Here is a 58,295-nt window from a genome sequence, read left to right as displayed (position 1 = left end):
AAATGGGAGCAACCTACGATGGCATGTGGCTCAAACAGAGAGGTAACAAGCTGAGCGGCGCGCACAGTTTGAGGTTGAAGCTGATAGCTAGGCCGACGAACAAGAAGCGACTCACCAGATTGGAACGAGCTATAATCGGGTGAGAGGTGGCTCTCGGCTGGGATTTGCGTGCGACAGAGACTGGGTTAAGCGTACGGGCGGAGGTGGAAGCAGATCAAATCGAATAGCGAGCTTTGTAGGGACTCAATAGTTGAGGAGCTTTAGGGTTTTTTAAAAGAAATTTAATAATAATAATATAATTTATATTATATTATATTATTTTAGTATAAAATTTATATCCTTCCTTTTTTTTTCCTTTCCAAACTTAAATAAATTGAACACCTACTAATTAAATTCTCAATAACATAAAGCAATTATGTTGAGAACATACCTTTTGTCATCTAATGCAATTTCTCTTAATTAAAACTATAGGTTAAAATTTAATGGGTATATGATACACATTAAAACTATAGGTTTTCAAAGAAATTTATATTTAAATATGTTTCAAATTCGGATTAAATTAAAAATTAATTTTATTTAATTAAATTTTTAATTCAATTAATTAAATTAAAACTATAGATTATGTGAGAGATATTCATTTAGATATGATTTAAATGAAATATTAATTAAATATAATTTAATTAATTATTAGTTTAATTAATTAATTTAATTATTTTAATAATATTATTAATTTAATTTATTAAATTAATAGGAAATGTGGGTGATTTTTCCACGTTCCCATATTCTCTCTAACTTCTCTAGAGTTATATGTACGACAAAATCATAAAAAGTTTTTTGCTCGATACTCTACTCTACCTCTGCATATTCTCTCGGAAAAAAAAATTTTCTCGAAAAAATTTCTTTTTCCAATTTTGGTTTCCATAAACCAAAATCTCAACCAAGAGAATAGGGAGGCTCTAAGTGATGGTGCCCCAATACTGGTGATTGGCAGAAACAGAGTTGTCAACGAACGTAAGTAAATATTTACTCTTCTCTGTAATTCTTTGTATTTTTTTAAGCATGTGTAGCCATAAAAAGATTTTTTTCAATTTACTATTATTTTTAAATCCCAATTAATTTGAGTAATGATTCTCTATTAAATCTTATGTTGTGTGTAGGGCTATTATCCCTTCAATTGGTATCAAAGTAATGTCAATTTTTAATTGATTTTTTTTTAAATTTACGTTAGTTTGGTGGAATCTTTGCATTATATATGTATTTTTGCAATTGAAGTACTGTAATTTTGGCCATAGATTTCCTATTTTTTTGTATGATAAAAATTGTGAAGGTCCCTGCGTTTTTGGACATTATATGTTGTAAATCTTTTAATTTAGAGTAAAAAATTAGATTCGAATTGTTTTTCTATGGAAAATGGTCTCAAATCCTCCCAAAACGGGCAATCGAAAGGCCTTAATTTGGTGATTTTTCAGCACTTCATAGAAACTGAGGCAAAAAAAACTTCGTGCGGCATCTAGGGTTTAAGAAGGGATGACGTCAGTGTGACATCAGCAGACATTGAAAAAGGCATGGCGCGGCTCCACTTCTATTACGACTTGCACGCACGGCTTGCGCTTGGCTCCGATTGGCGCGGTTCAGCTCTAGTGAGCTAGTTCAACTTGGTTTTGAGCCAATTCTTCCATTTGGAGCCGGTTCAAGCTTTTTGGATCCAATTCAAAGCTTTTTGAAGGTTTTGTGATTGGTTTTGGAGCTTTGAAAGTTGTTTTAGGATATTTGTAAAGCTTAATTATTATAATTTTTGCTTTAATTTATCCCAGGGGTCAATTTTACAGATTCAATTGTTATTTCAATATTTTATGGATGTCATTTTGATAAATCCCACCTCAGGTTAAGCATGTTCATGCATTTTTATATATTATAAGTGTTATAACGTATGGTATGAATGCATGATTATAAATTTCATGAGTTATTTAAACTACGTTGATATTTTGAATAAACTGGATAAGTATGATGCATGACATTACTTTGTTAAATATAATTTATTATATTTAAAATAATGTCTTGTGTATACTTGATTGTTTTTCATAATTTTTTTAATATAAGGGTTATATTAATTAAAATGAAGATAAATTTGCATCGAGTTTAATATAATTGTTATATTAGTGTAATGTTTTGCAAGTGACATGGTTTTATTTAATTATACTTTGTTTTCAATTAATTAAACCGTAGTATGCATGATTATAGGTCTAATTAACAAATTCTATAATAATTATAAAATTTGATAATTAGAAACTGTCAACCTATAATAAAGAGTTTCATGCAAACATAGAATCTTAGAATTAATTTGATTTAATTTTAAATTATTTAAAATTAAATAAACCTAAGATCACATTAATTCTAATAGGATTGGAATTAAGTCTTATTTTAGTCGAATGAAACTAATTAGTATGAAAAATTGAATTTATGGTTACAAGGGAACTCCATTGATAAACTTCTGTCTAAGGCTAGGGGTACTTAAGTTGACGGTTTACGAAACACCTCCTACTTGGGAACTAACTGAAATTGGCATTGAATTAACATTATTCCTATTAGCATAAGATGTCACTAGGTAAATTAAATGGTTTAATGCACCTAGAAACTTTATAGTAAAGTTTTATTATAAGAGTAATAATAATAATAGACTTAGTTAGATTCATTAACCATAATTTAAGTAAGTACACAAATCCTAAATTAATAGAACATTTTAGTGGGAGAAAAATGATACATATGATATATCAATTTTTAGCTCTGACGTCCCTAAGAGTTCACACATGAGATCCATACTTGATTTCATGTTGCCTTTGGCGTGGCCTCTCTTCGAAAAGTGTTTGTATGGGTCAATAACAAGGTGAATGGGGGAAATGTTCATAATATGTGAGAGAATGACTCGTATTAACGTATCCTATGATCTTCTCCATTAGATTGCACCGCGAGATTTTTATGATCTACCTACATGTCGTCTTAGAACGACCATCCCTTCGAAGTGCTTGATCATAGAAGTCAGAACAACTCAAACTTCAGAAATGGATAGGGTTTCTTAGGTTAATCTTTAACATTTATCTTTCACAACGGTAGCCTGTTAAAGCGTACCTCTGGGATCTGAAAATGGTAGAATCACACTTATAGGATGAATAAAGTTAGTTAATGAATCCTTGACCGAACAAGAGTAGCAAATAACAATAGGAATGAGGTTATTCTGGTATTAATAATTAGGTGAGATTGTCTCAATTCAAAAGAGGAGTAGTTGATCATCCTTCGGTGACTGTTGATCTAAACTTCTGAAGTATCGTTGCAAAAACTAAACTATTTGTTTGATTAGGGTTCTTTTATTGTTTGTTTTTGCTGAATTGATTGGATTTTTGTAATGGGTCAAGACAAAGATAACTAATATGGTCAATTGTTTGTTTTTTCAACATGTCTTCCTCAATTTTTACATTGCTTAAAAACAAAAAATTAATAGGTGAGAATTATGCAACATGGAAATCAAAACTTAATATGATTCTAGTTATTGTTGATCTACGCTTTGTTTTAATGGAGGAATGTCCTCCTTTCCATACTCAAAATGCATCCCAAAGCGTCAGGGATGCATATAACCGCTGGACAAAGGTCAATGACAAGGTCCAAATCTATATCTTTGAGAGTGTAGGTTTTAGTTTGATTGCTGCTAACGCACTTTACTAAATCGGCATTTAGGCGAGCCACCCAGTGGTGTGGTATGAAGTGAGTTTAGTACGCCCTGCCAAAACGGGTCCTCACTATAGTAAAGTGCGTGTCGCACTCACGAGGGACTGCTGGTGAGATACTGGAGGAAGGTGGGGATAATGTCAAGTCCGCATGGCCCTTATGGGCTGGGCCACACACGTGCTACAATGGCAATGACAATAGGAAGTAAGGCTATAAGGCAGAGTGAATTCGAAAAGATTGCCTCAGTTTGAATTGTTCTCTGTAACTCGGGAACATGAAGTTAGAATCGCTAGTAATCGCGGATCAGCATGCCGCGGTGAATATGTACTCAGGCCCTGTACATACCGCCCGTCACACCCTGGGAATGGGTTTCGCTCGAAGCATTAGACCAATGATCACCAATGACTTCCGTGTACCACTAGTGCCACAAAGGCTTTTGGTGGTCTGATTGGCACATACCACAGTAGGGTCTTCGACTGGGGTGAAGTCATAGCAAGGTGGAGCCATTAGGGAACCTATGGCTGAATTGAATCCTATATTCGAGTCCCTTTCTTTCGGTAAATAGCATAATCATGGATAGGAAACTATACTAGGGTCCTACCTAATTGGATTGTAGAAATTTTTGAAAAAATACATCCTAAAAAACTGTGAACCTAATAGGAAAATGAAAACAGCCTTCCTTTATGACCCCCTTCTTCAATTACAATAGAATCTATCCCTTTAAAATCAATCCAAAACAAACAAGTCCAAGAAAGATCAAAGACCCACTATGCGGTAGGCCGCAAATCTCCCAAGTCTTGTTCTTTTCACGAGCTCTCATCTCTTCCATGACAACATTCTTCCACTCGGGACAATCTAAAGCAATGTGAATATTCTTTGGTATCACAGTAGAGTCAAGGCTAGCTGTGAAGGCTTTGAACTGAGGAGATAGGTTCTCATAAAAAAGATAGTTAGCAATAGAGTGCTTAATCTAGGACTTGGTACCCTTCCTTAGTGCAATAGGTAGATTAAGAGAGGGATCAAATTGACTGAGATTTTCTAAACGATCCTCCCTAATTTCATTTTGAGTCACTCTTACACTGACCTCATATTCATCATTACTGTCCTTTCCATCCAGGATGACCTCAGTATCAACATTACCCTATTCACCTATATTTTTCAGGAATAGCTATCTCAGACCTGTCACTTTCACTCATTTTACTGTCAATATGTGAGTCAATAGAATTAGTCATACCTTGATCTTCTAAAGGTTTAGAATCTTGGACTGGAGCTGGCTGATTAGTAGGAGACCCAACTTCCTTTCTCAGATTCCTCCTATAATAGGTTTTTCAAGGAACTTGGTTCATAGGTAGGATTGTGTAGTGAGAATCTGGGCTTGGTATGGTAATGAGAGTAAGGCTAGTAGACTCAGGATATCACCTAGTTAGAGTTAGTCTCTTCACTCTCACTCTCCCCCTGAAGATGGCTAACGAGAAAAAAAGGACGATCTTCGAGAAAGGTAACATCCATGGAGACAAAGTCTTTACATGAAGACGGATGAAAGCATTTATAGCCTCGTTGATGTAGAGGGTAACCAATAAAAATACATGCTCGAGCCCGAGGAGTCAATTTAGATGGGTTAGGGCCATGGTTATGAACATAGGCTGCGCACCCAAATACCTGAAGAGGAACGTCAAAGATGAGGCAAGTAGAGGGATATGACTTTTTAAGACACTCTAAGGGGGCCTGATTTCGCTTTGTACTTTGTAGCCCATGAACTTGAATGAAAGGCCTTGGAATTGACCTTTCAAATCTAATGATTCTTTTCTCTTCTTTTAGTCGAGACCTTGTTCATTGATTCAGTTGAGCTATTTCATAACATTTGGACCCCTTATAATTGCCTGAGATAATTCTTTAATCGTTCGAATGTCTTTAATTTTGAGCCCTCAGTCCTTTTTTTTCATTCTACATCAGCTACTAGGGAACTTTGTTGTGTTAGAAGTTGTAAGAGAAGCGCCTGCTGATTTTGAGGGGTAGCTAGCAGAGGGGGTTGCTGTAGAGGTCGCTAGACGAACCTTCTTGATTTCATTTCAAAGATTCCCCAGTTCAAATCTTTCCCAAAATGAAGAACTACAACCATGAAAACCCACTATTTAAATTCCTACAGAGCGGGGAAGAGATTCGACAATCTGAAATGAAAGAAAAAGAAGAATGAAAGGACTAATGTCTGACATATTTCGCAAGAAACATGAGACCATGGTCAATGCATATTAAATCATGGACTCCCTTCGAGAGATGTTTGGACAACTATCCATTTAGATCAAACAATAGGTTATTAAATACATTTATAATACACATATGAATGAGGGTAAATCTGTTAGAGAACATGTTCTCGATATGATTGTCCACTTTAACGTAGCAGAAATGAACGAAGAGGTCTTTGGTGAGAAGACTCAAGTGTCCTTGATCTTAAAATCTCTTCCAAAGAGCTTTTCAATTTAGCAGCAATGCGGTAGTGAACAAGATAGAGTACAACATGACTACCCTTCTAAAAAAGTTGCATAGTTTTTAGTATCTTATGAATAATAAGAGATAGAAGAAGGAGAGGCAAATGTTTCCCATTCTAGGAGGTTAAAGAAGAGTTCATCCTCTAGAACCAAGTTTGCATCTTCATCTTCTAGATCTAAGAAAATTTAGAAGAAGAAAGGAGGGAAGGGGAATGGTTCTATTGCTACTGAGGGCAAAGGGAAGACTAAGGTAGCCGTCAAGGAAAATGTTTCCACCACAATGTGAATGAACATTGAAAGAGAAATTACCCTAAGTACCATGTTTGTTTTACTTGTTTACTTGTTTTAGAGGAAAAGGAAGGTAAATATGATTTACTTGTTTTAGAAACATGTTTAGTGGAAAATGACCCAAACACTTAAATACTTAATTCAGAAGCCACTAACCATGTTTGTTCTTTATAGGAAACTAGTTCCTTCCAGCTTGAGGAGGATGAGATGACGCTCAAGGTTGGAATGAGAGATGTCATTTCATCTCGTGTAGTGGGAGATGTTAAGTTATTTTTTAGAAATATATTTATGTTTTTAGAAAACTTGTACATAATTTCTAAGGTTAAAAGGAATCTTATATCTATTTCTTGTCTTAATGAACAATCATATAATGTAGCTTTTTCTTTAAATAAAGCATTCATTTCTAAGAATAGTGTTCATATTTGTTCGACTAAGCTTGAAAACAATTTGTATATATTAAGACCTAACGAAGCAAAAGCAATTTTAAATCATGAGATGTTTAAAACTGCTAACACTAAAAATAAAAGGCAAAGAATTTCTTCAAATAACAATATTTATCTTTGGCATTCAAGATTAGGTCTTATTAATCTCAATCAGATCAGGAGATTGATAAAAAATGAACTTCTAAATGAGTTAAAAGATGATTCGTTACCTCCATGTGAATCTTGTCCTAAACGAAAAACGACTAAAAGACCTTTTACTAGAAAAAGTTTAGAGCCAAAAAGCCTCTAAAACTTGTACATTCAGATATTTATGGTCTGATGAATGTGAAAGCTTGAGGAAGTTTTGAATACTTCATCTCTTTTATAGATGATTATTCAAGGTGTAGTTATTTATAATTAATGGAGCATAAGTTTGAAGCTCTTGAAAAGTTCAAGGAGTATAAGGTTGAAGTTTAAAATTTATTAAGTAAAAAGATTAAAATACTTCAATCTGATCGAGGTGGAGAGTACATGGATTTGAGTTTCTAGGACTATATGATAGAACATGAAATCTAATTCCAACTTTCAGCACCTAGAGTACATGGATTGGAGAGTACAAAATGGTGTATTAGAAAGAAGAAATAGAATTATGTTAGACATGGTTTATTCAATGATGAGCTATGCTAAATTGGCTAGCTCGTTTTGAGAGTATGCAGTAGAGACTACAGTTCATATCTTGAATAATGTTACCTCGGAGAGTGTTTCTGAAACACCTTTCAAATTATTTATAAAAATAGAGATTTGTATCGACAAATGCTACTTTACTGGAAGAATACCACATGAGAGATCATTAACCACGAAGCAAATTAGTATTAAATGAAGCTACTGATGAATCAACAAGAGTTATTGATGAAGTTGGTCCCTAATCCAAGAGTTGATGAAACCAACACATCATGTGAGTTTCATCCTTCTCAATCGTTGAGGATTCCTCGATGCAGTGGAAAAATTATATCAAAACTTAACCATTACTTGGGTTTAATTGAAACTCAGGTTAGCATACTAGATAATGATGTTAAAGATCCATTGTCCTGTTAATAAACAATGAATGATGTAAACAAGGATCAATGGGTCAAAGCCATTAACCTTGAAATGGAGTTTATGTACTTCAATTTAGTGTGGGAGCTTGTAGATCTACTTAAAAGGGTGAAACCTATAGGGTGCAATTAGATTTATAAGAGAAAGAGAGATGCAGTTGGGAAGGTACAAACCTTCAAAGCTAGGCTTGTAGCAAAAGGATATTGCCAAAGGGAAGGGGATGGTTTTGAGGAAACTTTTTCCCTGCTACTATGTTAAAGTTTATAAGGTTTCTCTTGTCTATAGCCACATTTTATGATTATGAAATATGACAAATGGATGTTAAGACTACTTTTCTGAATGACAGTCTTGAAGAGAGTATCTTTATGTCTCAGCCCGAGGGGTTTATAACCCAAGGTCAGGAGTAAAAAGTTTGCAAGCTGAATTGATCCATTTATGGATTGAAACAAGCATCTATATCTTGGAACATTAAATTTGTTACTGCGATCAAATCTTACAATTTTGACCAAAATGTTGATGAATTTTGTGTTTGCAAGAAAATCAACAAAGGTAATAACTTTCTTAGTACTTTATGTGGACGATATCCTTCTCATTGGAAATGATGTGGGCTACGTAACTGACGTTAAAACTTGGATTCAACTCAATTCCAAATGAAAGATTTAGGAGAGGCACAATATGTTCTTGAACTCCAAATCGTAAGAGATCGTAAGAAAAAAATGTTAGCACTGTCTCATGCAGCCTATAACAAAGAAAAGTTGGTTCGATATTTGATGTAGAACTCTAAGAATGATTTATTACCTTTCAAGCACGACGTTCACTTATCTAAGGAATAAAGTCATAAGACAGTTCAAGAAGTTGAGGATATGAGATGTACTCCTTATGCCTCAGTTGTGGGTAGCTTAATCTATGTTATGCGCTACACTGGGCCAGACATTTGTTATGTAGTGAGAATAGTCAGTAGGTATTAGTCCAATCCAGAGTTAGACCACTGGACGGTGGTTAAAATTATTCTCAAGTATTTTAGGAGAACGAGAGACTACATGCTTATATATGGAGCTAAGGATTTGATCCTTAGAGGATACACTGACTATAATTTTCAAACCGATAAGAATCTAGGAAATCCACGTGGAGATCACTGTTCACCCTAAACGGCGGAGCTATGGTATGAAGTAGTATCAAACAAGGATGCATTCCAGACTCTACTATGGAGGCTCAGTACGTCGCTGCTTGCGAACCAACAAAAGAAGCAGTTTAGGTTAGGAAGTTCCTGCATGATTTGGAAGTTGTTCCAACATGAAGATGCTCATCACTTTATATTGTGAAAACAATGGGATAGTAGAAAATTCTAAAGATCGCGGCCACAAACGAGGAAAACACATAGAGAGAAAGTATCACTTGATATGGTAGATTGTGCAACGAAGGGATGTGAATGTCACAAAAAATGCTTCAAAGCACAATATTGCTGATCCTTTTACGAAGCCTCTCATGGTTAAAGTGTTCAAGGGTCATTTAGAAAGTCTAGTCTGCGAGATATGTACATGAGGTAATAATTTAGGACAAGTGGGAGGTGTGTAATGGGTATGAGGATGTCTTAGATAATTATATTTGTATATATACGTTTTATGTAATATACTTGTACATTTTACCATTTTCAATGTTTGAGGATTTCTTTATTATTTACATCCCATAGACTACCAGTAGACTAGAGTTTTAATCTAAGTGGGAGTTGGGTACACTACTACAAAATCTACTTTACTTGACACTAGGTACTTTTATATACTTGACTATTTTAAAGAAAAAATATCAAGTATAGTCTAAAAAAAGCAGAGTTTTTACGGAAAATTTTGAACTTTTTTACGTTGGCTTTTACTTGAGGTTTTTCCGGCGTCCAGTATAATGGAGAGTTTACTTGACGTTGTATCCGTGTCAAGTATAGTGGACACTATACTTGACGCGTTTTTCGCAAGTATAGTATGAAGAAAAATAAAAATGTCGAATTATTTTCAATAGTTTTACTTAACTTTTTATTTCGCGTCAAGTATAGTAGAGATTGTACTTGACGGTTTATTAACGTCAAGTATAGTGCAGAGTTTGTTTGACGTTGTGGTCGCGTCAAGTATAGGTAATATTTACTTGACGTTAAAAAAACTTCAAGTATAGTTTACATTTTTATTTAAAAATGTTTTGGAAATGTTAAATATAAAAAAGAAAAAATAAAAAAATAAAAAGTATAAAAATACCACTTATTCCATCCTTAAATCAAATAAATTTAATAAAATAAGGTTATAAAAATAAGTTTATTAAAATAAACTTATTAAAAATTATTTTAATAAAACAATTTATTAAAATAAATTAATTCATTAAAATTTCCCTTCTAACCCTTTTCATTTTCCCCCCTTCTCTTCCAAATCCATCTAAAGCCTCCATCCTAATATCTCAAGCCTCCATCTCCAATCTCAGCGTCGCTGCTCGTGACACCGCCGCTGTGACGCTGTCGTTCGTTGCTTTACGCTTAGCCGCTGGACGTTGCACCAGAATACGTCGACCCACTATAACCTGCATGACCGCTGCTGCTGTTGTTACCTGCACGACCGCTGGACGCTGTACCACGCTATAACCTGCGCACGCCAACCGTAGCAGCCACACCTTACCCACTGTAACCTGCACACGCCAGCCGCCACCGCACCCGACTCGCTATAACCCGCACACGCCAACCGCCGCCACCGCCACTATTCACCGGTAAGTCTCTTCACCTCATGAACTTCAAGTTTGTTACATCGATGTACTGGTTTAGTCTTTGTATTAAATACCTAATATCTTGACTTAGGTCTTGGGTAATTTACTGTTTGTTTGGCTTTTATGGTAGAGATGTTTATTTGGCTTCTATGGTAAAGATGGTATTGATCTATATTTGAATGTGATGTTTGAATGAAGTGTTGATTGATTTTTGTAGCTTAATATTATAAATATTAAAGGGATTAGACTAAAGAATGCAAAATTTTTAGGTTGAAGACAAGGAGAAAAGAACATTCTTCAAAAAAGGGAAAAGAATTATTTGTGGGTTTGAAGACGAGATTCTTTTAAATCTGAAAAATGTTAACTCAATAAATTTTAATTGTTGTTGTGCATTCCCTCTCCTTCAAGCAAGTGACAAATGGGTGGTGTATGGCTTTGTTTGATATTAATACATTATATATTCTTTCCTTATGTAGAGTGATCACTACAAATCCTCTTCAATATATTTCATTATTATTTCACTAAGTTTCTAAGGGAAAGAACTTGAAATTGACTTAAGAACACATAAACTAAAATACATAGGTTTTGTTATTACTTTATGTGTGCTGTTAAACTTCAAATTTAATATAGGTGAATTACTTTAAAATACATAGATTTTGTTATGTGTGCTGTTAAAGTAGAGTGATCACTTTATGTGTGCTGTCAAATTAAAATACATAGATTTTGTTATTACTTTAAAAGAGTTATAACTTTATACCTATGTTTGATAGTTTAGACATTAGAATCATAATCATATTTTAGTTTAGTTCAACTAGTTATGAATATATATTTTCGACCAAGAGAATTGAAAGTAAATCTATTCGTCTCCGCCTGTGATAAGAAAAGATATATATTGATTTTCTTTTCCTTTTCAAGTTATTTTTCTAAAAAGAGAAGTTAAAACTTGTGTGGAATTTGAAAAAAAATAGCTCTTTTTCCTTTCTTACTTTTATTTTATTTTATTGGATCTCTATATTTGCTAAAAGGCAAAAGGATAACCACTTTTGAGATTTTTTTATAGATAAGTTTTGAAGTGCTTTTAGATCAAACCATGTGTTGGGTATGGTGAATAAGGATTTTTTATAAGTTAATTTTGTCTTTTGGTTTGAGATCGTAAAGTTTGAACTTAAGTTCGTTTATGTTTTATGTTTGGATCCTTGATTTGAGACTGCTCTAAGGCTTGACAAAGAGTAAATTGCTTGTTAATTTGAGCTTTGATTTCGATGTAAATGATGTTACTACTAGAACACTTAAGCTGATTGAGATTTGTTTGTTGATAGGATAGTAAGTTGCATGAGTTACTTAGCTAATTTTGAAAATGGCTAACATCTGAGAATGCTCATAATCTTTTTTGTGTAAATGTTTTGTTCATAGCCATTATACTTATATATATGAGGCAATAGATGCAAGGGGATAGACTTTAGTTTTGATATACAACACGTCTTTGGTTATATAAGGATAGCTATTATCATTGTTGATTTTGGAATAGGCCACATATAGGAAATTTTAGTTGGTTATATTTGGATTGGAATTTTGTAATTGTTGATGATCAATATTAAGGAAAAAAAATGAAATTATTGTTGGTTTACTGGTTTATTTGTCATTTTTTTTGTTGTAATTATATATGATCAACACTCTCCCTCACTTATGGGCTTGAAATATTTGAAAGGCCCAACAAGTGAAAATTAACTTTAATTGGGGAGGAAACGACAATGCAAGGGCTTGAACAGAGGACCTTCCTGGACCACCTACTCTGGTACCATATTAAACCACCAAATCAACCAAAAGCTTAAACTGGTGGTTGAAGGCAAATTTAATTATATATCACCAACAGATACAAACACAATGATCCAACGGATTCGTGAGGGTATCATATGCAATGGGTTTGCATAAGATCCAACCACGAAATAGTAACCACGAAATGATCCAACGCATTCGTGTAGGTTACATTATTGATCTATATATGTGGATTCAGAAATATATATCTACAGTGAGAAGAGTTTAGCTATGAGTCTTTAGTAAAGTGCACGCATAGTTAACAAATATTGATTAATGTGATTAATGAGTTTAGCCAATTGATCTCATATCATTGTAGTTTCTAATCTATAGGTTTATTAGGTTTCCTTCTTAGCTCATAAAGGATAATGAGATACATTTGTATTGGTTATAATTTTGAATGTTCCAATTTACTTTGGGAATTAATATAATGTATGGTTGTACATTATAATATAAAGTTTATATTTTAGTTCAACTTTATTATATTAATTAAATTTTGAATATGATTCAAAATTAATTTACGAGAACATAAAATATTTGAATTAAAACTATAAAACTATATATGAATTATAATGTGAGTTAGATTCATATTAAAACTATAGGTTAAAATTTAATGGGTATATAATACACATTAAAACTATATGTTTTTTAGAGAAATTTATATTTGAATATGATTGAAATTTGGATTAAATTAAATATCTTATATTTAATTTAACAATTAATTAATTGGAGACTTGATTAATAATTTAGTTTATGTTTAGAGAAATTTTCATAAATATAACAAACCAGTAAAATATTTACGACCCGTGTAACAAAGCCCACAAAATTAGTCATTTTTTAAATATTCCAGGTTTGCCCTTCCGTGTTCCTTCTGCTCTTCGCTACGATTTCTTTCTATCGTCTTTCTTCTTTTCTTTTTATTTTTTACGCTGCGATTTCTTTCCATCGTCTTCTTCTTTTCCTCTACTTTTTTTACGTCATTTAGATTTGAGTAACCAAATCTAAAAAAATCGTGTACAAAAAATAGCAAAATCTAAAGAATAGTGTATAAAGAATTTTGAAAAAATCGTTTAGATTCGGGTAGCAAAATCTAAACGATTGTGTAAAAAAACAAATAAACGATTATGTAGACAAATCTAAACGATCGTGTATCAAAAGAATTTAAAAAAAATCATATAGCCAAATCTAAACGATCATATACCAAAAAATCTTGAAAAAATAAACGATTATGTAAACAAATCTAAACGATCGTGTACCAAAAGATTCTTGAAAAAATTTGTTTAGTCAAATCTAAACGATCGTGTACTAAATTTAAAAGAAAACATCATTTAGATTTGGATAGCAAAATCTAAACGATCAAATCTATCCAAATCTAAACGATCATGTAACCAAATCTAAACAATCGTGTAACCAAATTAAACAATAGAATTGAAAAATAAATTGTTTAGATTTGACTATCCAAATCTAAACGCAAATCTAAACGATCGTGAACCAAATATATTACGCGCGTTGATGACAGCATGATTGACGATGCATTTTTTGAATTTTTCAATGTTGGCCTGTGGGCTTTTTTCGTTTTCGGAATTGTTCTATACAGTGTAAATATTTTACCGTTTTGTTATATTTTTTAAAAGATCCCTTAATTTTATTTAATTAAGTTAATTAAATTAAAACTATAGGTTAGTGAGAGATATTCATTTAAATATGATTTAAATAAAATATTCATTAATTATGATTTAGTGAATTATTAATTTAATTATTTTAATATTATTATTAATTTAAATAGAAAAAAGAAAATCTAGAAGAGAAGAAATCGCAAAGAAGGAAGAAAGAGAAAGAGAAGTGACACAAGGGCAAACTTGAAAATTATGAAAATATTGCACCGATTCATGGGCTTTTGCCTTTTGTTACACGGGCTATAAATATTATTGTGTTTTGTTACATTTATGAAAATTAACATTTTAATAACCTTATTTAATAAAGTTTACCAACGACTATCATCCAAAATTTCCTAATTTAACTTACCCAAAATTGAGTTTGAAACCAATTCAACGTTTAGTGGAAAATTTCACAAAACTCTTCCAAAATTCGCCAATTCACCTTCAATGAAAACCCCCAATTAGATCCAAAAATTAAATTATCAAAATCTTAACTTTTATAGGTAAAACCCACAGTAGGCATATGCAATTAATTATCCTTTATACCTTAGCCTAATTCAATGGCTACCCTTCACAAATTAATAGTAACCTTAAGCTATACAGATAATTTACCATCACAAAAATATCACAGGCTAAGTAAATAGTTGCATCATCATTATTATCATACAGTAATTCAACTCTTAATCGGGGATTTAGTAGTAGAACCCTTCCTTAGCTTATGCTAAGTCCCTTGCTACAAATGAAACCACAATTCCATCTATGCATAACCAAAATTAAATGAACATTTTTTGCCAATAAATTGTTAATTTAATTAACTTAACTTACATAAATTTACCGAAATAAAGGTCGAAAAATCATTTCAACAGTGATGGAAATATTAACCACTTAACATTCTCAAGCTTTACCAAAGGGACCTTCCAAATGCATACAACCAAAATCAAATAAAAAAATAAACTTAATTTAAAGTCTCAACCAACTCTTTTGTAACGCCCCGAAGTTCGAGGTAAAATTTTAGCATTTTAAGTGAATTGTTCGGAAATTTGAGATTTTTGTAAAACGCTAAAATAATAATAATATATTAATTATATTATTATTTGGTACTTTTATCATTTAAAGTTTAATATTAATAACTTTTATTCTTATTTATTTAATATTAATACTAATATTATTATTTAACATTATTATACTTATTTAATACTAATATTTATTATAAATTATTATTATTTTTATTTAATATAATTATTAATATTTATTATTATTATTATAATTTCTTGATATTAATATTTTATAATTATTAATTATTATTATTATTTAATTGATATATATATATATATATATATTTAAAAAAAAAAAACAAACAGAAGAAGAACCCTAACCCGCGCGCCAGCCCCCCCTCATTTTCGTTTCTTCTCCACCGCTTTCACGCAGCGCCGCCACCCTCTCCGTCTTTCTCTTCCGCCGCGACTCTCTCCGTTTCTCTCTTCCGCACGCGTCACCATCTCTCTTCATCTCCATCTTCGTTTCCGTTTCCATCGTCGGCAGCTTCAAATCTCCACCGTCGTCCGCCGCGGCTCCCCATCCATTTCCGATTCGCTTCCAACCGCCGGCAGCCGATAGCCCTCCCTCTTCCACCGTCTCTGTCACCGTCGACGGCCCCACTTCAGTCTGTGTTCCCGACGCAGCCCTGAACGCCGAGGAAAGCCACCCACGTCCGCCGTCGACGTCTCTCACTCGAGCGTTGTCGGGTGGAGCAAAAACCAGACCCGAGCCACGGATCCGATTCGAGCAAGCCGCGAGCTGGAGCCGAGTGAGCCGGGTGAGCCGAGCCGAGCCGAGTGAGCCGAGTGAGCCGAGCCGAGTGAGCCGAGTGAGCCGAGCCACGAGCCGAGCCGCGAGCCGAGTGAGCCGAGCCGCGAGCCGAGCCGCGAGCCGAGTGAGCCGAGTCGCGAGCCGCACTGAGCCGAGCCACGAGCCGAGCCACGAGCCGAGCCGCGAGCAGAGTGAGCCGAGCCGCGAGTCGAGCCGCGAGCCGCACTGAGCCGAGCCGCGAGCCGAGTTGAGCCGAGCCGCGAGCCGAGTTGAGCCGAGCCACAAGCCGAGCTGTGAGCCGAGGCCAAGCCGAGCCGAGCCGAGGTGGAGCCGAGCCGAGCCGAGCCGAGCCGAGCCGAACGCCTTCAAGCCGAGCCGAGCTCCTTGTTTCACCAAGCCACCTAAGCCTTCCTTTCTCCGCTCCGGGTCACGGTGAGTCTTCGGTAAGGATTGTTTTCGATGAATTCCCTAATGTTGCTACATCCGATTAGAGTTTGAATATTGGAATAAGATATGGCCCTACTTTTCTCCTTTGAAGGTAGTACAGAGTTGACGCTTGAGTTCTCGGGTCTCGCGGTAGGCTTGTTTGGAGGTAGTTTTCCTTTCCTTGGGTAAGTCAACGGATGTCGCTTCTGACCTTTTTAAAACGACTTCTACTAAAGTCATCAACTAAAACCTTCGTGTTTCGTTTAGGTGGGTCTGTTGAGCGTGGATTCGATCGAGGGGCATAACCGAGTATCAAGTAAGGGTTTTCCTACTACTGGACCTCGGGTCGAGGCCGGAAACGTAGTAATCCACAGGGGATTACACGTTAGTGACTATACTGAATAAGTGTATCTGTGTTGACTGATGAGCACTGTTATTATGTTTCTGTCTGGTGTAACTGAACTGCAACCGCTAATTGTAGATTGAGATTTTAGATTGATGGACGTTGATCATGGGATTAGACGGGGAAGGACAGTGAGTTCAGTTGGTTATTTAGCTGTTTGAGTCTTGGGGCTCTTCCATAATGGTATACAAATAGTTGACGCGTGTAGCAACTGAGGGTGTAATGGTTTAAGCTTATACTACCTGGCCAGTAAAGCCTTTAGGGAAATTGTAAAATGATTGATGATTGTGGTATGACTGTGGTAGACGATTTAGTATAGACCGAGGGGTAACGGTTAGCTTCATCTATGGGGTAGTGTGCCTTACTGATATGTGCATCCTTCGGGAGCACTAGACTGATGTGTGCATCCTTCGGGAGCACTAGACTGATGTGTGCATCCTTCGGGAGCACTAGACTGATATGTGCATCCTTCGGGAGCACTAGACTGATATGTGCAACCTTCGGGAGCACTAGACTGATATGTGCATCCTTCGGGAGCACTAGACTGATATGTGCGTTCTACGGGACTACTGGACTGTTATGTAGGGTACCCCCGAATAGGAAGTTAACTGTTGTCCCCTAACGGGCCCAGTAGTGGGTCCCTTACTGGGTATGTTTATACTCACCCTTTTCTCTTCTTTAACTTTTCAGGTAAGGGCACAGTGAGGGGCAGACCGGCGAGAGGCAGGAAGGACGCGTCTGGTTTTCTTATCGCTTCCGCTATGTATTTTGTCAGAATATTTGACTTGTGCTTTTGAACTGATGACTCGAGTTTTTTTATGTGAGACTTTTTATGATTGATTTAAAATAGGGCCCGAAACCGTCCTTTTTGTAAGATTTCTAATGTTTTTAATGAATCGTAACTGGTCCGTTTTAAATTTTATGTTGAATGGTCGAGTTTTGGTATTTGGTAGTGACCTCAGCTTAGTCCGGAAAGTTGGGTCGTTACATCTTTAATGGATATTAAAATCCCACAATAAAGACCCAAAACACTCACCTAAACTCATAAAACCAAGACCGGTGAGCGACGATGACAGAGGGCAGCGGGGACGGAAAACTCCAATTCGGTAAGGGTGGCGACAAATAGGTTTACTTCGAAAGAATTTTTTTTTGTTTTTTTCCTTAAATGCACAAAATCTTAATAATAATAATAATAATAATAATAATAATAATAATAATAATAATAATAATAATAATAATAATAATAATAATAATAATAATAATTATAATAATAATAATAATAATAATAATTATAATAATAATAATAATTATAATAATAATAATAATTATAATTATAATAATTATAATAATAATAATAATAATAATAATAATAATAATAATAATAATAATAATAATAATAATAATAATAATAATAATAATAATAACAATAATAATAATAATAATAATAATAACAATAATAATAATAATAATAATAATAATAATAATAATAATAATAATAATAATAATAATAATAATAATAATAATAATAATCATGATGATGATGATGATGCAACCCAACAACCCATATTTTACGGGTTGGGTTGGGTTGGAAACTTAATTCGGGCTAACAATCCAACCAACCCAAAAATATGGATTGGGTTGAGAATGTCTCCTAACCCAACCTGACCTGTTTATACCCCTACTTTTAATTATTATACTTTTGAAATACCAAAAAAAAAAACTAAAATAATGAAAGGTCAAAAATTTAAAATGTGTGATGGTTGATTAAGTAGTGATTAGTATTAGATATATTGTTGATACACTTGTAATATTGATAGATGTTAAATATAATGTTGATGCGTACGTTCATGTCGATGTTTAATACACTCATCTCTTATATCTTATATATGACTGGTACACTTGAAATATCATATTTATGAAAGGAAACATTTATGCTTTATTTCAAAATTAAGTTACAACTGATTGAATGTTGATTTGTCGTTATATATAATGATGGTGGTGGTAGTAGACATATACGAAATTAATTTATAATTTTCAATTTGGATAACACGTGACCTGCAAGACAAAGAAAAATGCGCTCTGATTAGTCAGGGACGTGAATTACAAAATAGAGAAGAAGTTAGAAGTTCTTAGATATCTCCTGTAAAGTCATAAAATGATGTATTTGTAGGGGATTTGATATGAATTTTATCTTAGTCCAACTAGGATTAGGATATGAGTTAAATAATCGTTTCAAATAAGTTTAGGTTATCTCTTAAGCTAAGTGGGACACATTTGCATGCTTTGTTCATCAAATTTCTAGACTTGGCCGAGATTGAGTCCAAAGTGATTGGTGTAGGCTTTTTACTCAAATCATCCTCCTTTTAAGGTCCAAATCGGATGGAATACCCTCCATTCACCAAATGATTGAAGAAGGCATGCCTAGACTAATCATGCTATTTTAGTTCAAAGCCAAATTAACCATTTTTCATTTCCTTCGGACTATTTCGTCCACTCAACCTAGTTGCTTTTCTATTTACTATTATTTTCTTTGCTTGATAGTTTTCCCTTCTTTGTTGTGTTGCTTATACCATTTAACTAAAAACTCACTTATAACAAGGACCAAACGTTATAAAACATTATAGCTTTAATGTCAAAGTGGCTTAGTTGTAAACACTCTTAAGTTCGATCTCGTAAGGTAACGCCTCGAGTTTAAGAGAGTTTGTGAATAAATCGATATTACATCTAAATGAGAGTTCAGATTCTGAGAATAAGAAATAAATGTTGAGAAAGGCTTAAAAGAAATGACAGTTACTACCGATACTCACAAGGTGTACCTTTCTTTTCGGTGGTTCAATCATAGAAATTTCAAAGTTATGTGTGTTCAACTTGGAGTAATTCTATGTTGAGTGGTCTTCAAATATCTATTTCTAAGATTGGTTGTGAGTGATGAAAAAAACATGCTGAAAGAACACATGTTGGTTTGTGGGGACAACTTTTTTTCTTTGAAACATTCAAGAAAAGCAAGAATGACATTGCAAAGTCACAAGGGACGTAGATGAATGATTGAAAAACTTTGAGAGATTATTCTTGTAATTAAAATAAAAAAGAGAACTATTTTATATGTGGTTGTAAGAATTTCTTATATAATAGTTTTTTTCGTGTGGATCGTAGTTGTTCTATAGTTTTAGAGTGTTCAATGAAATTTTTTGTGTTTCCTAATTTTATTGTTTCTTTTAATTTCTATATTATTCCTACATTAGCAGTGAGAAGTTTTTCTAACATCACCTATCTTTTTGTTTTCCTATTCAAATGTTTTATATTGAGTTGTTAGGTTATTATTATTATTATTGTTATCTTATTGATTTAACACACTTAAATTCAACCTTTGTACTTAAGGACACAAATCATAGTAGGAAAATGAAAGAAAATAGATAACTACAATGTAGTTTCATTTGCAAGTTCATGTCGCAGAATTAATTAATTTGAATATCTTAAGAAAAACAAATCATTTGGGAGAGATAAAGATCATAATGGAAAGTTCCCAAAATCACGATTGTTTTTCTATTTTTTATAGGGGTATTTTCAAATATAGCACCATGAACCAAAATATACATTCATCTATGTGATCCCGAATTTGATTAATTCCAAAATGTTGTTATCAATCTTTATAAATATAGTGTAACGCCCCGAAGTTCGAGGTAAAAGTTTAGCATTTTAAGTGAATTGTTCGGAAATTTGAGTTTTGGTAAAACGATAAAATAATAATATAATATTGATTAGATTATTATTATCGGGAATTATTATTACAATTTTTAATGTTAATATTTTCTTTTTATTTATTTAAAATAAATATTATTATAATTAATTAATATTAATATTTTATTATAAATTTATATTAATTTTATTCAATATATATATATATCGTTATTTATTTTTATTATATTTAATAATAATAATATTATTATTATTATTTATTTTTATTTCATATATTATTATTATTATTATTATTATTATTTATATATATATACATATATATTTTCAAAAAAAAAAAAAAAAAAAAGAAAGAAACCCTAAAGGCGCGAGCCCCCCCCCCCATCTTCTTTTCGTCTTCACCTTCCTCACGCGCCGCCGCCATCTCTCTCTCTCTCTCTCTCTTTCTCTATTCCGTTTCAGCGCCGCCGTCCACCATCCCTTCTCCGTGCACGCCGCGTCTCCACCTTCCCCGCCACGTTCCGTCTCCTTTTCGCCTTCAGCGTCGTCAGCTTCATCGTGTTCGTCCGCCGCGGCTCCCCATCCATTTCCGATTCGCTTCCAACCGCCGGCAGCCGATAGCTCTCCCTCTTCCTCCATCTCTGTCACCGTCGACGGCTCCACTTCAGTCTGTGTTCCCGACGCAGCCCTGAACGCCGAGGAGAGCCACCCACGTCCGCCGTCGACGTCTCTCACTCGAGCGTTGTCGGGTAGAGCAAAAACCAGACCCGAGCCACGGATCCGATTCGAGCAAGCCGCGGGCTGGAGCCGAGTGAGCCGAGTGAGCTGAGCCGAGTGAGCCGAGTGAGCCGAGTCGAGTGAGCCGAGTGAGCCGAGCCACGAGCCGAGCCGCGAGCCGAGTTGAGCCGAGCCGCGAGCCGAGTTGAGCCGAGCCACAAGCCAAGCTGTGAGCCGAGGCCAAGCCGAGCCGAGCCGAGGCCAAGCCGAGCCAAGCCGAGGTGGAGCCGAGCCGAATGCCTTCAAGCCGAGCCGAGCTTCTTGTTTCACCAAGCCACCTAGGCCTTCCTTCCTCCGCTCCGGGTCACGGTGAGTCTTCGGTAAGGATTGTTTTCGATGAATTCCCTAATGTTGCTACATCCGATTAGAGTTTGAATATTGGAATAAGATATGGCCCTACTTTTCTCCCTTGAAGGTAGTACAGAGTTGACGCTTGAGTTCTCGGGTCTCGCGGTAGGCTTGTTTGGAGGTAGTTTTCCTTTCCTTGGGAAAGTCAACGGATGTCGCTTCTGACCTTTTAAAACGACTTCTACTAAAGTCATCAACTAAAACCTTCATGTTTCGTTTAGGTGGATCTGTTGAGCGTGGATTCGATCGAGGGGCATAACCGAGTATCAGGTAAGGGTTTTCCTACTACTGGACCTCGGATCGAGGCTGAAACGTAGTAATCCACAGGGGATTACACGTTAGTGACTGTACTGAATAACTGTATGTGTGTTGACTGTTAAGCACTGTTATTATATTCTGTCTGATGTAAAGGTACTGTGACTGCTAATTGTAGATTGGGATTCTATATTGATGGACCTTGAAGTTACGGTTCAATATGTAGTAATCATTGGTCTGGATGTCGATCATGGAGTTTGGACGGGGAAGGACAGCGAGTCCGGTTTTGGTTGGTTAGTTGATTGGGTCTAGGGTTTTCCCTAATGGTGTGCGAATTAGTGACGCGTATAGTAACTGAGGGTGTAATTGTTTAAACCTATACTATCTGACTGGCAAAGCCTATGGCGGAACTGTAATATGAATGCCGTTGGTGTGTGACTGTTGTGGACGGTTTAGTATGGACTGAGGGGTAACGGTTAGCTTCATCTATGGGGTAGTGTGCCTTACGGATATGTGCATCCTTCGGGAGCACTAGACTGATATGTGCATCCTTTGGGAGCACTAGACTGATATGTACGTCCTTCGGGAGCACTAGACTGATATGTGCATCCTTCGGGAGCACTAGACTGATAGGTGCATCCTCCGGGAGCACTAGACTGATATGTGCATCCTTCGGGAGCACTAGACTGATATGTGCATCCTTCGGGAGCACTAGACTGATAGGTGCATCCTTCGGGAGCACCGGACTGATATGTGCGTTCTACGGGACCACTAGACTGTTATGTAGGGCACCCCCGAATAGGAAGTTAACTGTTGTCCCCTAACGGGCCCAGTAGTGGGTCCCTTACTGGGTATATTTATACTCACCCTTTTTCTTCTTAACTTTCAGGTAAGGGCACGGCTAGGGGCAGACCGACGAGGGGCAGAAAGGATGCGTGAAGGCCATATGGACGTGTCTGATTTTATTTTCGCTTCCGCTGATGTATTTTGTCAGAATATCTGTTTTGGTGATTTTCTGTTGATAACTTACAAATTTTATTTGAAACCTTTGTGAATTTTGGATTTGATGACTTGAGATTTTATTCAAAACTTTTGCAACTGTGTTTTGAAACAGGGCCCGATACCGTTTTGTTGTTATATTCCTAACGTTTTAGGAAATCGTAGCTGGTTCATTATAAACTTTGTGTTGTGTGGTCGAGCCGTAGTATTGAGTAATGACCTCAGCTTAGTCCGGAAAGTTGGGTCGTTACATATAGTGTAATTATATTTTTTCTTCGTAGACTTGAATATGAAAATCAAGTTGTTTTCTAAAGTTCCAGGTCCCTTTCGAGTTTGAATTCATCTAATAACAATACACAACCTTGAGATCACTAGAAGATATTAATATTAGAGTATACAAACAAGAGAGCGAACTTTGTCGAGGCCTTCACCATATTCTATTTCTAGTTGGTGAGTATTATATGATTTGAAAGATTTGTATTTGTTTTGTGTGTTTGTGAATGAATAATACACCATATTTATAATCAAATTTTGTAGCCTTAAAAGGGTAGAAATTATATGGGATATTTGCAACAATAAGACAAAATTATTAAAATTTAGTATAAGTCTAACGTTTGTTTGGCAAACTAATTAGCAAAACCCAAAAAAGTTGGTCCAACCCAAAATTAAGAAACTTATAAAACTAAATGCAACAATCGTTATGCGAAGACCCACGTGAAAGTATAACTTCTCTTTCAAAACACTTTTAATTGCTTATACTCTTGAAATACTAAAAGAAAAAAAAAACTAAAATAATCAAAAAGGTCCAAAATTCTCTTACGTTTAAAATGTGTGATTGTTGATTAAACCTTCGTTGGTAATAAAAAATGGTTGGTCTCGACTAATCGTGCTACTTTGGCTCAAAGTCTAATTAACCATTTTTTTTAAGATCTTTTCATTTTTTTTTTCTATTTAGCTTCAAAGTGTCACAGTTTTAAACACTTTTAAGTTCGAGTCTCGTAACTCTAACTAAATTCTCTATTGTATTATCTAATTTACAAGCGGAGTTAAAGGTTGTGACTAATACAAAAAAACTTTGAATGAGTGTTCTTGTAATTAAAATAAAAAAGATACTTATTCTATGTACATAAGATTGATAAATTGATTATTTATGCGTCATATATTATTGTTGTTGTAGAGAAATATAGTCATATATTATTTATGTGTATTGTAGTAAAAATACATTTCTATCGATTTATGAGCTATGTAGGTAGATCTACTTTGGGAGTTGATAATATATGTTAATATTTCCCATTCAGTTTTTAAGGAGCGGTGTTCTCTTTTCTTCTCCCAAATATTCGGAAAAGTCTTTGTGAATCAATTTCTTTTCCAATCCATGTGGGTGGCAAAAACATAGGTTGAGCTTGCAATCACAGTCCCATGGATCAGAACAATCAATACGACTATTGCATGGAATGTTTACGACATTTCTAGCATCTGCCACGAATGTTTCTGAAATATTTTAATTATTAATTGTCATATGATAAGATAACATTCACGAAAAGAAAAAAAAATTAACTATTAAACAATTGAAATGGATTTATATACCTGAGATAATAAATAACATTAAGAACAAGAGAGCGAACTTAGTTGAGGACTTCACCATATCAAATGTCTAGTGGGTGAGTATTATGTGATTTGGAAGATTTGTATTTGTTTGTGTGCTTTTGAATGAATAATATATCATAATTTATAATAAAATGTTGTAGCTTAAAATGGAAGAAATTATATGGGATGGTTGCAACAATTAATAACGAAACAAAAATGATTAAAATTTAGTATATGTTTTACCATTTTTAGGTTTTAGGTTTTGCAAATTAAACTTAGCAAAACCAAGTGCAACAAAATTCCTTATGAGCAGGCTTAAAAGTAGAATTTCTCTTTCAATACACTTTTAATACATCAATTGCTATAGTTTTGAAATACTGAAACAGAACTAAAATAATGACAGGTCCAAAATTTCTCTTATGGTTAAAATGTATGACTTTTGATTAACCGTTAATTGGTATTAGATACGTTGTTGATACACTTGAAATGTTTGATGGGTGTTACATGTAACGTTGATACATTCATGTCTTACTTTAAGTATTTACCGATTGATGTTTGATACGCTCACACTTTATATCTTATGTATGACTTGTACACTTGAAATATTATGTTTATTAAAGGAAACATGTATGCTTTATTTCAAAAGTAAGTTATAGTTGATTCAATGTCGATTGTTGTAAGATATAATTGATGATACACTTGAATTATATTGTTGAATGGTGGTAGACATACAAAATAGATCTATAATTTACAATTTGGATAAAAGAGGACATGAAAAACAAAGAAAAATGGACTCTAATGCTACATTCACAAATGTAGACTTCAAAATAGAGAATAAGTTAGAAGATCTTATATATATCATATGGAGTCTTTAGGGGACTTGATATGGGGTTTATTATCTTAATCAAACTAGGATTTGGATATGAGTTTCTTAATCGCATATAAACTAGATTATCTCTTAAGCTAAATGGGGTATGACACACATTTGACATACCTTGTACATCAAATTTCGAGGCTCAAGCTGAACTTCATCCTTGGCCAAGATAGAGATCAAAGAGGTTGGTTTGGGCTTTTTACTCAAATCATCCTCGTTTTAAGGGCCATAGTCTTAGAATATGCTTTATTCTCCAAACGAAAAAGCACTACAAAAAATTAGAGCTCTGCCAACGCAGAAACATGCATCGGAAAAATGGTTCAGCGTAAGAAGACCTTTTTGTGATGCCTTGAAGAAGGCGTCAATAGTGTCGAGCTCTGACGACATCGGATAGAAAACGTCGATAGAGGATGAGACTTCCACAACGTCGAGCAAGGAGATGTCGCGAAAACATTTAGTTTAAATAATAATATACGCATTAAATGTCGGGAGTTCCTCTATAAAAACAACTTCACATTCTGTAATTCACAGAACTAAAAAGGAGAAGGCCGAGAGAGTTGAGAGAGAGTCCAAGAAGGAGAGCAATCGTCGACACTCCATTTCGTTCATCGTCATCTGCCACCTCTGCTCTGTATTCCAATAAGTGGTTTACTTTGTTTTAGCTAATTATTTTTAGTATTTAGATTTCAAATTAGTTTTAGGCTTTAGATTTCAAATTATTTTAGTATTAAAATTTTGATTTAGTTGTAGGTTTTAGTATCGCATTCGAATTTAGTGTTATTAGAATGTGTAAGATTAAATTTGAGGTTGAAGTTGAATTTGAGATTGAATTTCAAATTTTCAATATGGATTCCAGTTTCAATTTTAGAGTTATATATGTTTGAAATTTGTTTCAAAACAATTCAAGGGCGTTCCTTGTTATATTGTAGTGACGGCCATAGACAGATGATATAAACAGATACAATAGAATGAGTAAAGTGTATTTGGCTAAATGATATTGACATAATCTGACAATGGATGTAAGAAATTTAACTTTCCACTCCATAATTATTAATTGGCAAAATGTATATTTTATGTATGTTTGATATTAACCTATATTTGCAAATGCCCCTTTTCTTTATGGTGGGTTGTGGGTTTTCTATGGTTTTAGAGTGTTCAACATAAATTTTTGTGTTTCCTAATTTTGTTGTTTTGGTTTAAGTTTTAAATTATTCATACAATAGTATGAGAAGTTCTTCTAACGTTAGGTTATATATGAGTTTTCTTTATGATTGATTTAACATACTTAAATTCAACTCTTGTAGTTAAAGAAAAAAACAAAAGTCATGGTAGGAAAATGAAAAAAAAAATAGATAATTATAGTGTCATTCATTTGCTAGTTTATATTATCGAACAATTTTGAATATCTCTAAAAAAACAAATCATTTGGGAGGGATAATGAAGAACCATAATGGAAAGTACCCAAGAATCTTGATTTTTTTCTATTTTTTATAGGGGTATTTTCAAATATAGCATAATGAACAAAAAATATACATTCATATATGAGATCCAAACTTTGATTAGTTCCAAGATATTGTTATCAATCTTCATATAGATATAGTGTAACTATATTTCTTGAATTCATCTTATAACAATGCATAACCTTTGAATCAATAGACGATATTAACGTTAGAGTATATAGATATAAGATTGATGAATTGATTATTTATGTGTCATATATTATTGTTCTTGTAGAGAAATATACTCATATATTATTGATATGTATTGTAGTAAAAATACATTTCTTTTGATTTATGAGCTGTGTAAGTAGATCTAATTTGAGAGTGGAGAATATATGTTAATATTTTCCATTCAGTTTTTAAGGAGCGGTGTTGTCTTTTCTTCTCCCAAATATTCGAGAGAGGCTTTATGAAGAAATTCCTTTTCCAATCCATGTGGGTGGCAAAAACATAGGTTGAGCTTGCAGTCACAGTCCCATGGATCAGAACAATCAATACGACTATTGCATGGAATGTTTACGACATTTCTGGCATCTGCCACGAACGTTTCTAAAATATTTTAATTGTTAATTTTCATACGATAAGATAACCATTGCGAAAAGAAAAAAAAATATTATCTATAAACAATTGGAATGGATTTATATATACCTGAGATAATGAAGAACAGTAAGAACAACATAGCGAACTTTGTCAAGGACTTCACCATATTCAAATGTCTAGTGGGTTAGTATAATTTTGTTTGTGTGCTTTTGAATGAATAATATATCATAATTTATAGTAAAATGTTGTAGCTTAAAATGGAAGAAATTATATGGGATAGTTGCAAACAATTAATAACAAAGCAAAACTATTAAAATTTAGTATATGTTTTACCATTTTTAGATTTTAGGTTTTGCAAACTTAGCAAAACCAAAGGGAGTTGGCCCAAAACCAAAAATTAAGATAGTCATAAAACTAAATGCAACAAAATTCCCTGTGAGCAAACTTAAAAGTAGAATTTCTCTTTCAATACACTTTTAAATTTTAATTACTATTCTTTTTTGAAATACTAAAAAATCTAAAATAATGAAAGGTCCAAAATTTAAAATGTGTTATTGCTGATTAAGCAGTGATTAAGTAGTGATTGGTAATTGGATATTGTTGTTACACTTGTAATGTTGATAGACGTTAAATATAATGTTGATATGTACGTTCATGTCGATGTTTAATACACTCATATGTTATATCTTATATACGACCGATACACTTGAAATATCATGTTTATAAAATGAAACATTTATGCTTTATTTCAAAAGTAAGTTACAGCTGATTGAATGTTGATTTGTCGTTATATATAATGATGGTGGTGGTAGTAGACATATTCAAAATTAATTTATAATTTGCAATTTGGATAAAATAGAACATGTAAGACAAAGAAAAATGAGCTCTGATTAGTTAGAGACGTGAACTACAAAAAAAAAAAGAAGAAGTTAGAAGTTTTTAGATATCTCATATGAAGTCATAAAACGATGTATTTGTGGGGGATTTGATATGAGTTTTATCTTAGTCCAACTAGGATTAGGATATGAGTTTCATAATCGTCCCAGATAAGCCTAGGTTATCTTTTAAGCTAAATGGGCCAGGTCACACACATTTGGCAAGCCTTTTTCATCAAATTTTGAGGCTTGGCCTCGACCTCATCCTTGGCCATGATCAAGACCAGAATGATTGCTTTGGGTTTTCTACTAAGATCATCCTCCTTTTAAGGCCAAATTAGGTTGGAATTAATACACCCCATTCACTAAACGAAGAAGGTTAGCTTCGATTGATCGGGCTACTTTGGCTTAAAGCCTAATAGACCCTTTTGCTTAATGCCATTTCAACCTCTCAACCTAGTTAGTTTTCTATTTAACTATTGTCTTCTTGGCATGATAGTTTTTTCGTCTTTGTTGCATTGTTTATACCCTTTAAGCAAAAATCACCCGTAACAACACTAGAAGCAATCTGACCATTAATGTCGGTTTAAAACCGACATTCAAGGGCTTTAATGTCACTTGGCAACCGACATCTTTGCGAGCGTTATTAAAGGTCTTTAATGTCGGTTTAAAAACGACATTAAAGGCCTTTAATGTCAGTTTTCAACTGTCTTTGATAGTGTTATTAAAGCCCTTTAATGTCGGTTGGGCTTTAATGTCGGTTTTAAACCGACATCTTTGATAGTGTTATTGAAGCCCTTTAATGTCGATTGGGCTATGATGTCATTTTAAAACCGACATTAAAGAGGCCAATAATGTCAATTTAAAACCGACATTAAAGGCTTATTTTTGTCCATTTTTAGAAATTTATATTTATTTAATTGTTGTATTATTGTCCATTTTTTATAAACCAACATTGAATCCATATATATAAATATTTTTTTCTCACTCCAACAAGTCAATAAAATTAATATTATTTTAGAAACTATAATATTTATCTTTTACATTTGTATACACAAAATGAAAACTTAATATTGTGTTTATATATACATTCTATAATAGTACATGAAACAAGATCCTAATACAAGACTTAAATATGAAATCTTAAACGTCTTCTCAGTCTTCAACCTTCAACGATTGTCTGGCTATCTACACAATCGTTTAGTTTTCAATCTGATGACTTCAATCATTCTACAAGCAATATCAAAATAAACCATTTAATCTTTAGAATTCTAATAAGGTAACTTTGAAAAAAAGAATGTTGGATCCTAGCAACTTCAAGGCACTAAATATTTCAATGGTTAGAGCTAACCTTCCCTATGTTCACGATCATAAATCTTACACATTTGATGCTGTAAATACCTCTCTCTAAAGTAATATGTCTAGTTTTTCCGTCTTTGTTGCATTGTTTATAATAATAATAATAATAATAATAATAATGATAATAATAATAATAATGATAATAATAATAATAATAATAATAATAATAATAATAATAATAATCATGATAATAATGATAATAATAATAATAATAATAATAATAATAATAATGATAATGATAATAATAATAATAATAATAATAATAATAATAATAATATAATAATAATAATAATAATAATAATAATAATGATATAATAATAATAATAATAATAATAATAATAATAATAATATAATAATAATAATAATAATAATATTATAATAATAATAATAATAATAATAATAATAATAATAATAATAAAAATAATAATAATAATAATAATATAATAATAATAATAATAATAATAATAATAATATAATAATAATAATAATAATAATAATAATAATGATAATAATCATGATAATCATGATAATCATGATAATAATGATAATAATCATAATAATCATAATAATCATAATAATAATAATAATAATAATAATAATAATAATAATAATAATAATAATAATAATAATAATAATAATAATAATAATAATAATAATAATAATAATAATAATAATAATAATAATAATAATAATAATAATAATAATAATAATAATAATAATAATATAAACTGTCAGTCTCAAGTGTACTACAACTGTATACTATACCGTTGTTAATTTACTCACCATTTTAATATTTTTATATTAATATAAGTATTAATTACAATAAAAATATGTCAATATTGTAAAATTTTAAATTTTATAAATAATAGAAAATGTGATAGATTTCTATTGATGACATTGATAAACATGGATAGAAGACCATCGATGGAATTTGAAAGTTTAGTATATTTTATAAATATTTTCAATAAATTTTCATCTACAATAATTTCACACACATAGATATAGAAATATCATCATTTTCAAAATCTCACAAACATTATATACGACTTTTTATTGTCAAGAATATCTTGACTACGAAAGTAATTTAGTCCCCAAATGTCCCATAACGGCACCTATTTACTGTCATAGAAGTGCATATTAATGACTTTTTGACATCGCCAATTATATCCATCTCATGAGAGTTTGTTAAATGTGAAACAAATAATTATGGTGATAGAAATGTATATTTTTCTAATTAACCTCTCACATGCATGACTTCCGTCATTAGCTAATCTTATTTTGACATCATCATACCTCGCCCTACATTACCCTACCTGAACCTAAGATAGAATGTGATGATAGTAAACCTCGATTGTGCAATAAAGCCTATAATTATCACATTCTCTTTGAACTTGAAACCCAAGTTAAATACATTACTCACACATCTCAACAACTACACTCTTAATAAATTGAGTGTTTGGAACTTGTGGTAGCATCTGAACAACTAACTTCTGCTGGAATGTAAGTCTAACTTGTTAACAAATAATTATAAAAGATTAAGCAAAATAAATCCTACTCAGTGATAGTTTTACTTCTAGAAGAATAGGTTTTTATAGAAACATTCCACAAAATAGATGGTGATGCAAAAAATTATAAATGATTTCAAATCAAACTAGAAATAAATATAAATTTCACATTAAGAGTGTTTAAACAGTGACATGAGTTAAATAAACCCTCATTAATTATGTACCCATATTTTGGCCGTATCAATGTAGAGCAAAATATGTTTATCAAATCAATATAACTAGTCATGTGTGCACATAGAACTGCCTGAAAGAATTATGAGCATCCTAACACACGGCCTAGAGTCTATGTGCATGTTACAAGGATGGGTTCCAATTAATACATGTGTTTATACTGTCAAAACCATATAGACTCAGAATTCGAATTTTGGATTTGACACAATTTTCTAACGATGCCCATGTGATATATACTATGAAAACAGATTTACGTGGTACACAAGCAATCACTATAAATGCATTTATCGAGTAATTTGAAACCTACTTCATTTCAAATCCCTATAAATCCCATACTAGCAATAAAAACATCATAAATCTCATTTCATTCTAATATTGATGTTCACAAATGAATCATATCATGCTAACCCAAACATTTTTTTTAAGAATATCAACAAATTTACTTAAAATCTCTCTTCAATGATGTTAAGAGAACTCCTACATGTAAAATAAAATAAATAAATAAAAATACATATCTATAAAATAAGATTGCTCCAAAACCCATAAAGTTAATTATCAATTATGTAGTCTCTTCAACTTTTCCCTTTCATCTTTCATCTTTCATCTTTCCTCCTCCCAAGATTTTACTTTCCTTTTTAAGGTCTTCCCTTTTATCTCCTTGTGTTCACATGTATAGGTGCGCAAGTTCAAAATGAAATGCATGAAAATTACATATTTGTTAAAAATATTACAAATCATTCACAAAGTATAATAAGTCACATAATAGGTTTCAAAATAGGCATGACCAAAATGGTCATGCAAAATCAAAAGACAAATAGAGTTACATTTAGCCATAGTTATGGTTGTCTAGTCTTCCTATGATACACATACAATGTATTTTAAACCACCTTCATCAAAAGAGTTTAAATAAAAATGAGTTTTTTTTTTTAAACATTTTTTTCTTAAGTCAATCCAAATAAATTCTAAGTCTTCTAGTTGAATTGATCAACGAAAAAAATGAAAAATGTTATTAAACTAAAAATAAATCATGCTATATGTGATATATATTTACGATTTACACTATATTATCAATATATTAATATTTAATTTATACTTGAGATCACAATCATCAATTTTCATGTATGAAAAATATAATAAAATAAACAAAATCTCCTAAAATGAAGAAAAAATTAATTTTAAACAAAAAAGAGAAAAGAGATAATTAAAAAAGATAATCTAATAATAAGAATTATTAAAAGAAAACTCTAAATCAAGAAAAGAAATAGAAGAATGAAAATATACTTATTTTAAAAAATATTATTGTGATTAAATCGAAGGTCTATTTCAAATGACTTAGAAAAAAGTTTAAAAATTCATTTTTATTAATTTATCAAGGTTTGTGACAATTGTCAGAGTTGGTGGCTGGAAGTTCGCTAGCAAAGTTCTCAGAAATGACACCCAATGATTGATCGACAATGGATATGGGGTGGTGTTCGAAGTTGACTGACTAATCCAACTAATGTTGTTTACTATTCAAACTCATGGGAAAGAGGATAGAAAGCTTTGGTGAAGACAGTCATTTTGATCAATGATGAAGATGGTCAACGGTTGCCAATGTTTAAGACGATTGATTTGGTCATCGACCATCATGACAATTGGTCGCCAAGGGTCATGGCTATTGGTCATTGACCATCACTACGATCATTTGTTAACAGACATGACATTGATAATTAACGATAACAACTAATCGTCATCGATCAAGATGTTGATCACCTGATGACAGTAACGTCCAAAGTTGTAGGTCACCAATGATCAAGACGATTGGTTACCAACGATCGATAGTCGACAATCAAGATGATCGAGAGACGACAATCAAGATTGTAGCCACCTAATTTTATCCTACATTTTCTTAAAAAACATATTGATTGTAATAATGGTTAAGATTTTTTATTTGTTCATTTTATTTTTGTAATAATATAAAATTTTTATGATAATTGTTATTATTATTATTTTTAAAATCTTTTATTATAAGGAAAAATAAAAGCCATTCATGAGAATTTCTATTATTTTAAAAAAAATCAAATCAATTTTGACTTATCACTTTAAGAAAGAAAACAAATTAATTTATTTATACAACATCTTCTTTGATTTATCATATGAGGAAAAAACATATAAATTTATTTTGAACAAAATCTTTCGATATCACATTTTTAATATTTTAGGAAAGAAGAAATTTAATAAAATCACATAATATCTATTTTGAATTTATATTTATTAAAATTTTCTAATTTATGGTGCACTCCATGTCTATAAATAGGGACTTTGGGTCATTTAGAAAGTAGAGAAAAAAATTGCTTTAGAGAGAATCTCTACGAGAAAAAAAAATTGTTTTAGGGAGAATCTCTACGAAAAAGTTCTTTGAAGAAACGTATTCGTCTATAAAAAGTTGGGTTATTATCTTTTTTGCTTTATTATTTTTATTTTTATCTTTTTATTAGCTTTTTTGCTTTATTGTTTTTATTTTCATCTTTATATTGTCTTGTTTTAGCCCAAAAAAACTTAGTTGGAGGTTATATTAGGTAGAATTTACTCCCAATGTGGATCCACACTTTATACCACAAGTAATTTTATTCGAAATGGAATCCTTATTTTTATTCTTTTCTTTTTAAGCGTAGATATAAAGAAAAAAATGTATAAGAATTTTTTTTTTCTTTTTGCTACCTTTTTATCGTTATGCTAAAAAAGCGAGTCTTTTAACATTTTTCTTCTCTCTAAAAAATAGAAAAAAACAAAAATTTATAAGAAAAAGAATCTTATATTATTATTATTATTATCGTCATATTTATTATATATATATTATATTAATTTTTTATTCTTTTAGGGTGCACCGCCACCCCTGTTGCTTTTTATTTTCCTTTTATTTTTAATTTATTAATTTCCTTATTTAAGTTTAGTTTTTTTAGGGTTTTCTTTTATTTATAATTTTTAAAATTTATTATTATTATTATTTTATATATATATATATATATATATATATATATATATATATATATATTCTTTTTAACCATTGTGTTTGTTTTTTTATAAATTTTATATATATAACTTTTCTTTATTTATTTATTTAGGCTTTTATATTTATGAATTTTTTAACTTTTTATTATTTTTATTATGATTTTCAATTTCATAAATATTTTTATTTTTTAACTTACTATCATTCATTTCCTGTTTTCTTTACTCATTTATTTAATTTCTTTTTTATATATTTATTTGTTTATTATTTTATTTAATATTTTTTTCTTTTCTTTTATTGATAGTTAGTACGTACCTTCTTCACCTTTTCTTTTAACTTATTTTTCATTATTATCGTTATATTTAGTAGATGCATGCATTAATATTCTAAATTATTTGCCTAATGTATTGTGTAGTATATTTGATTTGGTTTAATTATGATATTATGTGTATTTGACTTTCATTAAAAATTTCTTGAAAATTTTAAAATACTTTTAACTATAATTGCATGTAATTTTGAAATCTTTTTTAAATTTATCTCTTTAAACCATTTAGAATTTTTTTTTCTTTAAAATTATTTCTTTTAAACTCAAAATTAAATATATATTTCATAAGATTTTTTTAAATTTTTTTATAATAACCTACGCCGATTTCATTAAAAAATCCTCCAAGGGAATCTAGAAATTTCTAGGAGTCCGTTATTTTTAGATTCTGGAGGTGAGGGATCAATATCTTTGAGAGTCCGAGATTTGATCTCAAGAAAAAAAATAAATTTAATCAATGTTTTAAAAAAAACTTTATTCGAAGACTAGTCTATGATATAATTTGAGAAATTGTAATAATTTCACATTCTGTTAAAAAGTGAGAAATTTTTCCTCAATATAGTCTAATTGATGGGTGTATCTCACTAATTTTATGGGATCATTACTCCAAATATTGGAGTGGTGAACAATGAAATAAGACATAATTTTTTTAAAAAAAAATAAATTCTACCCAAGACATAAATTTTGGCCACTGTTTTTCTAAACGAGTGTTACAGGTGCTAACACCTTTCTTGTACCCAAATGACTTTCGAACTCAATTCTAATTTTTTCATAGACCAATTTTTTTTATTTTATTTCAAATGATTCACTTTTATTTCGGTGTCCAATCACACCGTAAAAAAGATTGGTGGCGACTCTTTTTTTTTAAAAAAAAATTAAACCCTTCTTAAGGACGTTGGCCGCTCCGCATCGTCTCGGGTACGTGGCGACAAAGATGATACGAAGCTGATGGTTAATATGATCGGTCATCATGATCGTCGATCAATCATGATTGAACGTGAAGTTGGCTAACTTTTGTTGCCAATTGTCATCCATGATCATTGATAAGAGGTTGAAGTGAAAAATTTTCTAAAATATATGGCATTGGTTTTTTAATCTTATAATTTTTATTTCAAGGATCCAATCATGGATTTGACTTCAAATGTCAAACCTCTCGATTCTAAGCATGGCCCAACCTGGTATTGTTTCTTTTCTTTCTTTTCTTTTGCTCAAGAAAAACATATATCCATTGCCCACGGCCTATACATCTACCAAAACCCAAAAACATATCATGTCCACAAAATCACCCCTTCAAAATTTTTGGCCTTCCTCCTTTTCTGATCAGTTGTTCTTAGTTATATTTTAATTAATTCAATCAAAATACTTCCCCATTTAAGTTATGAAGGACAAAAAAAGGAAAAAAAAAGAAGAAGAGATATTTACAGACATAAAATAGACAAAACACATAATGAGAACTTTCATATATATAATTACCAAATATGAAAGAAACAATTGAATTGTCTTGGATTAAACAATTACAAGGAAATTAATAACGAAACATAAACAAGGGATGATCCTTGGATTTTATTTACTTTGTAATATTATATAAACCATATAACTTATTGAAATATAAAAGCAAAATAGCAAAGATACATAATCAACCACACGAAAATTACTTCAAAATAAAATATAACTTTCCCACAACAAATTAACAAGCCACACTTGAGAATGTGACAGACATTAAATACTTATTTAATGTGAGATCCAATGTCGTTAGTGATACCAATCATGAGGTCAATATACTTATGAGGATCAGGAGACCCATGATGAAGTTTCTCATACTCTATACTCAGAATTGCCTGGCAATGGTTACGATCCTTAGGTACAAATTGGTAAGCTGGTTTAAAGCTTTTATAATTTTTGAACACATCTCCTCCCACTCCATCCAAGACTATCAACAATTTATCATCGTGAAACTCGACCCGTTCCTTAAAAACTTCTGCCTTGCCATCTTACAAATCAAATACAAGAATGAAAGAGGTCAATTATTTCTTTTCCCTCTATGTTAGTCATGAAATAAAAAAGAATAAGAAGAAGAAGTGATTTTATGATACCAATAGTGTAATACCAAGACTTGATAGAGCCATGTCCATGGCCATCCCAATTAGTACCATGAATTTCAACTTGTTGAATGCATCTGGGGGTTATATTGGGAACCTGAAAACATTGATCTTTGAATATTTCGTAAAATTTCTCAGCAGCTGCATTGATCTCTAATTCACTCACAAGCTTTCCAATTAGAGACATGATTTTAAACCTTCTATCTCTAGATATAGAAAAAGTGGCTCACACGATAATGCTTAATTTCTTGCCCTTTTTATACACAAAGTTGTTGATATAGTAATATCTAGCTTGTACGATTAGATGAAATGAATTATATAATTAAATTTTATTTTATTTTTCATAATTATCATGAAGGTGATAAAGAAGACCCATATTTTATAGCATTATTTTCTTTGGATAAAAATAATATTAGTGTGTATCACATCATTTAGTTATTAAAATGTTATATAAAAATAAGAGAAATGGTCTAAAATAGAAAAAATTAACAAATGTTTATATTAAGATATAAAATAATATTTAAATCTTAATTTTGTTATCTAAATACAAATATATCAAAATAAATCAAAATATTTATTAAATATAACAAAATATTACAATTTATCTACAATAGACCACGATGGATTAACTATATTGGTCTATTGCAAACAAGTTTTAAAATTTTGTTGGTTTTTTAATAAAAGAATTCAATAACGATAAACTTTGGTTTAATCTCATACATCATTTTGTGTGCATTTTAATTTTCCATGAAATTCAATATGAAAAACAAAAATATGGATGTAATCTCAATCAACTTTTCCTTCAAAGTTACGTTTGGAATAAACTTTGGAATATGTCCCAATTCAAAATAAGTAAATGTTTTCTATATCGAGAATTTCAAATGTTTGTTCATTTTGAGAATTTGTTCTATATTGGGAATCAAATTTTTAGATAGACATAGTCTACTTTTTTTGGGAAAAAATTTTAATTATATGCGAATTCAATTTATTTAAGGGGTCTTTTCGAAAATATAACGAAGTGGTAAAATATTTATATTTATATTGTATAGAACAATTTCGAAAATGAAAAAATTCTACAAACCCATAATAGAAAATATACAAAATGTTCCGTCAACCACCCTGTCAACAATGTGCATAATATATTTGGTACATGATCATTTAGATTTGGTATACGATCGTTTAGATTTGGTATACGATCGTTTAGATTTGGTCATTTAAATTTGGATAGCCAAATCTAACCGATTTATTATTTCAATTCTATCGTTTAATTTGGTTATACAATTGTTTAGATTTGACTAAACGATTTTTTTAAATCTTTTTGTGCACGATCGTTTAGATTTGTCTACGATCGTTTATTTTTTTTACGCGATTGTTTAAATTTGGCTACTCCAATCTAAACAATTTTTTTTTTTGAAGATTCTTTATATACGATCTTTTAGATTTGGTTACGATGTAAAAAAAAAAAGAGGAAAAAACGATAGACAATGGGAAGAAATCGCAGCGGAAAAAAAAAAGAGAAAAAGAAGAAAGACGATAGAAAGAAATCAGATTTGGTTACCCAAATCTAAACAATGTAAAGAAAAAAATAAGAGTAAAAGAAGAAATAGATGGGAAGAAATCGCAGCAGAAAAAAGAAGAAGAGGAAAGGAAGATGTAACGCCATAAAATATAAGATATTTTTAATTTTAATTATCTTGGAGTAATTTTAATTATGTTGACGTCGTCCTTTAGCTTCTAGTTAACATCATGCCATCTCCGCAGTCTTTGATCGTTGTGTCAAGTCGTCCTTCTTCGATCGACTGTTGTGTCGCTCCTCCATCGACACATTCGGAGAGTCTATCGTGCACGCAAACCATCAACAATCTGAGTCGATTTTCCTTTTCGTTTGAGTCGTTAGCCATCGTGCTGAGTCGATCTCCTCAGAGCTAAGCTGCACGCGAACTCTAAGCTGTCATCCGCACGCGAGCCACCACCCTCTGCGAGACACCTAGCCGCTTTCTCTAAGCTACTCGAGTCGTTTCCCTTAAGCCGAGCCACCAACTTATGTTTTAGTCATTTTTCACCTATTTTTGGCATATGCCCAAAAAATATTATTTTTGGATTTTTAAGATGAAATTTCATTTAAGTTGGATTATAATTTTATGAAGGTTTGGTTACAATTTATTGGAGTAACTGAAAGCTTTGGTTTTCCCCCAATTAAGGTTGAATTGGAATTCAACCTCAACTTTGGGTAAGTTGAATTAAACGGATTTTTGGATCTTTAAGCAACTGTTGAGTTATTGAACTTAGTTATTTTTTCCCTTTGCTATTTAGGATTTATTCTTGGGAAGCTTGACTGTTGTTGTTAGGAATATTTTTGGTTAAGCTAATCTCCAGGTAAGAGATTCTCCTACTAGACTCTCGTACTGAAGTTAAGAGTTTACATGTGATTTCTTTATTATGCATTGATGTAGCTAAAATGCATAATGTATTGATGATATATGTTGATGACTGGTAGTTATGTATGACTGAGTTATGTTGATTATGATGACTGATTTATGTTAATGATGATGCATGAAATATTACTCTCCTAATTGAGAGCGTTATGATTAATATTCATGTCGTGTTTATGATGTTATGATGTGTTACATGCTATGGATTGAGTGTTCTGTTAGCTTTTTCGCTAGGGTTGTACCCATATGGGTGTCCCTCAGGATTACCACCTTTTTATGATTGTGTGATCTGATGGGATCACCAGTCTCATGAGATGTTATGTATATGAGTGGTCCGACGGGGTCACTTACAGCCCGATTGTCCTAGGTGTTCCTTTGGGTTCACAGAAGATCAATGATGTTCCTACGGAATCATTAAATTGCATGTGTTCGGGAAAGCACCAGTTTAGGGGTACTTCTTTATAGGACCCTAACGGGAAGTTAACAGATATTTAGCAGAACTAGCAGTAAGTGCCTTATTGAATATATGTATATATTCACTCTTTCTATGTTTAATTTTTTAGGAAAAAGTAGAGGTAGAGGTAGAGAAATGCCGGTGAATTACAAGAAGTGACTGCGACTTGCCATAGGAAAACTTTTTGCTTTCGCTTTTACTTTATAATTATGATTTCAGTATTTTGTATTTTTTGATTATTTCTCTTTTAAAACTAGATAGGGTCCAAACTAGAATTTTATTTTCTTTAGATTTATTTCTACATACTTTCAGTTATTTTAAAATTTAAATAAGTATTTGAGGTTTTGTTTATGAAAGTTAGTGTTATTTTCTCATTTTGTTAAGAAGGTTTTATTTTTTTAATAGTAATGACCTCAGTTTAGTGTAAAGAGTTAGGTTATTACAGAAAAAATACGATAGAAAGAAATCGCAGCGAAGAGGAGAAGAAAGACGAAAGGAAAAATTTGGAATATTTAAAAAATGAATAACTTTATGTACTTTGTTACTTGGGCTGTAAATATTTTATTAGTTTGTTATATTTATGAAAATTAACCTTAGTTGAAAATGAAGTCAAATTCAAAATTAATTATCCAAAGAATATATATTATATATGACCAATTTCTATTTATAATTTGAACCAAAACTTTAAATTTGATAAATACTCCGAAGTGGTAAGTTTGTTTTTTTCAAAAAAAATTATATTTGACGTTAAAATCACAGTTTCAAAACCTTAGTTGTTTATTACGATTTAATTCCCATACCTTCAATAAACTTTATTATATAACAATTGAATTTTTGGGTCTTTTTAAAAATATAAAAAAGCGGTCAAATATTTACATTGTATAGAGCAATTTTGAAAATGGAAAAAGTTCAGAGACTCACCGTGTAAAATACCAAAAATGTCCCGTCAACAATACGCGTAATATATTTGGTAATGTGATTTAGTACACGATCGTTTAATTAATTGAGTACACGATCATTTAGATTTGGGGTTTCAAATCTAAAAAAAAAATTCAAAATTTTGGTATACGATCATTTAGATTTGGCTACATAATCGTTTAGATTTGGCTACATAATCGTTTAGATTTGAGGTTCCAAATTTATTTTTTTTTTCAAAATTTGGTTTACGATCGTTTAGATTTGGCTACACGATCGTTTTGATTTGGCTATTTAAGATAGCCAAATCTAAACGATTTTTTTTCAAAATTTGGTATAAACGATTTTTTTTAATATTCTTTATACACGACCTTTTAGTTTTTGTTACTCTCATTTAAATGCCTAACCAATTTTTTCAAGATTCTTTATACACCATCTGTGTAAAAAAGAAAAGAAGAAAGACGATTTTTTTCAATATTCTTTATACACAATCTTTTAGCTTTGGTTATTCTAATTTAAATGTCTAACCAATTTTTTCAAGATTCTTTTGTACAACATTTGTTTAAAAAAGAAAAGAAGAAAAACGATACAATGCATGCAGTGAATGAAAAAGAGAAAGAAAAAGAAGAAACAGAAAGAAAGGCATGCCTAAAAAACAAGAGAAAAACAAGAATGGCGATAAAAAGAAATAGGTTTGGTTACCCAAATCTAAAAAAAACAAAAAAACAAAGATGGAAAAAATCGCATGAAGAGTACAAAGGAAGACATAAAAAGTAGCAGTGAGGAGAAAAGGATGGAAGGACAAATCTGAAATATTTAAAAAATGACTAAATTTATGGGCTTTGTTACACGGGCAATAAATATTTCAGTAGTTTGTTATATTTAGGAAAGTTTCCCTTAATTTTTTGTACTTCTTAATTTATAAAAATTTGGTCTCTAAAATAGACATGCAAGAGTACTTTATTGTATAACAATTTAATTTTTTGTACTTCTTAATTTGTAACCATTTAGTCCCTAAAATAGACATGCAAGAGTACTTAATTATATAACAATTTATTTTTTTGTACTTCAAAATTTGTAACGATTTAGTCGCTAAAATAGACATGCATGCATATGAGAAGTAATAAGATGTTTTTACATAAATAAATAAAAAATTATTAATTTTTTTTAAATAGAAAGCCAACATCATAAAATATTAATCATTGACATTTAATTTTGATAGTTGTTTAAAGCTAGAGGATAAATTGTCAAGTAGCACTACTACAAAACTGGATTTACTTGACACTTTTTAACTGCCAAGTATTGGTTTACTTGACGCTTTTCAATGTGTCAACTAATCCAGTGTCAAGAATAAGGAAGATTTACTTGACAGTTTCTAAGTGTCAAATATAATTATACTTGACATTGAAAAAACGTCAAGTATATAATTATACTTGACAGTTTTTATGTGTCAACTAATCCAGTGTCAAGAATAAGGGGGTTTTATTTTTGACAGGTTTTACACGTCAAGTGAAATTATACTTGACAGTTTATAGGTATCAAGTATATAAGGTTTGTTCAAATAAAAAATTATATATTTTAAAATATCCATATATTTTATCATTTACTTGTTTTGAAGTCCAACAATATTAAAATACACATCAATTGAAAAATTGAATCAACCCAAACTTTCAATCAAAGAACTAACAAATTGCATATATATCCTTGAATATACATATAGTTGGTCATTACATACTTACAACTAATTAGGAACATCGTTCTTATTCATATTACAAAACAAGTTATGATCATCATTCTTAATCATAAAACACAAAGTATATGTAATAATAAGAAACAAAGACATCACCGTCCTCCAAGCCCCACACTCTTAGATAACTTCAAACTCAAAGTCTCATGATTGTTATCATCAACTTCTTGAAATCTACAAACAAAATGAGAACAACATTAAAACTAAGAACTCTAACTTTTAAGTCCAAGACCTTTGATACTAGAATTATGTCCCTAAAATAGACACAAAATGTAGGATCTCTATGAAGTATTGGACGCTTACAAACATACATTAAGAATTAGTGGATGGTTGCTCACACGACTATCAAAAGAATAAGAGAGAACACATGAGATGTCATAGTACTTAAATGCCTTTTTTTTAAAAAAAAAAACTTTGTTTTAAACAAAATCAATAACTTCTTTAAGAGAACATAGGCTAAAGCAAACGAAAAACCTAAAAGTGGAGAAGAAAAAACATTACAGATTTATGCTTTTGGGTTTTGTAGTTGAAGATTCTCATCATTCTTTCTCCTTCCATGAAGTTCTGAACATAAACTTGAACCCCTAACTAGTTCACCTATATCCACTATAAATGTAGATATAAACATAAACTTCTAATAATAGCCTAAACTTTCCATCAATATCGATATAAACAAAATATATTTGTAGTCTAAAGGTGTACCATATCAAAACTAGTTTACCTATATCCACTATCAACAAAACTAGTTTACCTATATTCAGTATCAACAAAATAACAACAAAACTAGTTCCCCTATATCCAGTATCAACAAAATAACAACAAAACTAGTTCCCCTATATCCAGTATCAACAAAACTACTTCAATACAAACAAAAACAACGACATACATGAAGATTTAAACTGCAAAGCAAAATGTATGAGAAAACAAACGTTTTGTATGGAACGAAAAGTTTGCATGTGAAATGATCGATAGATGCTACCTGTAGCATTGCATGGATTTCTACGTCGATGCAGAACAAAGTCTTAACAGCACATTAGATAACATATCGATGCAGTACATCATAATAATACACGAGTACATAAGGTATAATTTATATGCAATCGACAAATGAAGCATAGTGAAGGGGTAAAAGGAAAGAAACCTCATCAGACCCAGAAACCAATATCGGCTCCTTTTGGAAGTCCCTAGAATACGTCGCAACGTCTTCTTTCTCCAACCACTCCTCACAAATCCCAAATTCCGAAATTCGATCGCCATCAATGAACCGGAAATTCAAATCATCACCTCCGTCGATCAGTGCAAGAGGAGGCGGCGAACGATAGAACAAATCAGCCCATGAATTGACCATAGCTACATTTTTAGCGACATCAAGGTGACCAAGAAAGATAATCTCTACTACAACGACAAGAGCGATGAACAGAGGCATCGCATTTGACCATTTTTTCTTGGCCGACATTGGAGCCCCACTGGACATCGGCAACTCCTCGGCTACAATAAAATCTATTATTAGATTATTCTAATATGTGGCGGACAAACATGCGTAGAGGGAAGAGACGGCGTAGAGGGAAGAGACAGCGGCGGCTTGTGAGCGACGACGAACACAACGCACAGATGAAAGAGACGCAACAGGTTGCAAGCGACAACGAAGATAACGCGTGGATGGAAGAGACATCGGCCGCAAGCGAGCAACGATGAACACGACACGCGAACGGAAGCGACACCGGCGGCTTGCGAGCAACGATGAACACCACGCGCAGATGGAAGAGATGGCGAACGCGAACTGGGGCAGACGAAAGATCGATATTGGCGGCGTGTGTGTCTTCAATTCGTGAAATTAAAATGTGGGGAAAAATCAGGGCTTTTTTATTAAATTGGGAAAGAAAAAGGGGAAATTTGGAAAAGTTAAATTAAAAGAAGGAAAAATTATTGAAAAATATATATTACTTGACATCTTTTAAATGTCAAGTAATTAAAATAAATTTTAACGTTTTTAACCTGTCAAGTATTTAAAAAAAAAAACCAAAAATAGGGATTTTTTCACTCTTTCTTATTCTTGACACTTTTTTATGTTACTTGACAGTAAAACTGTCAAGTATATCAATTATAAAAACGTCAAGTAAACCCAGTTTTGTAGTAGTGTAGATGTAGGTGAGGAGAATTAGTAATGTTGATAAAATAAATTGTTACTTCAAAGAAAAAAGAGAGAATTATTAATTGTAAACCTATTATCATTTATTAATTAATTCTTTTTAAGAAGTTACTAAAAACATATTGGAGGAAGCATCGAGTATAGTGTGTATTGGGATGTGAAGCTTAGAAATGAACATTGTGTAGTGTTATTTGATTGTTTGAAGTATATAACTTCATCTAAGTTGAGTTAAACACCTTTGAATTCTACTATTCAAGGGAGACTTTATAGGAACAATGGCCTATTATGTTTATCAACCGCTCCGTGGGGCTATGGGGGGTGCAATCATATGACTTGGCTATCGGCTTCTTGAAAGAATACGAAGGCTAGTACCAGAATGGTCTGCCATATGCTATAAAGGGGATGAAACTCCTCATACTTGCACTCATTGTGAAGATTAGCCCACTACGCGGTAGGTATATTTCGATCTCAGCTCAGACTAAGCCAAGAAATTCAAAAACAAAAAGGAGAGGCGCAAAGAATTTGCGAAGGGAGAGGGATCGACAAGTTATTTCAAAGAGTTTTTCTCGCCACTTTCTCAATGATTCGGTGAATGGATCTATCTGAAATTCGTGGATGTATCGTTTTTACTTTTTAATTCTAATAATAAAAACTATTCATGGTTATATTATACTATAAGCACTAATATAATTATGGTCTTACATTTTTATTTACACATATATATTATTGCAAAGGATTACATACTATGGGCTAGCCCCCAAATTAAAATCTTTAAAATTTATATTTATATGGGAAAAGGAAATTATGTGAAATAGGCAATTGCCCCTATTTAGTGAATATATATATATATATATATATATATATATATATATATATATATATATTCGTACTTACCTAGGTACCTATTATGTGACATGCATCTTATACTTTTTACATGCATAAAAAATATAAACCCTAAAATTATACAAAATACCACTTAACTTTCAACTTTGTATAAAAAATATTTTTAAAATTTTTGAATTTATACAAAAATAACTCTAACCTCTCAAAAATAGTTTAGAAGTAATAGTTTTGGATGATTGAAAAAGTTAGTGTTTTGTATAAAAAATACCATTCTTAACCTCTCAAAAATAGTTTAAAAGTACTTTTATGGCTAGTTTTGGATTAAAATAGTTAGTGTTTTACATCAAAAAAGATCTATAAGATTTCAACGCTATCTATAAAAAACACTAATTAAGTAAAAATAAAGGTACAAAATACTGATAGAGTTAACATATGAACAAAAACTGTGAATAACCCCTTACTTCTCTATACTCTTTGTTTTATCCCATCTCTTCATCAAGACCTAAATCTCATTTTCTAAATTGTTTGGACATTTTATTTAAAGGGAATGATGAATAAATAAAACTTTCCATTTTAGGTAAGAACCTTAGGATAAAATATTTTAACAAGATTATAGGGTAGTAATTGATTATCTGTTATTAGTCCATATCTTGCATGGCATGTTTTAAGGGATGGCTTTTGATTTTGAATTTTTGTGATATTTTCTAGGATTTTTTTTTTTTTTTTTGTCTCCAACTTACAAGTTTCGGATTTATTTTGGGTTGTGAGGAACTTAGGGTAGAAATTAAAAAAATATGAAAGCAAAATGAATCTGTCAATATATGGAGAAGAATGGGGATATATGTCTATATAATTTTTAAACCCCATAAGATAAGATATATATAAATATATAAATAAAATTTAGCAAAAGAAAATTAAAATAATTTAGAAAAGAAGTAAGAATAGTTTACTTTGTAAAAAGTTATATTATCAGTTTTTATTGGTACGTCTAACACTAAGAACATTTTTGTTTTAAGATTATCTTTATAATTTTTGAAAGTTGATTAACCATTTTTATTAAAAAAAAAAAAAGGTAAAGGTGTTTTGAACACTTCTTAAAATTCTTTTAATCTTTTTCAAAGTTCAAAACTATTTTTTTCACGTAAAGTGTGAAGTTAAAAGCATTCTTATATAATTTAGTAAAAAATAAATAAAAATATTTAAAAAAAGAGGTAAAAAGAATATTAAAAAAGAAAAGGAAAGAAAGAAAGAAAGACAGAGAAGTTAAGAAGTTATATTTGTAGCATTGTGTCGGCAGTATGTTTATATTGTTACAACAATGGTATTTTTTAAGCATTTAAATAAATGGTAGTATCATTATACTGTTAAAGTTTCATGACTAATTTGAAACTTTTCAAAGTTATGGATTGGATTTTTTTTTTTTAATTTTCAATGTTTAGAGATATATTTTAACGTTAAATATTTTTTATAAATTCGTAGAGAAAAGTTAAAATATTTTTAAAAGAGTAAAAGAGAATTTAGTATGCAGTAAACTTTCATAGAATAATTTGGGAATCCACAAAAGATAAGTTCCATTGATTTGAATAATGAGAAAAAAAAATCACCTTTTTAATAAGATTAAAAAGAATTTTGGAAAATTGCCAAAAATAGGTCAAAAAAAGAGATTTAAATGAATTTTGGGACAAGTTTTCAAAAGAAAGACTTTTAGGACAATTTGGGTGTGAATGGACAAAAATGCCCTTCTTTTCCTTTCCCTCTTCCACGTTTGCTTTCCCTTCTCTCCACGATCGATTCATTCTCTTTCGCGTATAGTTCCCTTTCCCTTCTCTTTTCTTTCGTGTAGAACACCTGAACCTACTCCGGCCATCGTCTCTTGCCCATCGTCGTTTGCCCTTCGTCGCTTGCCCTTCGTCGGTCGTTGTCCAGTGCATTTCGTCGCTCCTATTCGGACCATTCAATCAACTTCGAGCGTTTTCTCTTATTTAGGTGAGTTTCATGTCTAACCGATTTTCAATTTATCTGCTGTAAGTAAATGTTTGGTTGGGGTATTTGGTGTTATTTTCATCCGTAATTGTCTGGTTTTTGGAATTGGACTTATTTGCCGTAAATTAGTTTAGTCAAAGTTTGGTTTTAGGTTCTTAGAAAGTTCAATGGGTAGTGAAAAATGAATTGAACTAGAGGATGAGGATTTAGTTAGATCAAATAAAGGAGGAGTAAGCAATAGGAATAGAACGAATGAAGGTTTTTTTTTTTATCTCGCACGTATTTTTTTTATCTCGCACTTATCTCGCACGTATCTCGCACGTTCCAAACTTTCACTATTTATTTCAAAATCAACTTGGTACACCTCCTAATCCATTTAGAGCTATTCTTTGCATGTTTAGTAACTCTCTTAGGCCCTCATGCTTTATCTCGCACGTATCTCGCACACATCTCGCACGTTCCAAACTTCCACTATTTATTTCAAAATCAAATTGGTACACCTCCTAATCCATGTAGATCTATTCTTTGCATGTTTAGTAACTCTCTTAGGTCCGCACACATCTTGCAGTTATTTTTTTTATTTCTTTACATCTTGCACGCATCTTGTAGGTTCTTAAGTTCAAATCAATTTTTGAAGATACAAAACTACTTAAGGTAGTTTAAGGATGGCACATGTTCGGATTTTAGTGCGTCACGGTGGTGAATGGGATGAGGGACAAAGAAAATATGAAGGAGGAGTGTTAAAAGGCATTGTTGTCCCTAAAGAAATAACACACAAAGATTTACAGTCTGAACTATATGACCTTGCAGAAGTTGACCCTACAAAGTTCGACATAAAGATAAGATGTATATATGAGATCAAAGGAGAAAAGGAAGCTCCTCAATTTGAGTTAAGCAATGACCGTGATTTGAAGTTTTATATTCTTAGTGAAAATTCATTGGAGGTCCCCCTATACCTATCTTTTGAGCCTACAAGCAATCGAAGCATGAAAGTGTTAAACAAAGATTACAATTCAGTATCTGGGAGCAACCAAGTTCAAAATTTAAACCCTCATCCTCCTCCAATTGGAATGGATACATTAGATGAGAATGAAGTTGATATTGGTGAAGTTCAGGTTGGCTTGTGTGATAACATGATAGGGACCAATTCGGCTATATGGGAATCATATGAGTCATATAATTCAATAGATGATACTTTTACATGGGAGTCAGTTGAGATGTACAATGAATTGTTTGACATCCCAGAACAAAGAGATGCTCCTACAAAAGATTGCAAAGGAAAAGGTAAAGTTGACTACAGCTCCTGTAGTCGGAAGTTGAAGACAAAAGGAAGTGGCTGGTCGGAAGAAAGCTCTACAAGTGAAGAGTTGGATGTAGGACAAATCTTTTTTTGCAAGAGAGATTTGTCAATGAGATTAAGTGTGTTGGCAATGAAAAAAAAATTTCAGTTTGTAGTAAAAAAGTCTACAAAAGAGGTTCTTTTCGTTAGATGCATCGACAACAAGTGTGGTTGGAGATTGCGAGCGGTTAGACTGAAAGATTCAAATATATTCAAGATTAAAAAGTATGTGAAAGTTCATTCATGTTCTCTTGAGTTTTTGAATCGTGACCATAGGCAAGCAAAATCTTGGGTTGTTGGAGAATTAATAAAGTCCAAATTCAAGGGACCCGGTCGTATATACAAACCACGTGATATCATAGAAGACATGAGGCAAGACTATGGCATAAATATGAGTTATGAGAAAGCATGGCGTGCCAGAGAAAATGCATATGAACGAGTGCGAGGGTCTCCTGAAGAGTCATATAATCTTTTGCGTAGATATGGTGAAGCACTCAAATTTACAAATCCAGGTACAATATTTCACATGGAACTCGAAGATGATCGTTTCTTTAAATATCTTTTTATGGCTGTTGGTGCATGTGTTAGAGGATTCTTAAATTGCATTAGACCGGTTATAGTCATGGACGGAACATTTCTTAAGAACAAATATCGGGGTAAGTTGATAGTGGCTGTTTGTTTAGATGGTAACAATCAGATCTATCCTCTAGCCTTTGGAGTAGTTGATAGAGAAACAGATGACTCAATACAGTGGTTCTTAGAAAAATTGAAAGGTGCAATAGGGGAGGTGCCTAATCTAGGCTTTGTGACAGATCGGAAAACATGCTTCGCCAAGGGTATTTCATCAGTTTTCCCCTCTGCATTCCACGACCTTTGTGTCCAACATTTGAGTCAAAATTTGCATGATAAATATAAGAATGACACGGTTGCTACTTTGTTTTATAATGCATCGAGAACATATCGTGAATCAACGTTTGTAGAAGCGTGGAGACATCTTCTTGCATTTCCTAATGGTTCAGGGAAATATTTAAATGATGTTGGAATAGCACGGTGGTCTCGTGTTCACTGCCCAGGAAGACGGTATAACATGATGACAACAAATATAGCAGAGTCCATGAATTCTATACTGAAAGAACCTAGAGATTTGCCTATTGCTTCATTCCTTGAAAATGTTCGAGTTTTGCTACAACGTTGGTTTTGGGAGCGTCGAGAAGAAGGCATTAAAGTGACGTCTACATTGACCAAATGGGCAGAGTTAGTTATTCAAAAGAAACAAGAAGGAGCTTTGACAATGAAGGTCAACCCAATTGACTGTTACCAATTTCATGTCAAAGATTTAGATAAGGAGGAGGTCGTAAACCTTCAGACTAAAGAATGCACTTGCAAGGAGTTTCAAGCTGAGCAACTACCATGCTCACATGCCATTGCTGCAGCACGGGATCGTAATATAAATGTTTATAGTTTATGTGCTAATTATTACACTAATGAATGTTTGTTGGCTGCATATGCGGAGGCCGTCTACCAAGTTGGGAATCAGTCAGATTGGAAGACAGGCGAAGACTACGTACATATGACTGTTTTACCTCCAAAAGTAGTCAAAAGAGTTGGTCGACCGAAGAAAAAGAGGATTCCAAGTGTTGGTGAAGCTCCGAAATTGCATAAGTGTGGTCGGTGTAAACAAATAGGTCACAACAGATTAACGTGTACCAATCCAATTTCATATACCGACAAGTCGAGCATACAAGATTAGAAATTTCTCTACCAATGTACTAAGTATTACACTAATTAATGAATGTTTGTTAATGATGTGTTTTCTTAATGATTTGTCCCAACATTCTTACTTTCTGTGCTTCCAGATGGATGAAGAAGACGAAAATAACAATTGACTTATTCATTTAAAAACACAAAAATTGGTTTTAGGATCGTTTAAAAATAACTAAATGTTCGTTTAAAAATATCTAAATGATCGTTTAAAAATAACTAAACCATCGGTTAACAACCACCAAATGATCGTTTGAAAACAACTAAACGATAGGTTAAACAAAACTAAACGATCAATTAAAAACAAGCAAAACATCGTGTAAAAACAACCAAACGATCGTTTGAAAAAAACTAAACGATCAGTTAAACAAAACTAAACGATTGGTCAAACAAAACTAAACGATCGTTTAAAAAAACCAATCGATCGTTTAAAACAACCAATCGATCGTTTGACATTAACTAAACGATCAGTTAAACAAAACTAAACGATTGGTCAAACAAAACTAAACGATCGTTTAAAACAACCAATCGATCGTTTGAAATTAACTAAACGATCAGTTAAACAAAACTAAACGATTGGTCAAACAAAACTAAACGATCGTTTAAAACAACCAATCGATCGTTTGAAATTAACTAAACGATCGATTATAAAAAACTAAACGATCGTTTACAGAAACTAAACGATCTTTTGAAACAACGAAAGACACCCGCGAATTGTTTACAACCGCGATTCAACATTTCAAAAAAGTACGTGAATTTACAATATTGCCCCTGTGGTAAAAACGACCGATATATACGTTCCGCCTTCTTCGTTCTTTTTTCGTCACTACGCAATACACAACCGCACTGATCACTCACCTTCGTTTTCTCTCAGTCCATTGTTCTCTCAGACCATTTTTGTCTCAGTCCATATTTTTCGTCAACGTTAAAAGGTATTTTCCCGAACTTTTCCTACTATAACGTTACACTTTTCCTTTCTTTATATTTCAAACGTTTCAACTTCTGTCTTCAAAAACTATCATTGTGTTCTTAAATTATTATTGTGAAGCGTTTAGGGTTTCGGATTCGACTTCTGTCTTCAATATAGTTCTCCAGATTGTTAAATTTATTACTTTTCGATTAACTATCATTTCAGGATGGCTGTACCTAGCGACAAGTATTTCCCTGCCACTGTGTCATGCCAAGTGCACAAGATCGGCAGTCTTATTAAGGATAAACTGACCAAGGACTAGCTGCAAATGTTCGAAAAAACAATTTTTGGTCCATTGCTGAATGTGAACATGGTCTTCAACGGCCAGTTGATCCATCATTTCTTGCTGAGGCAGATACCTGAAGACGGTAACGCAGATGGAATCTGTTTCTCAGTTTTAGGGAAGAACGTCCGTTTTACCCAAAAGGAATTCAACATCATAACTGGATTGTGGCCAACAAACAATCCATTGGAGAAAGATTGCGATAGCAAGCGCCTACAAAGTCTTCTATTCGGATCAGAAAATAAGAAACTAATAACATGCTTGGAAATTGAGGAAATTTTCAAGAATTTTGAGTTTACAAATGATGACGATGCTGTGAAGGTCGCCTTGGCCGTCTTTATAGAAACTGTGATGGCCGGGAAGGATAAGAAAACACAGTTTGACATGGATATTTTGGGAAGAGTTGATGATGAAGAAGCATTTAAAAGCTTCGATTGGTCAACTTTCTTCTACACTCGTGTGCTCAACAGTTTAAAGACAAGTCTCCAAGGAAAAAAAGAAGCATACGAGCTGAAGAAGACACGAAGTTCCAAAGCAGTGTCATACTACAACATCAAAGGCTACATGCTTGCTTTTCAGGTGATTTTTATTTGTTCATACACTTTAAGTAAATGCCAATTGAACATCAAAGTTTAACATATTTGTTTAAATGTTGTAGGTGTGGGCTTATGAAGTACTCTCAACTGCAAATGAGCACCTGGCCACAAGAAACAGTAAGGGATTAATCCCTAGGATATTGAGATGGAATTGTACACAAGCTCCATCTTACAAAATGCTGCAGATTAACATATTCGACAACAAAAATGTAAGTAAAACCTGTCAGTCATCGTTTAATACAATTACATTGCAGACTGTTGTTCAACCTAAACTCAAGATGTCAACCCAAGAGAAGGCTTTCATGGAGAGTCGAATTCGAGGGGATGATAACATGCAAATGGAGGACGATGAATCCATTGGAGAAATGAACAACAAATCATTGGAGCAATCAGACTCATCTCCACAAAGAGAATAACTGTCACCCCAAAGAGAACAAAGTCAAACAGTGGCTGACGAGTCTGAAATGCATCCAATCACCAAGAAGAAACATTTCAGATCAAAGAAGTCCAATGACAAAGAAGAACAAAGTCATTCAAAATCCTACAAGAAACTGAAGAAGGAAATAAAAGAAGTTCGTAAGGATTTATCCACACTGACTTCTATAGTCTGTAGGATGGATGACACAATCACAAAGCAGTCATTAGAGCTGTATGAAATGAAGCAGATGCTGGAGGGATTGGTCCAGGTAAAATTTATTTTCATAATACATTAGTTACACGATCGTATAACTTTGATAGACGATCGTTTATCAAAGTTACTCGATCGTTTAACTTTGATAGACGATCATTTATCAAAGTTACGCGATTGTTTACTTTTATATACACGATGGTTTAACAATACATTATTTTTTTAATTTTATGTTCGTTTTTATTTGTTTATTAGAATCAAACTGAAAATCAAGGGAATGATCATACTGATCAGAATGACAATGAGTATGTTGTTCAAGAACAACATACTGAACAACAACCTACTGAAGAACAACATACTGAACATCAAGAGGAAACCCAAAGGTTAACATTTCATTCATTGTTTACTAGTTTATAAATACCTAACAATTGTATTTTTTTTTCTTATTCTCATGTTTTTTCTCATTTTGTTTAGGGAACATCAAGAGGAATGTGGTAGTGATATAAGCATAGACGGTAGGGATGCAGACTTGCTAATGACTATAAGAGATATATCGGATAGTCTAAGTCATCAAATTCAGAAAGAAACAGACCTGCCACAAATGATTACTACCCTTCCATTTGTGAGCCAACCTCTTGCACTTTGTGAATTGGCTCCATTGGATCAAACTGTACAAATTGTAAATGAAGAATCTCAACGGGTATGTATACACAACAAATTTGTAGTCGTTTGAATGAATAGTTTGTTACTTGTTTAATACGATTACATTGCAGGAAACAACAAAAAACAGGTTGAGATTAAAAAAAATGATGAAGCAGTTACTTTGGTTGAAAAAGAACCAGTAACTGTGCCTGATAAAGATGAACAAGAAAAACCAATAAAGAGAAGAAAGCTATGTAAAATAGCAAATAAAGAGGTGCAAGATGAAGATGAACAAGGTAATCCACCCACAACATCTGCTCAGATCATATCAGAATCTACAACACCTGTCCCAGATGTGGAAATCAGAGAAGTAGATACATATAATCCGATGTGGAAAGTGGATCCAAAATTATGGAAGGAATACTTACAATGGAAAAGATCAAGAAAAACAACCCATGAACAAAGGAAAGTAGTCTCCACAACCAGAAAGAAAAACTTTTTCAGACAGCTTGAAGAAAACACATGGGTACATGGAGACGTAAGTACTCTTCCCAAACGATCGCTTATATTAACTAAACGATCGCTTCTATTAACTAAACGATCGTTAAGTTAATATTACACGATCGCTTACTAAGTAAACGATCACATGTACATTTCTTAAGCGATCGCTTATACTCTCCTTTCATTCACTAAACGATCGTTTATTTTTTCTTTGTAGACATTGGATTTGCTATTATCCCACTTGCAGAATAAAATGTTGCATCTCAAGCACCATTGCAAGCGTTCTTTTAGAATATTACATTCCTCGTTTCTAGTAAGTTGTTATTCTTTAATTTTTTTTGTATAGAAGTTAAACTGCATCATTATATTCTGACTACATTTTTTGACTTGTTCTTGAAGCTTGGAATCAATAAACCAGACTGCATTGTTTGGAACCATATTTTCGATACTCATCTGGTGACACCAGATAATACGAAAGTTGAATGGACAGACCCAACAGCACACCTAAGTATATGGACAGAAAAAGATGTGGAATACTATTTCAACACTGCTGTTGGTGATTACAACGACATACCAGAGTGGGGAGATGTCAACTACGTGATTACCTGCATCAACATAAAAGAACACTGGTTGGCTATTGCAGCTGATATGAGAAAATGCAGGATCTACGTGTTCGACTCAATGCCAAATTATGTTAAGCAGAAACTTGTTGATGAAGCTCTTCAAATGCCTGCACGATGCATCCCCTCACTCGCGATTACAATTGGAGTCAACCTCCATTCAGATCATTTCACATATGGCCCTTGGCCAATACGCAGATCGAAGGCCACATTACAGAAAGGGCGTTCATTGGATTGTGGAATTTTCTGTGCTAAATTTGTTGAATGCCTTGTAACTGCTAGTGACCTTGGTTGTCTAACTGTGCCAAACATGAAACTGTTTAGACAACAATATGTGCTGGAACTTTGGGCCAATAAATACTTTTGCTAAATAAAAAATATATATATTTCGTTCTTGTACTTTTGAGTTAATATTTGTATTCGTTTATATAATTTTTTATGTAATTTTTATAGAGAGAATAACATATTATAATTTTAAACTTTGTTATAAAATAAATACTTTGTGATATTTTCAATTAAACGCGACCAAAATTGAGAAAGAATATTTGAGTTAATATTTGTATTCGTTTAGATACATATCACAAAATATTCGTGTAGAGAAATACTCATCGCGCACATATGTATAAACGATCTTCTTAATAAACGATGTCTAAACGATCTTCTTAATAAACGTCAAAATATTAAGCGATCGTTTAGTAAAGTTTAAACGATCGTTTGGTAAAGTCTAAACGATCGTTTGGTAAAGTCTAAACGATCTTCTTAATAAACGATGTCTAAACGATCTTCTTAATAAACGTAAAAATATTAAGCGATCGTTTAGTAAAGTCTAAACGATCGTTTGGTAAAGTCTAAACGATCTTCTTAAAATTATAAAAAAATTAAGCGATCGTTTAGCTACAAGTAGTTTTGCAACATAGAGAATAATCGATACTACTAATTGAAATGTCAATTGATACTAATTGAAATGCAACATAGACAATAACCGAACAGCCAATTGATACTTGTGATTTATGTTAATATTTCAATACATAGGAGTGTTGGTCCATAATTGAAATGCTAATTGTTTTCTAAAGTATGACATGTTTTCTTGACATAATGTATCTAAACCAACACCAGCAGCTATGTACTCAAAATACTTAATTGTGAATACGCCACAATCACTATTATTTCGTTGAAGTGGAATTGAGTCAACAATGACAACTGGCCAAGGTTCCTTGTATGTCGATGATCTACCTCTCCTATCAAAGAAGCCAGTACTATCTAACAACTTTGGCACCAACTGTCGAATGAGCAGTAATATGTTTGTCATCTCTTCGGCAGTTGTAAGTGACGGAAGCGAATCCCATACCTTCACTTGACAACTTACCAAATCCAAGCATAATAGAACCCAATGGTTGCCATGGACATTGAATGGAGAGTAAACGTAATCAGCACTTGCCCAAGGATCTTGGAAGTCCTCTTTTGACCCGACAACATAGTCAACCAACCTATACTCTTCGTCCCAGTCAAACGGGCGATTCTCTTTAATACATTCTTTGTATAGGGGCCACTTCGAAACTAAAATGCGCTGCAAAGAAAAACATACAAACGCAAATATCAGACCGAAAGACAAATATCAAACGCAAATACTTACATAAAGTAACGCGACGATTCCAAACCATAAAGATTGTGTATGCAGTTGTGAAGTTCTGAGAAGAAGGTATCCCGGCTGCCTTAATCTTCAAGCGAATGAAAAGAAAAAGTGCATCCAAATGCTAATAGAAACAAAAGTAAGCAGTAAATGTATAGAACCATAACAATGATAAAATTATAATTGCATAAATGATAAGATAATCCCATACCTCATCCGCCAACCACCGACGACACATAAACAAGTCTCTGAAAAAAGCCTTCGATTTTTTCCCATGAAAGGTTTCACGCAGCTCATCGTCTGTACGCTTGTCTGTAATCCAAGCTCGAAGTCTATCTAAATGGACATCAAGTATTTTGTGCATAGGATCATAAACAATTGCTTCATACTCAGAGGTGCTGGTGGTTGATGTCACAGACCGTTTAGGTAGAGTTGTGAATGGGGTTGATAGGTAAACACTTGCACGCTTCCTACGGGCGGGCCGAACGTGTGGTCGTTGAGTGAGAAATGGTTCTATCTCTGTGACGTCCTCATCGTCAACGACATCTATTGGCTCCTCTAAACCAATATCAACCTTCTTCTCCAACACATCTTCGTCGCCCTATGGAAGCTCATAATGCATTAGTGTGGATAATGATAGAAATTAAACATCAATATTAGGAAGAACATGGAACCAAACCTTCTTTTTAACTTCAATGTGTTCATCCTCCTTTGGCATCCTCAACCAATTAGGGGTACCGCCTGTGTCAACATCTTCGGTCTTAGCATTATCCACTTCTTTACTTTCTAATGTATGATCTACTAAGCCTTCGGACACCTTGTGGTCCCCTTCGTCACCCTATGGAACCTCAAAATGAATTAGCGAGAACATGCAACTTAACGTATGAGTAATTACCAAATATGAAACTAACGTCAATACACTTAACAGTTTCATTCCTAACCTTTTTTTGAAGTCCAATGTGCTTCAATATGGTTGACATCATGCCCTTCAATTCGTCAATATCTGATTTTATACTATTAAGTTGCCCTTCAACAACCGCTACTCGATCTTGGAGATTTCGAATAGCCTTTTTCATCTTAATCTTGGACTTCTGTTTCTTACTCTTTTTGAAGTCATCTTCATCATTAACAACTTCTCTTACTCTTTTTGAACCACCATTCTTCGACTGAATAATGGTAGATGAGCGGAAGTTTTCAAAAAGTTCACCTGAAGCAATTTTCAACTGCTCCTCTTCAGGTGTCATCTCAATGACCGCCTTAATTATAAACTGCAAATAGAAAAAGGCAAATGTATTTAGGACAAAGAAATAAGCACAAAATCACGCGATCCTTAAGTAAGTTACTATTGCTTGCTACTTACCATTGGCGAGTCAAACACCTGGCTTATAGTTTGGGACTTTGGTGATTGTTGGCACACCCACCTCAGCATTCGTGGTATGGCATGATCGTTTACTTTATCTACACCACATCCAATGATGGTTGGTATAGACTCATATGCCCAAACCTATTCGACATTTGACAAACAAGTTTAGGAAGTGCCACAAGATATATATAGATATATAAACAAGTGGTTATACAATCGTTTGAAAACAACTATACGATCATTTAACATAACTAAACGATCGTTAAAAAAACAACTATACGATCGTTTAACATAACTAAACGATCGTTTAAAACAACTAAACGATCGTTTAAAACAACTAAACGATCGTTTAAAACAACTAAACGATCGTTTTAAAGTTTTGAAGTAAGAAGTAAGAAGTCACATACCTGTAATGCATGCAGAAATTCATTGATAGTATATTTTTTTGTCTGTGTTGATTTCTTCTTTCCCTTGGCATATTGCTTGTCCAAGGCTCTTTTCAAGGCACTTAGCGTGCGTACAAAAACAATCTGACCCTAATCATAATTATTAAATGTATTCCAATCGTCAGCAATCTTGAAAAAACCAATGTCCACTTTGGTTCGCCTATCTTTTCCCAACAAAGATAT

At 32.5% G+C, this 58,295-nt stretch overlaps 1 protein-coding gene and 1 long non-coding RNA gene across 2 annotated transcripts; both read right to left on the bottom strand.

The window, feature by feature from the left end:
* Window positions 1-36,236: 36,236 nt before the first annotated feature.
* LOC103491902 (MLP-like protein 329) lies at window positions 36,237-37,164 on the bottom strand. The gene is made up of 2 exons (XM_008452015.3): window positions 36,805-37,164; window positions 36,237-36,701 (listed from the first exon to the last, which is right to left on the bottom strand). Exons 1-2 carry the CDS (start codon window positions 36,995-36,997, stop codon window positions 36,439-36,441), a joined length of 456 nt encoding a protein of 151 aa, XP_008450237.2. The 5' UTR covers window positions 36,998-37,164; the 3' UTR covers window positions 36,237-36,438.
* Window positions 37,165-42,291: 5,127 nt separating this feature from the next.
* LOC103491901 (uncharacterized) lies at window positions 42,292-42,937 on the bottom strand. The gene is made up of 2 exons (XR_007824281.1): window positions 42,860-42,937; window positions 42,292-42,532 (listed from the first exon to the last, which is right to left on the bottom strand). It is a non-coding gene; the product is annotated as an uncharacterized LOC103491901 (long non-coding RNA).
* Between the last annotated feature and the right edge of the window lie 15,358 nt (window positions 42,938-58,295).

Source organism: Cucumis melo, chromosome 10 (assembly GCF_025177605.1).
Source record: "Cucumis melo cultivar AY chromosome 10, USDA_Cmelo_AY_1.0, whole genome shotgun sequence".
Taxonomy (NCBI): domain Eukaryota; kingdom Viridiplantae; phylum Streptophyta; class Magnoliopsida; order Cucurbitales; family Cucurbitaceae; genus Cucumis; species Cucumis melo.
Note: the sequence above shows the minus strand (reverse complement) of the source record. Positions and strands in the feature narration are given on the sequence as shown.

What these genes read in the sequence shown, in the direction of transcription:
- LOC103491902 (XM_008452015.3), bottom strand. Translation starts at nt 36,997, where the DNA reads ATGTCTCTAATTGGAAAGCTTGTGAGTGAATTAGAGATCAATGCAGCT. An exon ending in GTCTTGGTATTACACTATTG is followed by an intron (nt 36,702 to 36,804) that starts GTATCATAAAAT and finishes TTGATTTGTAAG; the next exon opens with ATGGCAAGGCAGAAGTTTTT.